Source organism: Lactuca sativa, chromosome 4 (genome assembly GCF_002870075.4).
Source record: "Lactuca sativa cultivar Salinas chromosome 4, Lsat_Salinas_v11, whole genome shotgun sequence".
In the NCBI taxonomy this organism is placed as follows: domain Eukaryota; kingdom Viridiplantae; phylum Streptophyta; class Magnoliopsida; order Asterales; family Asteraceae; genus Lactuca; species Lactuca sativa.
The window spans coordinates 239753509-239825597 of NC_056626.2; the positions used below are offsets into that span (position 1 = coordinate 239753509).

Here is a 72089-nt window from a genome sequence, read left to right on the forward strand (position 1 = left end):
GATGATTAGTTTTCTATTGTATACTGTATAATTTCATAGAACATGCAATACAGCGAGTGGCAAGCAACGAATATGTATTCTTTTGGTGATTAGGTTTCTTCCGTTAGGGACGAATTGTTAGTTTTCGGTGATTAATTTTTCTAAAACCTTTTTATTAAAATAGAATTTACATGCAATGGGTTGCAGTCGGTGTTTACTACTGCACTTACCGAAGTTTTTAAATTGTTCAATCAATTATGTTTAATTTAACTTAATTAATTGTGAATTAATTCTAACTACAACCGGTAACATAGGTAAGAATAACATGTCATTGACAATAAAATTTATAATATCCACTCATGAATGACTTGAATTTAGAAATTAAAATTCCACAAATTTAATATACATAGTTTTCTTATTCTAATAGTTTAGCCAGGTTATCAAAATCACAATTTTGATCATGGGATAATATGATCCTTTGATCCCACATATGCATATTGGTACATATCATAGATAACTCGTTTTTAGGTAGGATCGTAAAAATCAGAGACAGACGTAGGAATACATAGTAAGTGTTGCCCAGATAAAATAAATATTGTTGATAAATGAAAAATAGTTCAAAAAAAAATCAAAAAAATCAAAAAATCAAAAATTTGATCCAAAACAGACAGAAAAAATAGGTATTATTGATGCCACATTGGAACTCTGACTAAACATAAATGGAGATAAACCATAAAATCAAAAGCAATTTGATCCCACCTAAAAGAACAATAAAAGTGAGACGGACGTTTGTTGTCGACAATGGCGTGGCATATCTATGTTTGTTGTATGCGACATCATGTCAGTATGTGGTTTGACAAATGCGAGTTTAGAAAGAGATGAGTATGAGGCATCTAATTGTTAAAAACATAGATAAATAGAAGAGTCCGGTAGGTTAAGTGGTGTTTGGGCTCTCTAAGAATGATTTGGGTCTTTTTGTTTTAAGTTTAAGCTGAAAATTTTTGTACAGACATGAGATATAAAAGTACATTATTAATATTAAAATTGAAAATAGTTATAAAATATTTTTAAAATAATTCTTTAGGTTCATATACTATATTTAAAATACTATAATTTCTTTCAAAAAATAAGAGTGACAAAAAAAATTATTTTTGTAACTATTTACAAATAAAACTAAATCATTAAGTTTAATTTTATTTAAATGTAAAAAGTATATTAAATATCCACAAACATTTTTTCACATGGTAGTATCATATCTTTAAACAAAAAACTTCGTTTGACAGTACGAACGTTTAGCTTTTAGTTTTAACAAAACGCTCCGATTTTAACAGCTACTTTATGTAGTTTTTAACAAAACGCTCCGGAGCTTTTGAAATCAATTTTCATAATTACCCTAAAAAATATATTTATATATTTTTTATTTTTAATCAATTGTCCTTTTATGTAATTTTATATATTTCAAAAGCTTCCAGCTACTTTTGTCAAACATTCATATAACAAATAAAAACTACAGTTTTCCGCTACCAGTTACCAGTTACACGCTACCAGCTACCCGCTACCAGCTAACCGCTACCCGCTTCCAGCTAACAGCTACTTTTGCCAAATACGCCCTGAGTTAATACATAAGTTAATTTTTTAAAGGTACAATAATTTTATAAAATAATTAAATTTTGAACTTTAAAAAATAAATTATATTTAAAAGGTTATGTGAATATTTGGAATCCAACTACCATATATACCTAAGATACTTTTAAGTGGAAATTTTTATAAATTTTCAGAAACAACAATAAAAATTTTAATACTTGATGAAATTCTAGTACAAATTTATATACGTTGAATATGTGATACTGTTACCTGATGAAATTACAAAACTACAACAGGTTTGCTGCCAAAAACTTTTATAGTATCAAACATATATTTCAAAAGATGACACACATCAAAACCACTTAAAACAAAGATTTAAGGGATCACAGCCGGTTATTACTTTAAATATAAGAGATGCCGAGATGGTTTAAGCCATATACACAGAGGTCGATGGTTCTTGCAACAACACTTGGTCATGTGGTGGAATGAAAGTTGTTTGGTCTCTAGACAGCACAAAACAACCAAAAGGATCAGCCTTCTATCCACCATAATAAAGTTGCTTGCTCTAGATTTTGAGGCACAACTCGTGAGTTTTGGAATGGAAATGGTATATTGGCAGCTCCACAGAACCTTAGACGCGGACACTTGGCATTATGAACATAATAAAAGCAGGTATAATATTATGATCATAAAATAGAACCCTAAATTACTGCTGAGAGATAAAGTTTAGTATAATTACACATGGAAGATATATTTTAAAGACAGATAATGCTAAATGTGTCAAATGATCAGCTATCACATGTGTGTCAAAAGACGATCCCAAGATCCTCAACTTTTGGAAATTTAAATTGTAATCAATTTATTTAAGTGAAGTTCAAGAATTTTCTATAAGAATTTACATAAATAATTAACTAAACCCATATGATATATGCATTCATAGTAAAAATTAGCTCAAAGACTTAAAATGTCAAATGAAATATAGAGATTTAACTTGTTGAACAGAAACCATTGTGTCAAAAGGGCTGATGGATGTTCTTCTCCATTCTTTGGGTACCCTTTATTCTATCCTAGACATAATCATCCTCTTTGCTTTCCCTAATCATCCATCCATCGTCAAACATGATGCCAATATAACATTAAGAAGATATCAATAGCTTCCAATCATTATGACATATAGTAAGAAACATCTTGCTATAAATTTTTTACATATATTAAGCAAGAAGTAAATAGGAAAATAAGCAAACATACCTCTAAAGGGGATCAGATAGCCGAGCTTAGTACTTACATATAGACAAATCAAAGAGCTTAGTACTACCTGTTGATGTTGATGTACCTGTGTGCTTTTATATTTTGCATCACATATGTGATGTATCTATATGGTGAAACATATAGACAACCACTACACATCATGACAACCCCAAAACATCAACTTCAATCAGTCTCCCAGTTACTAATACCCAAAAATATGAAGAACCTAAATTATGGAAAAAACAATAATCCATAAATGAATAATTTGAAATATTAATCAACATATTACCTCAAAAATCTTAAAACCACCAGTTTTCTAAAAAGAGCCAATTTCTCATTATCGAAACATCACCAATTCTTCATATAGAATTTGAGTCTTTTTAACATTATCTAATCTGATTAAAAACACCAATATACATAAAATAAACACGATTTGAATATATGTGAGTAGTAAATAACCTGAGAGATGAAGATAGAGGGAATATGAAAAGACAGACCTTAAATTGATTGAATAGTCAAAACAATCTCATAAACCCTTAGTGGTGAATGTGGCTTTTTGGATGGCGGTGAAGCTTATGTGATGGCATTGTTTCCTGTTGGTGGGTTGTGATGTTTGAGATTAGGATTTCTAAAAGAGAGAAATGAAAGGCGGAGGCGTTTAGGCCGACTGATATTACAGAGAGAGACAGAGGGTAGGTTTCAAGTGGGTCAAGCGATGGTGGGATTGTCTTGACTCTTGAGTGGTTCAAGGAGTTTTGTCACGAGTCGGTGTTCTAGAATCTTCCAAACCGATCAAGAAGATGATAGAACAAGTAATAATCTACCATAAGTCCCTAGAACAATCTAGAATTCTCTAGGATACAAAAGTATAGAATAGAATTGTGTAGAACTTTGTATATAGATAAAGATCTTGTAAGAACAATCTAGAATACTCGAGAATATACGAAATCTAGAAACTTCCCTTTGAGGAGGTGTAGGATGCCTATAAATAGGAGGAGGACTCATTTGTCCAAGGCATCCAAGAAGTTCTCTTGTAAGAAGTAAAGTTGTATAAAGAAGCTCTTTTCTTAGAAGTGTTTCTTGTCGTTTCTCTTGCTTCCTTTAATCGTTAATACATCTAAGCCATCGAAGTTAGCCTGACTTAGTCGAAGAAAATACTAAGTGGCGCACAGTGATTAAAGCATCCCGTGACACGTGGTATCAGAGCCGGAGTTCGTACAAGCAAGAGATCATGACTACGGAAGAAGGAAGTAGTGAAGTCGCAAATGTGCCCCCTGTCGTCGAAGAGAAAGGAAGAAAGTCTAGGAAGAGGGACCAATCGATAGATGCCTTGGCAAGCTTAGAGAACAAGCTTACAAGGACAGAGATTAACGTCGGTGAGATCCTTGAATGGAAGGATATCGTCAATCAGTTCGTTGCCGAGATAAGTGACACGAGCGATGGATTGAAGGAGACCATCGGTGTCATCAAGGAAGAAGTCCTTGGATGTATTAACACCGTGCGGAATGAGTTCCGTGAGAAGGTAGCTACTCTAGAAGCCGAAGTAAATTTGTGCAAAGCCGAAATTGCTGGAGGAGCAAGTACAAAGATGACATCACATGCCGATGCACCTAAACCCCTGAAGTACGGAGGTAAGCGTGACCCTAAACTTCTTGAAGAATTTTTCTGGTCCGTAGAATGTTATTTCAATGCAATCGGGGTAAAGGACAATAAGCCCAAAATAGACACGGCTGTCCTATACCTATGTGAGAACGCCGCCCTATGGTGGAGGCGGAAGCATAACGATATAGAAAAAGGGTTGTACACCATAGAGACCTGGGATGAGTTCAAAAGGCAACTCAAGAAGCAGTTTTGTCCCCATAACGCCGAAGATATAGCAATGAAGAAACGTCGAGGGCTGAAACACGTTGGGTCAATTAAAGATTATGTGGCAGAATTTACTGCGTTAATGCTGGAGTTGCCTGAATTACAAGAAAAAGACAAGTTATTTTATTTCCAAGATGGACTACAATCTTGGGCCTATAACGAACTCAAGCGAAGGAATGTCCAAGATATTGATGAAGCTATTGTTGTAGCGGAAGACCTTATGGACTTCCGAAGAGATGCATTGATTAGAAGGACTAGTGGAGGAGATAAAGCTGCACCAAGGCCGTCACCAAGGGACGATAGACCTGCTGTCAAACCCTCAACTTTCAAAGGAAAGGCGATCGAAGGAGGGACTCGTAAGGAGGTGAAGTGTTATTTATGTGACGGTCCCCATCTAATAAGAGATTGTCCCAAGAAGAAAAGTTTCAACGCCATGGTCTTTGAAGATGAAAATGAAGAAAGGGACAAACAACAATTAAGCTCGATGCGTCTACTCAACTCGGTGGCTAAGGAAGAGACAAAACCAAAGAAGGGAGGAGGTCTCATGTTCGTGAAGACTAAAATAAATGGAGAGACAACTAAATCCCTAGTCGATACAGGTGCGTCTTATAACTTTCTTGCCGAAAATGAAGCCAAGAAAAGGAATATTCAATACACCAAGGAGATAGGTTGGCTGAAAGCAGTAAATTCCCCATCCAAACCCATCCTTGGTGTCGCCCACAATGTGCCCATCGAGATTGGAGGATGGACAGGAACCATAGACTTAACAGTAGTCCCTATGGATGATTACTGCATAGTGCTTGGGATGGAATTCCTAGACGAAGCCTGGCCTTTTTCATTTGAAGATCAAACCATGCGCCTCACCAAGGGATCCTCAATTCACATTGTTCCCTTAGAAAGAAGCAAGGAGAATTCCCATATCATTTCAGCCATGCAACTTAGCAAAGGCCTTCGAAGGGGCGAGGTGACATTCCTAGCCATATTAAAAGAAGAAGTCGATTTTCCGGAAATGGAGGTACCGAACAAAATCAAGAAGGTACTTGAGGAATTTAAAGAGGTAATGCCACCGAAATTACCCAAGAAACTACCACCACGAAGAGAGGTAGATCATGAGATAGAATTAGAACCAGGAGCAAGGCCACCAGCATTGAGACCGGACCGAATGGCACCACCGGAATTAGAAGAGCTAAGAAAACAGTTGAAGGAGTTACTAGACGCTGGCTTCATCAGACCTTCCAAAGCTCCGTTTGGCGCCCCAGTATTGTTCCAAAGGAAACAGGATGGTAGTCTAAGAATGTGTATTGACTATCGAGCCTTGAATAAGGTAACCGTGAAGAACAAGTACCCAATCCCCTTAGTCTCCGATCTCTTCGATCGACTCACAAATGCTCGATGGTTCACAAAGTTAGATCTACGATCGGGGTATTGGCAAGTTCGCATAGCAGTGGGAGACGAGCCAAAGACAACATGTGTGACCAGGTATGGAACGTTTGAGTTTTTCAGAGCGTGACAGTTGGTATTGCCGATGATTACGCATGAGAGAGAGTGTCAGTACCGATTTACACGCCTTGCCATCAGGCGCCATTTTTAGATGAAACATTTCCAATTCGCACGCCTGGCCTTCTAGCGCCGTTTGAAATCAAATTGATTTGACTCCCGCCTGAGTCAGCATTTTATCATCTTATTGTTTTAACGGCATCTTTAAAGCAAAATTACCCACGTGGATTAATATTAACCACAACCCGTTTATAACTGCCAATCCCATTAAAATGCCTTGTAACTAATGAAATCGGAATTATGGAAAATCAAAAAGATTTTCGTGCTTAGTGTGTAAAAGAAAAAGAAATAAAGCAACACATTTGAGGGATTATGTGATGTCAATAAAGACACGAAACAATGGATCTCGGGCACGAATCTCTTCCTTCAAAGTCAAGAGAGACCTTAAGGTGTGTGTGTGGTTTCCCGTTGAATAACGATCAGACACTTATTAAGAAGTGTTGAAAGGCTTCTTTTAATTAGGTTTATTTGGGTGGCTTTCGCTTCAATTCAGAATTCCTGATCTTGATATAAGATAGAAATCGAACGAAGTACTTGTGAGACCAGTGTAGTCTGTTGAACAAGTGGGTTGGAGATAATTTAAGTGGCAAGGTAAAATAATGTATGTAAAATCTCAAAAAAAAAAATAAAACTGGATTCCAAGGGAAGAAATGTTATTGGTTTTAACAATTTCATAGAAATCACTCAAAAGGAAATTAGAGATTTTACTTTGTATCCCCATGGATAAGTCCGTCAATTCATTAGTAGGAATTGAATTGTGGGTTTCACTTAGCACGTAGTGACACGAGACTAAGATCATGAACACAGAAATTGTGTAACCATAAACCTCAGTGGTAATTTCTGAGAGTCTCAAGGGTTACGTTTGTGAAGCGAATAAGATGAAGAAAAGTAGTGTAGATGGTGTAAAGAAACTCAAAGTACATCTGCTGTTAAAATAGGGACCAAACAGAAAACTCTTATCTCAGGTGAGAAGAGAGTTAGGTAGCTCATGATTAGAATAAATATGAAAGCCTAATTGGGAAGACAAGGTTTGTTCGTACCAAGTCAGTAAGGCTATTATTCAGAATCAGGTGAGGCTTTAGACACATACAGCAGCATGCTTCTAGGGACACTTAACTAGTTTTTGAAGTAACGAAAAGAAAACAAGAAAAAGAGTAAAAAAAAATTTGGAATTTTTTGATTTCAAAAAAAACTTAAAAAAATGGAAACACTTAAAAAAATTGGAACCGAACCCGAGCGTTCGGTCTATTTCGGGTTTTTAAGAAAAAAAATTGGAACCGAACCCGAGCGTTCGGTCTATTTCGGGTGCCAAAAAAAATAAGTTTGAAAAAGAAAAGAACTTTGATAATAAGATAAATGAATTCGAAAAAATAATACAACAAATTTACAACCAAAGAAACTACCTTTGAGTGATAAGCGAAGAGCAGATGATACGACCGAACCCGAGCGTTCGGTTCATTTCGGTACACCAGAATAAAACCTGAACCTGAGCGTTCGGTTTATTTCGGCATACACGAGACCCGAACCCGAACGTTCGATCTATTTCGCTTCCAACTTTTGATCTTGAGAAGTAATCTTTGGTACTGACTCCGATTCCATCATTCCTAGCCCTTGTAGAATTTTGTTGAAAGAAGCTTCAAGAAGAGCTTTGGTGAAGATGTCGGCCAGTTGATCAGTGGTTCGAACAAAGTGAATTTCGACGTTCCCATCTTCCACATGATCCTTTATGAAGTGATACCTCAGTGCTATATGCTTGGTCTTGGAATGTTGCACTGGGTTATGACAGATCCTAATTGCACTTTCTGAGTCACAATATAGTGGGATCTTTTTCATATTGAGTCCATAGTCCCGGAGCTGGCTTTGGATCCAAATCACTTGAGATGTACAGGAGGCATCTGCGATGTACTTTGCTTCAGCTGTAGACAGAGATACACATGTCTGTTTCTTTGATTGCCAGCTAACCAACTTCCCGTCTAGGAATTGGCAGCCTCCAGTGGTGCTTTTCTTGTCTAAAACACAACCTCCAAGGTTTGCATCTGAGTAGGCTTGAACGAAGAAACCTGAGTTTGATGGATACCATAAACCGAGAGAGGTGGTTCGTTTCAGATACCTGAGTATGTTCTTCACTGCAAGCATATGGGGTTCACGAGGATTTGCCTGAAATCTAGCACAGTAACAAACAAAAAACATTATATCAGGCCTGCTAGCAGTAAGGTACATTAAAGAACCAATCATCTGACGATATAACGTAATATCGACTGCCGGTTTCTCCAAGGATGGTGTAAGCTTAGTGCCGAATGCCATTGGAAATTTAACTTTTGAGTCTCCCATCATGCCAAATTTAGCAAGAAGAGTCTTGGTGTAAGCTTCCTGGTTGATAAAGATGCCTTCGGGTCCCTGTCTAATATTTAAACCAAGGAAAAAGTTAATCGGACCCATTGAGCTCATTTCAAATTTAGTCTCCATCAGCTTTCTGAATTCAGCTGTTAAGCTAGGATTCGTTGAGCCAAAGATGATATCATCGACATAGATTTGAACAATCATAAGGTGGTTACCTTCCTTCTTACGAAAGAAGGTTGGGTCAACCGATCCTTGTTTGAATTTTGACATCTTTAAAAACTTGGTTAGCGTTTCATACCATGCCCTAGTTGCTTGTTTCAGACCGTAAACCGCTTTGTCCAGAATATAGCAGTGATTGGGGTACTTTTCATTGACAAACCCAGGAGGTTGCTCCACATAAACGGTTTCTTCAAGTTCTCCATTCAGAAAGACGCATTTCACGTCCATGTGGTAGACCTCAAAGTTCTTATCTGCAGCATAGGACAGAAATATTCGAACAGATTCCAGCCTCGCTACCGGAGCAAAAGTTTCCTCATAGTCAATTCCTTCATCCTGGCAGTATCCTTTCACCACGAGACGAGCTTTGTTTCGAATCACATTGCCTTCCTTGTCCATTTTATTTCTGAATACTCATTTGAGACCAACAACTGAGGCGTCTTTAGGAGTTGGAATGAGGCGCCAAACCTTGTTTCTTTCGAACTCGTTGAGTTCGTCTTGCATAGCTTGAACCCAGTCAGAGTGATCAAGAGCAATATTAACTATCTTTGGTTCAACTTTTGAGACGAAAGAATTGTACATACATAACTCTACTTTGGAGAATAGAGAAGTTTGCTTTGCCTTCAGTTGAGATCGGGTCAGGACCCTTTCAGAGACATTACCCACTACCTGTGAAACAGGATGATCTCTGGTCCACTCAACAAGAGGAGGGTAATTTGGATCATAGGATGGATCCAATTCATCATTCACCATTTCTTCTAATTCAGATTGGCTATCATCGTCGTAAAACACATCGGCATTCTCCCCCTCGACTGATGAGCTTTCAGGTGTAGCTGGATTTTCTGGTGCTACAGGACTTTCGGGTGGTGTTGAGCTTTCGGGTGGTATTGAGCTTTCGGGTGGAACTGGAATGGAAATCTCCCCCTCAATTTGTGAGCTCGGTTGTTTTGAAGAAGGTAGATTCTCCCCCCTCAACTGAAGCACCATGCTTTGGAGGTTCGTTTGGAACATGTTCTCCTTCACCCATTCGTTTGGCGGCATCTTCGACGATTTGCTTCAGATGGTCGACTTTGTTGTCTGCTGCCTTGGGTTCCGAGAGAGTAGCTTTCTCAGGTTCATCAAATAGTTCTACAAACTGTTCAAACAAATTAGCAATCGAGGTCGTGACTTGACCTGTTTGAGTGAAGATCTCTCCAATTGCTTCTTCAGTGGTCTTTAGCTTTTTGACGTAGCAGTCGTCGAAAGTCACATAATACGTTTCTTCGATCTTCCTCGAACGCTTATTTAAAACCCGGTATGCTTTTGAAGTGAGTGATTATCCCAGAAAAATTCCTTCATCAGCTTTAACGTCGAACTTGTTACGATGTTCTTTAGAGTTGAAGAGGAAGCTTCGTGAGCCGAATACATGGAAGAATTTAACGTTCGGCTTCCTGTTGTTGATGATCTCATAAGGAGTAAGAGAAAACCGCTTGTTGAGATAGGACCTGTTCTGCGTAAAACATGTTGCAGCAATAGCATCAGCCCAGAAATATAAGGGTAGAGAAGCGAAACTTAGCATCGTTCGGGCCGCCTCACACAAGGACCAGTTTCGTCTTTCGACAATACCGTTCTGTTGAGGGGTGTAGGGGGCTGAGAAGTTATGACTAGTTCCTTTTTCTGCCAAAAAGTCTTCAAATTCTTTGTTTTTGAACTCCAGTCCATTGTCGCTCCTGATGTTGCGAACGACTTTTCTCAGTTGCACTTCAACCTGCTTAATAAACATCTTTAGCTTGAGAGTGGCCTCAGATTTGTGCTTCATAAATAACACCCATGTAAAACGTGAAAAGTCATCAACAATAACAAGAACATATTTGCTACCGCCAATGCTTTCGATAGATGATGGACCACATAAGTCAATGTGAAGTAACTCAAGTGGTTCGACAACTTTAGTGTTTATAATGGATGGGTGAATTTGACGACTCTGCTTCCCTATTTCACATGAAGCACACAAATGTTCTCGATCAAACTTGAGTAATGGAAGACCCCGAACATGACCTCCAGTGACAAGCTTGTTGATATCCTTGAAGTTGAGATGGGAGAGCCTTCGGTGCCACAACCAGCTTTCATCAGAATGAGCTTTGGATAACAGACAAATAGTTGGATTTCCTTTGATAGGTTTGAGATTGAGAGGAAACATTTCGCCTTTGCGCTCTGATTTGAGAATCACCCTGTTTGTTTTCTTCTCTACGATTTCCGAACCCTCATTGTCAAATGAAACTTTAAGACCGGTACCTCCAACAAGTTGAGATACACTGATGAGATTATGTTGTAGCCCTTCAACGTACACCACCTTTCTTATAGTGAAATCTCCATTGGTTATCATCCCATATCCCTTTATCGTTCCATATGAGTTGTTCCCGAACTTGACATTCCCACCATTCTGAAGAGATCGAAATTCCCTTAGCTCTTCCTTCCTTCATGTCATGTGACGTGAGCAGCCACTGTCAATATACCATTCTTCGTCGAACTGCTCGTCACTAATAACCTGCAAAAATTAAGCAGATTTAGGAACCCAAGGTTTCTTGGGTCCACGTGAGCCTTTCACAGGAACAAGAATAGTAAGAGAAACATCAACAAGATATGTTCTTTTTATTAATGTCGTTTCATCTTTCTTCTTAATGGTGTATACTTTGATTTTGTTAGGATTAGTTACAGTCGTTTTGGTTTCAGGTTTTGGCGTTTGGGCCTTGGACTGCTTTCGGTCATTCTTGATTGTGGAAACCTTCGATTTTCCTTTCAAATCCTTTGAAGAATTTGAACTTTGAGCAGGAACAGAATTAGGTTTAGAATGAGAAGTATTAGAATGAGAGAATTTGGACTGAGAATGTTTCCTGACGTGAGGTTCTAAGTGACCCTTTTGTTTTTGATCATTAGAGGGACCGAACCTTGAACTTTGGTAGCTTTTGCTTTCGGAACCGAACCTATGCTTTCGGTTGCTGGTGCTCTCTGAACCGAACTTGTCCTTTCGGTTGTTGTTGCCCTCTTGCGGCCTGACAACACTTTTCTCTGACTTTGAATTTTTGTTATGATAAGAGAAATGAGCGTTTTGAGATCACCAAAACTGCTTTCAATCTGAGAGATTCTTTTTGTATCTCAGATTCCTTTGCTGCTTTTGATCCTTCACTTGTTTTGGCTGTTTGTGAATCTTAGCCTTTTGCTTCTGCTTCTTGTCAACCGGTTCACTTTTCACTGATGATGTTTCGTTTGTGGAAGTGAGTTCTTCTACAGGAACTTCTTTTGTACCACTAGTGCTTGGCACATCGAAGTTGTCAGGCTTGTTTAGTGGCTCTGGCACATATCTGCCTTTGGTTTTCTAGGATGTCCGCTCTGACAGACCAACAGTTTCGTCGGCATTATCTATAGGAGCAGACCAGAAAAACTCATCACAACCATATGCATTATCTTCGTTCACTATGGCAGTGAGTTCGGCTATTTGATGTTCGGTTACTCATGTGACCTTATATACCTGATTTGGTGTTGTTCTCACCTTTTGGTACACAACAACCTTTTCTTCTAGAATCGGGGACTTATTTTGGGACAATCGAGCAAACTCCACAAAATTTTCAGAAATAAGATTTTTGTGGTTTTCGGGTTCGCTCTTGACAAACTCAGAACAATCGACTTCATCCTCTACAGAAATTACGCTCATATCATCATCCTCATTAAGCTCAGACGCGTTTTCAACATCAATTTTATTTTCTGAGCTTAAGTTGGCATTCAGTGAGTCAAATTTTTGTATGGTTTCGGTCCTTAGTTTCAGTTTATCGTTTTCATCCAAAAGGTTTTTCAGCATGTCCTTATGGTCCTTGGACTTTATAAAAGATTCGATTTTGTCCAGACCATACATATAGGTGGGATTCACATCATCAGACGATACAACACTTTCGCAGTTATATGCTTCAACATTGATTTCATCCTCCTTAAACTCAAGGAAGGGTAAAATCATACGATGAATTTTCTGCCCTATTTCACAGTTTAGATGTAGTTGAGTGATGTTAGTATAAAGACGTTTAGCAATTAAACAAAAAACATTTCTCTGTTTCAAAAGTTTTAAATTGTCTCTTTGTAAATAAATGTTTTCGTCCTTAGACTTAATCAGCTCTGAATCCTTCAGCTCTATCCACATCCTTCGTTCCCCACTCTTGGATGACACCCTGCTTATTTGGTCAGTTAGGTTAGAATTGGTGACCCGTGTTTGAGTTAAACAACTATCCAGATTTGAAATTCTTGAATTTAAGCTATTTAATTCTCTTTCATATGATTTCTGTGGGACTTTAAATGAAATAAAAAGAGATTGTACCTTCTTGATCAATTCATCAAGCTCATTGATCTGCATACTGAGAGGTTTTGATGTGAAACATAAGTCCTCTCGCTCCTTGGTGTCCTCATTCCCACCGACTGTATTGTATCCCCTCATGTGAGATACATCAGTCACCATCAAACACTTCCCACTGCTTTCGTCACCTCTCGCAGCATATGCCTTTCCATGAGATGGCTTCCTGACTTCATCATCCTCTGAGTCGGTTGACCACACCTACACGCCACCGAACTCGTCATCCTCTGTCGAACCCTGTACAATAAGAGCATTCATAGAAGGGTTAGTAGCAACTTTCTTCCTCTTGATCTCTTCCAGCTTTTTCATCAACATAGCCTCTTCATCTTTCTCCTCATCCTTTTCTGCCATTTTCTTCAGAACGCAGTCTTTGGCATAATGGTTCTTTCCTCCATAGTAGTAGCAGTTGACGCCAGAATCTCCTTCAGCCTTCGCCTCTTTCTTTGGTTCTTCTGTCTTTGGCTTCTCCCTAACCTTTTCAGAACTATAGCTTCCCTGCCAATTTTGGTTCTTATTGGTAGGGAACCTTTTCTTGATGAACCTCTTTGGATTAGACACCATCATTGCATAATCTTCAGAAGTAAGATCATAGTCTTCTAGGTTCAGATCTTCATCTTCTACCACATTTTTGCTTTTAGACAGGAGGGCCAAGGACCCCAAACTTGAAAAAACACTCTTGCATGACAATCTTTTCTTGAGATTTCAAGATTCCCACCAGCTTTGCCAGCGAATAAGATTTGAACTGCTCATGAGCTTTGACTGTGGATACGACAGCTCTCCACTCGGATCTTAGGCCATTCAAAAAGGTAACCTTCTGTTCAGTCAGCTTCCTTTCTATATCATGTTTGATCATCTTGCTAAGAAGATGATTGAAGCGATCGAACGTCTGAGTAACAGTTTCATCAGTATTCTGCTTAAATTCACCGAACTCAGATAAAAGCAACGTCTGAATGGAATGTTCCAAATCTTCATCTGTGGAATAAAGCTCTTGCAACCTATCCTAGATTTCTTTAGCGGTACTGCAGGAACTCACTAACCTGAATGTATCAGATTGAAGAGCGAATCAGATTAGTCTCAATGCTTTGATATTGCACTGAAACTTTTCCTTTTCGTCTTGAGCGACGTCTTTTACATCTTTTAACAGATCATTATATTCTTTCTGAGTTTTGATGATCTTTGATGTTCCTGAGTGAGCGAATGGTCCAGACACGATTGCTTCCCAAATAAGATATCCATTATCTTCAGATCCGATGACATAATCTTCAAAATGATGCGCCCAGACTTCATAATCTTTGGTGTAAAGAATAGGAATCTTCGTCGTTGAACCAAAGCTGTTTGAGATGTTGATAGGATTAGATTGAGACTCGTCCATGCTTGATCGTTTAACCTGTTTGAAAGATCAGACTTGTAATACGTAATATTAGGGCAAAACAAATAAATGCTGAGTTACGTCAATTATGGAATGACGGCTCAATAAATATCAGTTAATGCGGAATAACCCTAATCGTAAACTCTTTCACAGAAAAGATGTTTATCGATTACACAGCCTCCCGCTCCGATACCAATTGATGAGTTATAAAAACTCTTTTGATCGATTAGATCTTTGTAACAGGTAAATAAAGAACATAAAAAAACAGTGAAATATAACACAAGTATGGATCACAATGAGTCGAATGATTCAATTACTCAATCCTCAGCAGAGCTCGACTAAGAACTTCCGCTGTAGAGGATTCTAGGGTTACAAAATAAGAACAATGAATATGATTGAAAATACTTATCTAATCGTTTCTAATCCCTGCGTTCTAGGACGCATGCAAGCATCTATTTATAATAAACCCTACAAAACTCACGAATGGACAGACCCATACCGGAGATAAACATTGGACTAGCTAACGAGCCCAATAGACGCAACACAATACTGGACCTAACATTTGCTAAAGGGTGGAACGAGGAACTTGACATAGCAAGGTCTTACTTGAACAAAGCAGCCAAACACATGAAGAAGTGGGCGGACAGAAACAGACAAACGCGTGAATTTATGGTTGGCGACGAAGTGATGGTGAAATTTCCCCAGAGAATGTTCAAGTCCACTTGACAAGTACACAAGGGCTTAACAAGAAGATATGAAGGGTCGTATCAGGTGATCCAAAAGGTCGGGACAAGATCATATAAGCTCGACTTACCAACACACTTAAAGGTCCACCCCGTATTCCATGTAAGTCTCCTTAAACCTTATAATCGAGATGAAGAAGACCCGTCTAGGAGTGAATCACAACGAGCTCCAGTTGCGAATGTGATCTCCTTTGATAAGGAAGTAGACGAAATTATGGCCGACATAATAATTCGCAAAAGAGGATCACCCAACTGGACCGAGTACTATGTTCGATGGAAGGGACAACCCGATACGGAATCCAGTTGGGAACGAGAACAAGACTTATAGCAGTTCAAAGACAAGATTGAAGCATACAAGTCCAAGGCTTGACGGGGACGTCAAGGATTCCGGTGGGGGAGGGTGTCACGAGTCGGTGTTCTAGAATCTTCCAAACCGATCAAGAAGATGATAGAACAAGTAATAATCTACCATAAGTCCCTAGAACGATCTAGAATTCTCTAGGATACAAAAGTATAGAATAGAATTGTGTAGAACTTTGTATATAGATAAAGATCTTGTAAGAACAATCTAGAATACTCGGGAATACACGAAATCTAGAAACTTCCCTTTGAGGAGGTGTAGGATGCCTATAAATAGGAGGAGGACTCATTTGTCCAAGGCATCCACGAAGTTCTCTTGTAAGAAGTAAAGTTGTATAAAGAAGCTTTTTTCTTAGAAGTGTTTCTTGTCGTTTCTCTTGCTTCCTTTAATCGTTAATACATCTAAGCCATCGAAGTTAGCCTGCCTTGGTCAAAGAAAATACTAAGTGGCGCACGGTGATTAAAGCATCCTGTGACAGTGTGCTCCAGGTATGTTGTGAGACTGTGAAGCTGGTGTGCCTGACGGCTAATTAGGGTTATAGAGAAGCAGAGATGGGTGGTGGTGGAACCGACATGGTTTTTAAAGGAGCTAAAATAGAATTTGATTAGGATTTCTCTTGCAGACGATGATAGAATGGTGGTCACGCTGGTCGAAGGCAAAAAAATATCAGCCATTGATGATGATTAAATAGCGATGAATGATGGTGTGGTGGTGGATTTCATTGAGTGAAGGGGAAGACAATTTGAATTAGTCAATTCATTTTGAATTGCATCGAGTAGTTTTAGCAAAAATAGGTGGAATATATGTTGAATGAGCTCGAGGTCTGTTTCTTATCTTGACTTTTTCAGCTATCGACCATATAAGATTATATGCATAAACTATAAGCTTTGTAGCTCTTAAAATTCAACAAAATTTTGTAAATGCTTTTTAAGGTATATATATATATATATCTTTACTATATTATTAAGTATATTGCCCATATCTTGAAAATTAAGAGGTATACATTTTATAACACCATGTACAATCCTATTAAGCTTAGTAAAACGTATACACGAATGTATCATCTAACGTATGGTCGTAGCTTCTCCTATGTCTGTGGAAAACCCTAATCTCCTCTACCCACTATCAGTCGTCGTTTCTTCCAAATCTATTCCGTCTACCTCCTTACTTTCTTCAATCTCTGATAGGTGTCCGTTGCCACCACCCTCCTAAATTCGTCGCTATTGCCACCCTCCCGACGTTGTCGTTACCTTCACCGGCGTCTACAGCCCTGCTTCTACCTTATGTCTAGATGAGAAACCCTAACTCTATGTCGCTGCCACCATCAATGCCACCACCAGACACTGTTAACTGCAAGCCCTAACCCTAGATTGGCTCCACCATCGCCACCAGACATCACACACCATAAACAAGAAAAAACCCCCATCATGAATGATTTCTCATTCCCCTTTGTGTCACACCACTATTTCACCCATACCGCACCACCACCAATTATGCGATTACACCGCCAAATATTTCTATCTTTGTCTCCATCTGCTCCCGCACTACTTCTCATGCAATGAACCCCTACGACTGCCATTTCACTCATCAATCTTCTTCCTGTTGTCTCGCTCAAAAACGTCAACCCCTATCACCTTCCTTTTGTTGTCTGTGTTAACCGGTGTGTGTGTGTGGGTTTCGATTTCATTTGCTAGGGCTTAGATGGTCTTGAAGTCCTCCAAGGGTGTATTGAAAAAACAAGAGAAAGGTTGGGGTTTTTTTTTACTTGGATTGATTTATGGGGTTTCTTATCAAGAATGTTGAACAAACCATGGTTGACTTTGTTTTCCAGGTCCAAAAATCTGGAACTTTCCATCCGACGAATGTTGAATCAACCTCCGGTTTTTCGTGGTGTTTTACAATTTTAACAGGTTACCCTCCTTTTTATTGCTTTATTGAGTTGAACAAACCATTTCATATTTGTGATTTTGGTATTTCATTTTCTTTTTCTATCACATCCCTTACAGGTTCGTTTTTACACATAAAGATACTGGTTGTGTTGAACCTATAATCCCTAGATATTGACCCGCTGCTTCCCTCACCACCAGTGGTTGCCGCTTCTTCCCTCACTGATAAATGGTTGTGGTTTCAGGGGAATCAACTCTTAGATCATGCTTTCTTTGTTTGGATTTTTGAAGTAATTAATAGTTGTTGGGAAAACTTCCTTTTTTGGTTAGATAAATTGACTAGAATGAGTTTTTACTTGTATTCCTGTGACCTTTTATCGATGTTTTTTCATATGATAGTTCCAGTAGCATTCAATATGCTTGTAGTCAATGCTTATTTGCTCAATTATATATGATCATAACCCTACTATGCTTCTAAAGGCTAACCCCAAGCTTCTGTTTTTACCGGTCTTAACGTTTGTCTTCATTATAGCTTGCAGGTGGTCAACACTGAATGCAAAAATTGACAAAAATAGAAGCTTGGAGTACATATCAAACTTTTAGTTGGTAATTTTTTTAGTGTAATGTTTTAGTATAAAATTCTTTTTTGGTAAATGTTTGTGTATGTTTTTATTTACAATAGATGGATGTAAATGATGGGTTTATGGCAGATTGTAGGATACGAATGTTCGTTTGTGTTTGTTTGGCTTTATGTTCATTTGCTGTAATTTTTGGACCATTTTCATCCTGATCTTGAGTGCTTACAGTTCCATACACCACGTATGTATTGATATTTTGATTCCGTACATTGGGTGCAGGTAGCCTCTGGTAGCTTGATGAGTTAATTTTCTTGAATCTTTTTTCCCTTGATTTTTTTTGTGCAACAGATGATAAAATTACTTGGAGTCATGCAGTTTGTTTGAAGGATCATTGTACGCAGTCGTTGGACCAATATCATGCTGTAAATTATAACTTATTGTAGAGGAGGAGAGTGATATTTCTTATACACCTGAAGAAATTGTGGTTAGTAATTAGGCAAAATATAGTACACTATAAACAATTCTTGCTGGGTTTGAGTATACATGTTTTTTTTATGATTTCTGTAAATAGATTTGTGGGATTATTTTACAAATTTTCTTGATTTTCAGGTAATAAATTCCATCCATTTTTGGTATGTTACCCTAAGTTTATTATAAAATCAATTGTCGCTTAGTGTATGTATTGTCAATTTTGAAATATGACTACTTCTGCAATAGTCATTGAAGGATTCATGTTTAATTGATTCAAGAATACAGCGGAAGGATATGTTATGGAAGAGTCGGCTTCTCAAATTGCTCATTCTAAACTTGAAGGGACTGTAGTGAGAGGATTTGTGATTCCCTTTATACTGGACATTAGTGTTAGATTGTTGGTAATTGCTTTCCATAGTAACGGAACCTGAAAATGGAACTTGCAAAAAGAGCATTATCTGATCGATATTACCTCTTACAAGAATTGGCCTCCTACCATCCATACTTAACTTACCATTTTTACTGATACAATCATGGAAAAATTTACATTTCTGACTATGTTTTATACTATTAGACAGTTTATGATAATATTATAGCATTGTACTTTTAAACAGACAAAAAGTTGACATTATTTATTTATTTTTAAAGTTTTTTTTATTATTAGTTGAACCTGACCCTAAGCTTACTCATTATTTTACTTTTAAGATCATATGTCATTCTTGGTACATGTGATGACTTTGTAGGATACCTCTTGAGTTTTTTTGAAGGCCAAGAGTAGGCTGATCATCAAATAAAAATGCATGCGAAATGAATTCAAATTATTTATGATATTTTTGAGTTTTTGATTTATTTGAATAGATGATATATAAATGTAAATTTTGATTTTAAAGGGTTATAGGATATGAGAATCTTGTTCAAAGTTATATGGGTAATAGCTTTGATGTTGTTCGGGAACTTTTTGGAAGAAAAGGGCATTTTGGTCAAAAAAATGATAAATACAAACAGATTTAGAATCAATAATAAATACTTGGAAGTAATATTTTCTTGGATAATTTTTAGGGTCATTTAATTGATTATTTTGATTATAACATTATACTTAGGAGTTTGTTATCATTAACTTGTGTGTATGTTGTAGAATTACTAATGGAAAGTGTTAACTCTCATTGATGTGTAGACACATTAGAGTTACAAACTCAGTTTTCAATTTGTAATTACGAACTCAGTTTTCAATTTGTATTCAGCAAACCTAAGTTGGAAACCTAAAATGGAAAGAAGGTAATGTGCCAATGCTACAAAAGAATAGGAGAAAGTATACGCATGGTGTGTAGCCACTAAAATCCCTCCAACACACTTGGCATGCATTTGATTAGTTTTTAACATTTTAGAGAGTGGTCAGGTACATGACAAGCATTTGGTGGTGGATATAATTTTGTTGGTAATATTATGAGCCAATTAAAATTGAATGAAATACGTATGCTATAACCCGTTTGACTTTGATGAAACAGAAAGGTTCATTTTTTAAATAGTTTGTTTGTTTTTTTATTTTTATTTTAACCTTTTATAAATCGGGTATCTAAGAACATTTGTTCTTAAAAAGTTAAAAAAATGTATACTGGTTATAAACATAACATAATACATTAAGTAGGAAAATTTATTCTTGAAAATCGTATTTTAACATTCAATAAATAAATCGGTATGCTTATGTTGAGATTAACTGTGGAAGATCGTAAGGAAATACCTCGCGCTTAAAGGAAACTAATAGCTGTGTTAAAACTATCTGCTGAAACAAACTATTCGCCGTGTGCGAACATACTTTTATCGTTAACCCAAAAACAATGTACTTATATTTTTAACACAAAACAACAACATATTTTTAAATTTTAACCTAAAATTAGAACATACTTTCTTTTTACTTCAAAGTAGTAACAAACTTCTATTTTAACCTAAAGAGTAACTTATTTTTATTTTGAACCCAGAAATAACAAACTTTTATTTTAACCTAAACAGTAACTATCAAACTCTTATTTCACGATCTAAGTTTTCGATTTTTAAATATTTAATATTTAAAATTTTCATATATTTATTTTCTTACAATATATAAATATTTGAATATTTTTTTAATAAATACACCTAAAGATCTACGTCTATACATCTAATGTGTGTATAAATAAGTGTTGCACGATTAATAATGTACATTGAACTATGTGTTCATGTGTATTTGTAAAGAATCTCAACTTTTCATTTTTAGTTCTTACTGATTTCATTTTTGCTAACATGACTTCTATTGATAATTGTTTAGATGTAGTAAACTGCTATGCAAAATAACTAATCGTCTCCAAAAATTAATTTCTAAAAAAAATATCCGCACCCGGCGCTTGGCGCGGGTAAACGGCTAGTATATATATATATATATTTATATATATATATATATATATATATATATATATATATATATATATATATATATATATATATATATAAACACCAATTTCATACTAAACATGTTTTATATGCATACAAATAGGTTTTGTATATATATCTTTTTAGAAACGTATTTGTATATATATTTTTTATAAACACCTATTTTATAATAAATACATTTGTATATAAAAACGTTTTTCGTTTTTTATAAAAAAACACAAATGTATACAAAAAACATGGGTTACAAAAATATATACAAACATGTTTTTATAAAGAAAGTGTATAGTAACATGATTTTATAAAAAAATGTATCGAAACATTTTTATAAAAGGAATATATAAAACACCTCTTTGTGTGCGTATAAATACATAAATATATAGAAATATGTTTACATGTTTTTATAATTAAGTATTTTGCATACAAAATTGTTACAAAAAAGATTTTATATAGAAAATGAAGGTTTTTATGTAAAAATATGTTTTTTTTGTATAAATACGATTTTACAATTCAAAAAATCATATTCAAAACAAAATTTAAAAAAAATGTAAAAATACTAAATTTAAGATGACTTCATAACAAAATTTTAAAATCGGTGCCAACAATGTAAAATTCAAACCAAATTTGAAATAAATTTAAAATCTAGACCAAAAATGTAATTTTTAAAAATTAGATGACCTGTTAACCAAGTAAAATGGTCAAAATGAATATAATTTTTTGTTTTTGTGACGTAATTAACTAAAAAAAATACAAATTAAATCGATTATGAGTCCTTAAACATAAGGACTTTTTGATAAAATTCCTTTAAAAAAATTAAGCCTTAAAGAAATATATTAACATAAACACAAAGAACTACATCCAACACTAATACAAAATGAGAATAAACAAAAAATCTCAATTATATAAGGTTCTGTATGGTGTGATTTAACGGCAATGTAAAACCTTAAGTTTTTACTAGTTGAGACGAACTATGTCGTTTTTAAGGCAGACTTAAACCGACACTTTAATTAATAATTCTCTCTCTCTGTCTCTCTCTCTCTCTCTCTCTCTTTATATATATATATATATATATATATATATATATATATATATATATATATATATATATATATATATATATATATATATATATATATATTAAAACGTAACGTTAAATACAAATATTGGAATCATGATGAGCATTTTAGACCTTACTATAACATAATTTTATATAAGTAAATATAATATGGTTAGTACTTTGTGGTATATACAATGCAATACAATGCGATTATTTAATATATATATATATATATATATATATATATATATATATATATATATATATATATATATATATATATATATATATATATATATATATTTGAGACCATTCTAATTTTGTGAGACCGTGAGACCAAATCTAAAAATAATTTTAAAATGCAAAATAAATGGAAAAATCCAAAAATTCTTTTTTTAAATGTTATTTTCGGAACTTGAATTAACTAAAAAAAATATAAAAAATATATAAAAAAAATAAAAAAAAATAAAAAAAATTCCATTTTTTCTTTTGAAAAATACGTGAAATATTCTAAATAGAATATTTCACTGACATATTCTAAAAAATAATTTTAAAATGCAAAATAAATGGAAAAATCTAAAAATTCTTTTTTTAAATATTATTTTCGGAACGTGAATTAACTAAAAAAAATAAAAAAAAAATTAAAAAAAATTAAAAAGAAATTCTATTTTTTTTGAAAAATACGTGAAATATTCTAAATAGAATATTACACTGTACATATTCTAAAAATAATTTTAAAATGCAAAATAAATGAAAAAATCAAAAAATTCTTTTTTTAAATATTATTTTCGGAACATGAATTAACTAAAAAAAATAAAAAAAATAAAAAAAAATAAACAAATGCGTCTCACGGTCTCACAAAATATAAGTGGTCTCAAATGAACCTAACTCTATATATATATATATATATATATATATATATATATATATATATATATATATAAACCATCTTGCATTCTCTAAACTTATGATAAATACATATATACTTGCTTGAAACCATATTCCATTACGAAAGACATAACACGATTTTGGTAGGTTAGCCGATATGTATTGGGGAATTCAAAATAGGGTTATAGAAAATCTAGATCACAAATAGGAATCGTGTAAATAATTTTATTGTTTGATATTTCGACCCTATATGTCTTGGGTATCACGAAATCCAAACTAGGATAATTCCTGAAGTAACAATTCTGATTTTAGGCACAAAATCAAAATCAATTTTGATAAGCTGAAGAACAAGAAGAACCATGCGTTATTTTTCTCTGTGTTTCAATCTATATACCGTTTCCTTAACTTATCCGAACAACGGATAAATGGAAAATGATTTTAATCTTTTCAAGAATGACAATTTAGTCCTTGTACTGTTCTTAAAATCAGAATTAGAGTTCAATACTAATAATGTTTAGTAAATACAAGTGTGCATTTTCGCGCCTCCTAACTTGTATTATAACAAAAAAACATTATTTTTGAAACATTTGTTAAGTCCATTACACTAAAATATATTTGGTGATAAAATAACCAACAATATGAGAATGGCATAACCTGATTTTTTGAACATTATATATTCTAAGTTAATGAACCGCAAAACAATAGATGGGTCGTAAAACAACCATTCATAACCCCAAACTGTTGGTGAGTTATCTCCGAAAACAATAAAACTACAATTTAATAACGACCAGTGCCATTACATATATTTAAATTCGACACGGTACAGTTCAGTATTGGTATCAGTTCTGATACAATACCAATACTAGATCAGAATTTGATACTAAATACTCATCACATTAAAATTTTTGAAAATAATTCGGACAAAAAAATTAAAGAATAAACTGTTAAAAGGGTTTTTTTTTCTTGACAATGTGAATTAGACTTTTTTTTGGTTTTCATTTCTTTAATTCTAGAAAGGGCATAGACATAATTCATGTCCAAAAAACGGGTATAATCGTAATTGACAATCATAACCAGATCTGGAAAGTGGGAAAATAGCGTTTCACTTGAAATTAAGCAAAACGTTCTTTCTCCACTCGTTGATAGAACAGGAAATCAAACTCCCAAAAACCAGAATTCAATCAACCAAGATGATGATGATGACGACAATGATCATAACTAGAATCATTTTCTTGCTCCTGTTTTTGTCACACGCAATCGCTTATACACGGTTTAATCTTTCTCATTTCATCTACCCGAAAATCAGCGACGAATTTCGCCCTCAACCATCTCTTTTCCTAAAGGTAAAACACTCGATTCATGTTTAACTCGAATGTGTTTCTTATAGTGTCACTGTCGTCAATTTTTGATTTGCAACTTTATTTCTGATTCACAAATTCGAAATAAAAGTCGTTCAAATAATCTTCAGTCAATTGACGAATTGAACAAAGTGTTTACAAATAGCTCACCTCAATTGATAATTAACTTCGTTGCTCTTTATTATAGGATATTCTAGGAGAAATATCTGCTACTGAACACTGGAAGTCGGAGGACTTTAGGGTTTCGAATCTGGAAATAGAAAAGGTTAAGTTTGGGAATTTGCAGAGATACGAGATTGAGTTTCTGTTAAGGAACAAGAAAGATTATGTATTCAATTCGGTGGATAATGTTTCTTCATGGAAGAGATTTAAAGACAAAGAAGGCGATTTTGAGGTTATGGCTAATGAAGTGAGTTCAAAAGCAGTTCTTGGATCAATTCAAATCGAAGGGCCTGTTGAATTACTAGTTTCTGGAGACAATGAGATGTCTTTGCTACTACCAGTATGCTCCTTTCTCCAAACCTCCATCCTAATTCCTACTAAATTTTCTTATTTTTAATTTTCTTTGAGGTTTTGTTTATACCTCTCTTTACAATGTGTTTCAGTGGAACACATCACATTCTGGTCTGAAGAGGATACTTGTTGGAGAAGACGTAACTGTAGAAGTGAAGAATGCAAATGAAGTCTCTCTTTTTAAAACATCAAATCTTGGACAACAAGCAGATTCAGAACATAATCTTATTGATCATATCTTTCCATACATGACATGTACACCATTACTTCCAGTAAGAATTTCTGGATCTTCATCTGTAGTTGCCTTCAGGACTCAAAATCCAGGTGCACACATCACATCAAATCTTCTATCCAATCATGTTATTGAATTACTACCAGATAAATGTTACTCCACACATACATATAAGAAACAACCATGTCCTATTAAATCATTGAGGTTGAGGATAAGATTGTTGGAAACAGTATTGAAGAGCTTATTAGGTGATAAAATTGGTTATGGGGCTAAACTTAAAGCAAAGATTGAAGCATCAACTGCTTTTCGTTTTGTGATTGAAATAGAAAGGAAAATTAGGATGAATGATACTAGGTGGACTACTATGGAAGAATGGAGAACAAAGCCTAGTGTTGAGCATGTATGGTTTGATGTATTGGCAAGAATTGAAAATAGGAGGTTAATGCCAATAGTTGTTAAGAAAATGAAGCCTTTTGTTGGAGTAGATTCATATGCATGGAGTAATTTGATGGCAAATATGTCTTTTACTAAATTGTCATCTGTTCTTGTAGCTCCTGAGGCTCTTACACTTGATGTGAATTGGTAGGAAAATTGTATTGTGGAATAACTTTCATCCTCATATGTATTGAGTTACTTGTAAAAAAGGTTTATAGTTTGGAGTTTGTAAATCGAGTTCAAATACATTGTAAGAGAGAGAAGAAAATGAAGATTTGAGTAATGAAGAACCAAAAGGGTACATTTTTCATTGCAAAAGAATTTCTCCAATACATGATGGAATTTAGTGTGATTCTTTATTGTTAATTAATAGAAGTAAGCATTATGTTTTGAACTCTTGATTTTGATTACTCAACCAATTGATGGAATGAGCATTGGACATTGGACATTAAGGTGTTGTTTGTTTTTTAATAAGTCAAATGTCAGTCTGTGGACTACATCTGCAGAAGAAAAAGTGGACCAAAAGTGTCATAAGCTATAAAGTTTAGTGGGGACCACATCTGCAGAAGACGAGGTGGACCAAAAGTGTAATAAGCTATAAAGCTTAGTGTGCGTAGATTACTATAAAACCATATACATTAGCCATTACCAATATAACAAAATTTTTAACTATATATATGCAATAATGACAATAACATTATGTGATTCTTAATATCAACAAATGAGCTTGTCATTCATTTATAGATTTCTTTCCATAAAAGAGAGTGAATAACATACTTTCTATTTTGGAATTCAATTCAATGTTGTGATTATTCCCATTTCATCTAACCACTTTTATGACTTAGCTAATTTCACTCAAAATTGCTTATCCAAGCAATTTAGCGCCTTATAACCATTAACCCTTGAATTATAGAGTTAACTCATGCTAATAAAATAATAGCATTTTCCACTAAAATGTGAGTCCCATGGGGTATCCCTTTTTTATGCTCTACCATTATTTCAAAATACATTAGGTTTCCCTCACTTTCCCATTGCCATTTAAGTCATTACCCCAAACCCCTCCAAATTTTACCAAACCCTTGTTAAGATTCAATCCACAAAAGTTATAATATAGATATCATACCTTGATTTTTGATTGTTAATTTAACATAAATATGTTACATTTTGCCAAAATCTGACTTTAATCACTACAAAATCACACATACCAATTTTAAGGAAATGTTAAGGTCGATTTGATTTTGGAATGTTAATTTAACACCAATTGATTACACCAAGTTGCCACGTAGTGGCGGTGACGAATTTAGAACCCAAAACCATGTTGTTCCTTATGTAAGTGAAACCGAAAAAATAAAAGAGTAAATAATACTAAAGGCGGTCTATATATAGATACGCCCATGTTACGATGTCATTATCTTTTATTCGTAACTTTGTAATACACATGAAAAAAATATACAAAATTATAGATACCATGAGGATGGGTACTTATACGGTATACAATATATCTTTACCTACACATTAGACATCTCAATCTTTCTTTCACTTATGTCATCACTACCTTCACCAATTTGCTTCACACTCATACTCACACCCACAATCTTATATTTATACCAATTTGCACACATCAAATAAACCCCTAAATTCACTAAACTTAACACTGCTAACAACCAATAAAAATAATTCAACTTATCTCTATTCAAATTATTACTACCTAACCACCCACCACTCACTTTATTCACCACCTCCACCACAATCGAGCTCAAATAATATCCAAAAGCCAATGAACACCATGAAATAGATGTCCCAAGTGACTTCATCCCCGATGAACTCTCTTCATAAAAAAACTCCAACAACCCCACCAATGTAAACATATCCGCCACCCCAAAAATCGCGTATTGAAACCCTAGCCAGAAAACCGTTAAAGGTAGCGGGCCCGGTGAATCCACCATGTTGTTATCAATCGCGACGTTTTTCCGGTGGGTTTCCACGATTCCGGCGACTACCATTGAGATAATGGAGAGGATTAATCCGATTCCGATTCTTTGAAGGTGTCTGATTCCGGTTGGAATCCCGGTTACCCTTCTTACCAATGGAACAAAAACCCGATCGTAAATTGGAATTAGGATGAACATGAAGAGAAGCGGGATTACTGGAATTGAGGGACCCGGGACTTTGAAACCGAGGAGGTTTCTGTCCATGGTTGTGCTTTGTTGAATGGTGAAAGTTTGAAGTTGGGCTAAACATGTGTTCATGAAGATCGTGCTTAGTATAATTGGGAGCATTCGGATCAGAATTTTTGTTTCTTCGATTTGTGTTACTGTGCAAAGTTTCCATGACCCGGATTGTTGTTGTTCGGATGCATCGAGTAATGTTGTAATAACTGCTGCCTTGTCAAGACATCTAAACATGAAAATGAGGAATTAGAAATGATAAAAATAAACATAAATGGGAATGTTTGGATTTTAAAAAATATAAAACCACACCTGAATTGATTTGTTCTTTGAAGAATATCCGCTTCTTTGTCATGAATCTCATGCAACTCCTCTGTGGTCTCTGGTATTGGTATATTGCGGTTTCTAATAGCCACCACAAATACCTAAATAATAGAGATATTGTTAATCCATGTGATGATCTATGACTATTAGGATTTTAAGCTTTCTAGGGCTGATTTCGATGATGTAGATGATAAGGGCATTGACGTCTTTTGCACAGACAAGAGATTTAGAGCAAGTCCCTGTCCGACCTTGTTCCATCCTTTTAAGGCGACAAAAGTTGTGATTTTTGTCTCATTGATAACAATCAGGTCTAGTCGAATGGAGCCAAACACAGTACAACTTGTTATGTCATTTCCTACGTAACAAACGGAGCCGAAGGCTCCGTTTGTTATGCAGGACTAAACATGATGGCCTTGTACTGTGTTTGGTGTGTATTGGACTGGACCTGATTGATGTCAATGAGACAAAAATCAATATTTTTGTCGCCTTAAAAAAGAGGAACAAGGTCGGACAGGGACTCGCTCTCAATCACTTGTCTGTAAAAAGACATAAATGCCCTTATCATCTATGTCATCGAAAATAGCCCTAGAAAACTTGTCGAGTCATAATATATACTTATGTTATTATACCTTCAAAATTCGAAGAATTGGGCTTTCTCCTTTGGGCACATAACTCCGATACGTGGATTTCCCCATGAGTAAGAAAAGAGCTGCTACTAAAACAGCTATAGAGCACACAGTAAACCCCCAATCCCAACCTTGGTTTGAACTAATCCAGACAACAAAAGTGACACCAAATATAGCTCCAGTTGTGACACTAAACAAAAACCAGTTGAAAAAGCTTGCAAGTGATTCCGCCTCTTTAGGGTCTCTTTCATCAAATTGGTCAGCTCCCAAAGAAGGCAGAGCACCTTTAATCCCACTGCTCCCAAATGCAATTAAATACAGACCTGTAAACAATATTGCTTCTTGACCACTTCCTGCTGGCTCACATTCACTCCCTAGGCTGGCGTTACAGGGGATCGGTCTTAACTCTTGGAAGTGTGCTTGAACTGCTAGAAGTGCATACCCCTGAAAGTTAATGAGTTAAACAGATTATTTATGAAATTGCATTTTTTTTTTCTATATTTAATGTAACGTACCACGACTTCAAAAGATGCAAATAAAATACAAGTCTTGAATCTTGATAAGTAGGTGTCGGATATGAAACCTCCAAAGAGTGATAGTAAAAATGCAGTGCCCATGAAGTTTGTGAGTGTTGTTGCTGACTTAGTCAAACTGAAGTTCATATAACCATAAAAGTAAGTCACCAAGCTGACAGCCATTGATAAGAATGCCATGTTCTCAAGCCCTATCATAGCTGCATAAATTGTCAACCAAACAACTGTCAAGAATAGATGCAAATTCAACTAGAAAGCGAAAAAAAATCTTTGGTTTTCTTTTGTTATGTAGGAATTACGATAGGACATGGCAGAGCAGGTTGTATTGTGTTTGACGTGCATTGGACTGAGACTGAGACCGATGTCAATGAGACAAAATTTGTATTTTTTATTCCAACCAAAAAGGTGGAACAAGGTAGGATAGAGACTCGCTTTCGATCTTTTGTATGTGGAAAAGACGTGAATGCCCTTGTCCTCATCCTCGAAAATATCCCTAGAAAGCTTTTCTAGTCCCATTCTTGTTCATTGTAACAAACACAGCCTTAGGCTGCGTTTGTTAGATGTGACGTGGCAGGACCGGACTAGGCAAGCTTTCTAAGGCTATTTCCGATGATGAGGACAAGGGTATTTATGTCTTTTGCATAGACAAAAGATCGATAGCGAGTCTTTGTCCTACTTGTTTCGCTTTTTTCATTGGAAAAAAAAATACAATTTTTGTCTCATTGACATCGGTGGTCTTGGTCCAATGCACGCCAAAAACAATATAACCTGTCATGTCATACGTAACAAACGGGCCTTATGGCTTTTAGATGCCAACATTTTTATTAGCTTAAAAAACATACCATATACAAACATAGCAGCTCTCGTGCCACCAAGCCTTTTTTGGTGTCTAGGTTGTATTTTGACATGTCCACCAATCCCCTGCAAATTGTCATACAATGTGTGAGTATAAACTGGCATGTTAATTAAAAAAAAAAATCAGTATGCAAGTGTTACCATTTTATGAAGATCGATCTTCTGTTCTTCAAAGTTTGGTGTGAATGTGTTTCTGACATCTTTCGAGGTTGTTTTTATAAGGGAGGAAGTTTGTCTTATCACTTTGAGGAATCAAAAAGCATCTTTAAGGTTTGGAGAAACTTGTCTCTCTATCAAATAAACAAAAGGAATGTCAAAACGTATTTGTTCTTTTTATATCTTTATTTCATATATAATTAATTATATGCAATATTCCAAACTCTAGTAGGAACATGTCTACATCTGTTTGATTGAAACTGCATTATTGATTTTTTTACCCTGTTGTCATTTACCTTTTTTTTGGCGATGCCACAAGATTATACATGTTTTGCTGGTTAAGATGTCTTAGTCCCTGTCCATTTTTATAATTGGGTTAAATTAAGGTATAGCAATGTACTTTTATTGTGTTTATCATCCTATATATGATTTGATAAATGCCGGACCTCTCACTTCCTTTGTAAGAACTAAACATGAAGCTACGGTGCTTATGAATTTTTCAAATCTTGATGTTTTGGGAACTCCGATGAAAATTCAGGATGGCAAGTTGACTTTGTGGTCAAACATATATTTTTGATTTAAAAAATTAATATTTCAAGTTGCATTTATAATATTTGTTGGTTGTTGTCTTGGATTAAACAAATCTGGGTTTAGTGGTATCTTTGACCAATTATATATATATATATATATATATATATATATATATATATATATATATATATATATATATATATATATATATATATATATATATATATATATATATATTAGTCATATCTTGAATTTTAAGAGGTACAAGATACAAACTTTTTGTACAAATCAATAATGCATAACAAAACCGTTAATGCTTACCAAAATTTTGAAGACTTGAATTAAGGAATATTAATAAAAAATTAATTTGGAGCAAAATAACAATTTTAAAATATTAAATTCATCAATATAAGTTAATTTACAATTCTTAAACTAGACACAGATAATAATTAGTTTACATCAAATGTATAAACATACAATATAAATATAAGTTCTAACATAAATATTTTAATTAAAAGTAGTAATTTTTCTTAATATATAATAACTAATAACAAAATCTAATAATTATTCTCGTAAGAAACTATTCGCCAAAAAAACTATTTATCGCCGCTACCTTGCGCGGGCACACATCGAATGTGTGTGTGTGTGTATATATATATATATATATATATATATATATATATATATATATATATATATATATATATATAATGCTGGAATATTTTAAATACCAATTTAATTGTCATAACAATAATAATACTAGTAATAATAGTTATTATAAATTTATATATATGTTTTTATGTATTTTTCAAATATATTAATATGTTTTTAAAGGTATACATTTGCTTTTAAAGGTATACATACGTTTTGATAAATATAAGTACTATTTTTTACATGTATAACTTTTTATTTGAAAAAATATATATTCAAATTATAATATACAAAAAAACGTATTTCATATTTATATACGTTTAAACGTTTACATATGCTTGCATACGTTCAAAACGTTTATATATGTATTTAGATCGTTAAATAATAATAATAATAATAATAATAATAATAATAATAATAATAATAATATATTTCCGTTATACTACATATATAGGAATTCGGAACTAATAGCACATAACGAAGTGTAGTTAGGTCGAAAAGGCGTTGGACATCCTCATAGGAGGCTCGAGTTCGGATCCTGGCAACCTCAATTCTTCAGCCTTCTTTCAAACTTTTTAATTAAAGAATGGGTGCTGATGTGGTGGCCTTGTCTAGTAAGCAGTTCCTATTGGCTTGGTGACCGGCTGAGATTGGCTAAACCGGATAAAAGGATGAAAATGATAAAATCAACCAAAATCTAAGGTATTATTAAAAACTAAAACTCTTCAAATGGTAAAACCAAACATTTCTTGAAAAACTTAAGGGCTTTTATAACAATATCCCCAAACAAAAAGAATCAAGCATAAAAGGGTGAAAATATGATAAAATCAACCAAAATCTAAGGTATTATTAAAAACTAAAACTCTTCAAATGGTAAAACCAAACATTTCTTGAAAACTTAAGGGCTTTTATAACAATATCCCCAAGATAAAAGGATAAAAATGATAAAATCAACCAAAATCTAAGGTATTATTAAAAACTAAAACTCTTCAAATGGTAAAACCAAACATTTCTTGAAAACTTAAGGGCTTTTATAACAATATCCCCAAACAAAAAGAATCAAGCATAAAAGGGTGAAAATACGATAAAATCAACCAAAATCTAAGGTATTATTAAAAACTAAAACTCTTCAAATGGTAAAACCAAACATTTCTTGAAAAACTTAAGGGCTTTTATAACAATATCCCCAAACAAAAAGAATCAAGCATAAAAGGGTGAAAATATGATAAAATCAACCAAAATCTAAGGTATTATTAAAAACTAAAACTCTTCAAATGGTAAAACCAAACATTTCTTGAAAACTTAAGGGCTTTTATAACAATATCCCCAAGATAAAAGGATAAAAATGATAAAATCAACCAAAATCTAAGGTATTATTAAAAACTAAAACTCTTCAAATGGTAAAACCAAACATTTCTTGAAAACTTAAGGGCTTTTATAACAATATCCCCAAACAAAAAGAATCAAGCATAAAAGGGTGAAAATACGATAAAATCAACCAAAATCTAAGGTATTATTAAAAACTAAAACTCTTCAAATGGTAAAACCAAACATTTCTTGAAAAACTTAAGAGCTTTTATAACAATATCCCCAAACAAAACGAATCAAGCATAAAAGGGTGAAAATATGATAAAATCAACCAAAATCTAAGGTATTATTAAAAACTAAAACTCTTCAAATGGTAAAACCAAACATTTCTTGAAAAACTTAAGGGCTTTTATAACAATATCCCCAAACAAAAAGAATCAAGCATAAAAGGGTGAAAATATGATAAAATCAACCAAAATCTAAGGTATTATTAAAAACTAAAACTCTTCAAATGGTAAAACCAAACATTTCTTGAAAACTTAAGGGCTTTTATAACAATATCCCCAAGATAAAAGGATAAAAATGATAAAATCAACCAAAATCTAAGGTATTATTAAAAACTAAAACTCTTCAAATGGTAAAACCAAACATTTCTTGAAAACTTAAGGGCTTTTATAACAATATCCCCAAACAAAAAGAATCAAGCATAAAAGGGTGAAAATATGATAAAATCAACCAAAATCTAAGGTATTATTAAAAACTAAAACTCTTCAAATGGTAAAACCAAACATTTCTTGAAAAACTTAAGGGATTTTATAACAATATCCCCAAATAAAAAGAATCAAGCATAAAAGGGTGAAAATATGATAAAATCAACCAAAATCTAAGGTATTATTAAAAACTAAAACTCTTCAAATGGTAAAACCAAACATTTCTTGAAAAACTTAAGGGCTTTTATAACAATATCCCCAAACAAAAAGAATCAAGCATAAAAGGGTGAAAATATGATAAAATCAACCAAAATCTAAGGTATTATTAAAAACTAAAACTCTTCAAATGGTAAAACCAAACATTTCTTGAAAAACTTAAGGGCTTTTATAACAAGCTACAGAGCGAACTCATATATCGGTTGGGAACCAACGAACCACCGAATAACAACCATCGGATGATTCAATTGATCATCCATTTAGATTAAAAGTATTTTAATTATAAACATAGACACATGCAATTTGCGAACTCATATATCGGGAGGGAACCAATGAACCACCGAATAACAACCATCGGATGATTCAATTGATCATCCATTTAGATTTTTTTTTCTTTCTAAATTAATTCGTTTAAACTATACATCATATAAAATAACACTTGAATTCAATACATATCGATCGAAGGCAAACGGGCAATAAGCTGCGCCGCTAGATTAAAAGTATTTTAATTGTAAACATAGACACATGCAATTTACGTATCCTGATACAAATCGTTGATCTATTGCGTGGTTTCTACTGATATTCCGAACACAAGAAATTTGTAATACACGTAATCAATTACATATATTTAATTTCAAATCATAAAAAAAAAAAAGCTAAAATTGTTAACAGTTACAATGCTTGAAGTAACCACTAACACTTTTTGTGATGATTTTGCGATTAAAGGTTTTTTTATCTTTATTTGTTCATGATTTTAATAATCGAATGAACCAAATAACATAATATTCAACTACAGAGATTGGATCAAGTAATGATGATAATATTTCATTGCATTCTAATGAACTTGCATTTTTTATGTAAATAATCTTTGTACAATACAACGATATATACTATGCGCTTAACAAATGCATAATTACGCTTATGTTACATACAAAGTTTTAATGGAATAATCTAAAACACCAAATAACATTTTGAGATTCAACTTGCATTTCAAAAATTGCATTTCTAAGTTGTATGTCAAGTATACTTTTATTTTCATATAGTTTATCTTAATTTTTAGTTCATATTAAGCGTGCAATGAACACGTGTACAATTAATTGCAAATAATTAAGGGAAAATGACTCTTGAGGGTAACTAACTGTTGCTTTTGTTTTCATTTGGTACATTTTCTTTCTTTTTTTTTGTATTCAATATTAAATACCATCGAACTTGTTGTTTGTGTTGATCATAACCCTTGTGACTGGCTCTTGACCTGTGATAGCCGGTCAAAGGATTATGGTGAACACAAACAATAAATTCGATAGTATATTGAGTACAAAAAAAGAAAGGGGACCAAATGAGAACAAACTCAATAGTTGGTTACCCTCCTGAGTCATTTTCCCGAAAAGTTAAATGAAATTAAAGTTGCAAAATTATTAAAGACTGCAACCTTCTTTGGTCATAACATATATGAAGAGCGTTTCGGAGGGGTAACTTCGTTAAAACATGGTCTATGTTATGCTTACTGTGGTTAGCTGTCAACACCTCTCTGCAAAAGGATATGATTGTGTATGAGAGGTATATTTATTAACATAAACGTTTACCTCAAGGTATATTATGGTGATGTGCCTGCAAAAGCTCCATGATAGTGTACATATTGATGTTGTATCTTATCCCATGAATTCGATCTTAGAGCTAAGTAAACTCAAAAATCACAGCACTTGTGATCCAATCATTTATAGAATTGTCTAGAATCCATGATGCGATAAATCATTTGATTGGAAATGTAAATGTAGTCATGAAATGCGCCTGCTTAGTCAAGATTCCCTTAATAAATATTCAAGTGCATTACAAAGTTGTACATGCATGTTCATTAGACAAACTAGATCCAAAAGCTATTAGGGTTTGCATGTACACCATAGGAATGATGTATTGCTCAAAACCCATCAGTTTCATTGCCAGCCGACCACCGGAACCACTGCTATGACGAGCACCGCTGTTGCTATTTCCTTTGAAGATGAGTGTTGCTGGTTCGTGGGGCTTTCTATTTACTGGTGTCATTGCTTCTTGACTGGGAAACAACAGGAACCACCGCCACCACTGTGAGGTGGTGGCTACCATCGTAAAAGCATCACTGTCACTACCATATGCCACCAGGTGGGTGGTTGGCTTTTCTTTCCGAGCAAAAGATGTGAAGGTGGGCGTGTTTCAATTTGTGGGTGTGTGTGTTTGGCTGGAATTCTCGAAAAAGGCATCACCACCACCGTGAGGTGGTGGCTGCCACCATTTACCATCGTCGGCCAGCACAAGATGGTTATGTGTGTGTGTTTAGCTTAGTTGTGTGTGTGTGTTAATTGAGAGTTGTATTGTAAAATGTAATTAGGAATGGAATAATGAAAAGAAACCCTAACCACCACTGTGAGGTGGTGGCTGCCACCACTAGCCGCCGTGTTGGGTGGAGGTGTGCTTGTTGTGTTTGATTCATTGGGATGTTTGGACAAAGGGACTAAAACCCTAATGGGCGTAATAAACCATAATGGGCCTAATAAACCCTAATGGGCCTGATAAACCCTAATTGATCTAAGTAATTGGTTTTGGGCCTAATGGGCTATGAATGGGTTGGAAACCCTAATTAGGGTTTAAAAAGCCCTAATTTTAGACATATGGGCCTTAGACTTATCGGGGCCCACATTTGGGCTAGTGGAAATAAATTATTAATCATACCTGAGCTTACTATGTGATTTACCCAATAGATTGATGGACTTAACGGGTTAAGTGAGAAACACTTAACCCTAATTGTAATTTTATGTGAAACCCTAATTTCACTTGGGCCTTAAGTTGGGCCTTTTTATTGGGCTTTGGTGATTGGGCTATTAATGGGCCATCCAAGAACAAGCAAATGGAACTGAATAATTTAATGGGATTAAGGGTAGGACCCATGTAAGGGGTTTAGGCCCAATTTGGAAAATTGGGCCATAGATAGGCCATAATTGGGCCTTGATGATTATGAGATATTGGGCTATTATAATGCCACATGTTTGGACTGGAATAAATGGTTGGGCCTTAAGGTAAGTCCATGTAAAGTTTGGTCCCAATTTGGAAAATTGGGCCATATGTTGGTCTTTAATACCTAGTTTGACTTTCAGGCCTTTGGATTGGGCCTTGGGCTTGAATCAAGACAAGATAGGGTAATGTAGCCTGCTACTCCAAGAACTTATGATTGTGTGTTGGGACCCAATTATTAATTGGATGATGTTTTGATATTGACAGTTCGGGAATCTGTCATCCAGCAGCTGGGATTGTGTCTACAGGACTTCAGCAGTGTGAGGTGAGTTAGCTTCTATTAGAAGTGGGTCTAAGGCCACAATATTGGCCCACTAGTAGGAGTTGTTTGTTAGATGATTGTCTTTGTGATAATTATCTGGTATGCCATTATGTGTTATGTTGGTGTGCTAGGATGCTCTGTGATACATGTTAGTAGTAGTAGGGGTGAAATAGTCCTCGGATACTGGTTGAAAGATACCGAAGGGGTCGTCAGGACCCATACATGCCTAGCAGTACGTTATATTATGCTATTATGTGGTAGTGGTAGGGGTAAAATAGTCCCCGGTTACCGGTTGAAAGATACCGAAGGGGAGGTTAGCTCCCAGTTACCAGTTGAAAGATACCGAAGAGGAGGCTAGCTCCCGGTTACCGGTTGAAAGATACCGAAGGGAGGTTAGCTCCCGGTTACCGGTTGAAAGATACCAAAGGGGATGTCAGCTCTTGGTTACCGGTTGAAAGATACCGAATGGGTAGGTGGGGCACTCAGATATGCCTGACAATATATTTATGTATGTTATGCTATGTTATTATGTGGTAGTGATAGGGGAAACAGTCCTCAGATACCGAAGGGGTAAGCCAACACCCGGATATGCTTGGCAGTATGTGTGTTGTATGGTGTGTGGTATGATAGGGGAACTCACTAAGCTTCGTGCTTACACTTTTCAGTTTTGGTTTCAAGTACTTCGTTTTCAAAGGAAAAGAACCGGCTCGATCGCAGCGCATCACACTATGTTTGCCGCACATGAGATCTTTGGGATTACACTTTATTATAACAAATTTGACTATTGACACTTTGGTTTTGACATGAGATGTTATTATGGATGTTTTTATACTTATGGTGTTATAACAACTTATTTAAAAATGAAATTTTTGGCCTTGAATTTTGGGATGTTACAAGTTGGTATTAGAGCCTTGGTTTGAGGGATTCAGACATACTTTTGGGTGTGTTTGGACTCAAACTAAGGACATGGTATGAAAATTTTTCAAAAGTAAAATCATTTTATAAAAAGAAGATTGAAAGGAGAAAATAACTTTGATAAGAACAAGGTGTGTGATACATGCAATCTAGGGGTGAGCATGGTGCGGTTTTTGGCTAAAACCGAACCGAAAACCGCAACTTCGGTTTTTTGAAATTTAGAAACCGCACTGTTCGGTTTTTGCGGTTTTTTACGGGGTTTTTTTTTTTTTTTTTTTTTTTTTTTTTTTTTTTTTTTTTGCCTTTTTACTAAAACTCAAGTAACTCAGCGAGTTACTTTGACTCATATGAGGAGTGCTAATCATTTATTGGAGATAAACCGATACTACCACCTCTTGGTTTGAAATCAAATTACATAACCATTCATTCAACATGTTTCTAATGCTTGAATATAAAACAAATTTAATATATTATTTGTTTCACAAGTACATACGATAATATCAATTAATGTATTCATAAAAATGATACTATATCACTAGTACTATTCATATTTAAATGTTAAAAAATGTCATAAACATTATTTGTTGTTGTAAATACCACTGAATGTATGCTTAAAAATATACAAGCATCCTCTGATAGATAAGATAGATATTTATATTTATAGAAATTTTAACTGTCGTAAGTTCTTGGTTCTTACAAATATCAACATTTAATATATATATATATATATATATATATATATATATATATATATATATATATATATATATATATATATATATATATATATATTTGTGGTGCGGTTCGGTTTTTTGCGGTTTTTGCAAGACTAGAAACCGCACCGCACCGAGTATTTTCGGTTTTTGCAAAACTAAAAACCGCACCATCGGTTTTCATTTCGGTTTTGGTTTATGCGGTTTTTTTGGTTTTTTTTGTTTGCGGTTCGGTTTTTGCTCACCCCTAATGCAATCAGCTGAGCTCAAGTATGTTTTCCCCAAGATACCCATACATGTTATGATATGTTATGTTATGATATGATTATGAGAACTACATGCTAGATTAGGGCTAAGGATCTAGGAGGATACCTTATATGCCTATTATATTTGCTTGTAGACTTGCATGCTAGTACTGATCAGTTAGTGATATGATAGCCTGTTTAGGTTATGCCTGACTGTATGAACCTTTGAATTGCATGTAGAGATTCCTGATTATAGGATAGAATGGTTTAATTAGAAATATGATGGTTAGATTTTCCATTGGCTGAATGCTACTTGCTTTGTGCTTTGTGGGACTCTTAGTAATGTGAGCTAGCTATTAAGTGAATATGCTAAGTCACATGTGGCACGGGTTGGATAATCTCAGAGTGATAGATTTGACCCTATTACGTAGCTCTTATTTGAGTCCAACCGTTCTAGGGATGGGTCTTTTACTCGATGGATTATCTGATCTATGTTGCATGTGGCTATATTCATGAGGTAGCTAGTTGACATTACTGGGAATCTTTCAGCAGCTGAGGACTGGGTAGGTTCGGGAACCTCGGAAATCTTAGGATATGTTTCGGTGGGTTAGTATTGAGGTTCAGTGAGACTTGGGTGTACCAGTTTGAAAAAATGACTTGGAGGATTCGGGAGGATTGCTGAGGAAAGTATGGATAGGTGTGGAAGGTAGTATTGGGCCCGTACTACTGAAAGCATAGGATCCATACTCGAATCGGTGAGAGTCTTGGAGAATATGAGAAGCTTCGGGGAGGATTTGTGACCCGGTTTGGGGACAGTGGTTGTCCTAGTTGTTGCAGCTTAGCCATTGGCAAGTGAGCTAGTGAGCATGACAGGGTGTCAGACCCTGAAGGATATGATTTCCAAGAGTTTGTAGATGCGAGATCGATTTGGAGCACCCTGGGAAGAAAGGGTCGTGCCAGGTGCGTATAGTAGAGGGTCTCGGGAAGAGACCCATGAATTTTGATCATCGGGTGAAAGGACAGCAGGGTCGGAGTCAGTACAGCACGTACGAGAAAGTGCACAAGGGAGTTTATCGCTCCAACGGTTTAGGCTGCTACAGGTGTGGCAGGGTTGATCATGTCAGCTAAAGGAGATTAGTATTCCTCCAGATGTTGCGGGTATGTCATCTTTTACTAATATTAGGTGGATGTTGGGAATATGTATCGCTTTGGAATTGTGAGTGAGTTTGGATTAGTCAGATAACGGGTCGGTTTTCTGCTAGTGTTTGGGTTATCAAGGATAATATATGCTGTCCTGCATGCCGAAAAGTCCTTGATGAACTCACAGAGGGACGCATCTTACGGAGTGGGCTCCGCGTGTACCGTTATCATTCTTGATCCTTGTCGGGATCTGTGCAGGAGTATTATTTAGAGGATAGTCGGCCAGGGTTAGAGCGATAGTTCTTCAGTGAAGCCAGCTTTCAGTGGTTCTATCATGGTTCGGGTGTGGTCGATAATTATCTATGGATGAACTTTGGAGTTCAAGGCACTACCATTGCTAGGATAGGACTGGTAACATGAAGAGGGAAGTGTCACTTGTGTGTGTTAGACGCATAAGCGGTCGGTTATTGGATGTTCAAGAGAATTTCATTTCTCACATGGGCTGCGTTCTGTTAGAGTTTAATGGTGCTGCAAGATTGGAAGTGGGAACGAGGATTCGTATGCCAGAGTGAAGATTAATGCCTCTAGTTGTTAGCATGGGAGGTGGATTGAGGTGTCAGACTGGACCAAATTTCAAGAGTACTCATCAAGATTTTCGAGGATGACGTTCTCAAGGTTTAACCGGTGATTAATCGCTAGCATTGGTAAGCACAAGTTATCATCAGTAGGATATTAGAAAGTGAGAAGGATTAGAAATCCTGTAATTCATGCATGTCGTGAATACTTAGTCGAATCTAAGTGGGGGAGAGACTTTTTGTAAAGTTCTCCAAAATGTGAGTTCTAGTTGTGCGAGGTGCAATCTCTTGGGCACCTTGTCAACCAGAAGGGTATTCTGGTCAATCCGTCCAAGATAGAGGCCGTGATGCAGTGGAAGATTCCGAGGTCTCCAACTGAGATTCGGAGTTTCTCGGGTCTAGCGGGTTATTACTGGAGATTTATACGTGACTTCTTCGAGATTGCAGTTCCTTTGACTCGACTGACCAAGAAGTTGGTGGCCTTTCGCTAGGGGCATGAGCAACAGTCAGCCTTCAAGACTCTTAGACGGCAGGTTTCGGGAACCAGGTTAGAGCTCCAGTTAGGACTCAATTTTAGTTGTGTGTTAGGTCGAGTGCATGTTCAACTAGTATGGAAAGTGTTGTAAGACTGCAGGGTAGCCATAGCATTCACTAACAGTTAAATAGTATGGAAAGTGTTGTAAGACTACAGGGGTAGCCGTAGCATTCACTAGCAGTTAGCTAGCATGGAAAGTGTTGTAAGACTATGTGGGTAGTCGTAGCATTCACTAGCGGTCAGATAGTGAAAGAATGTTGTAAGTTTGCGGGTGTATCCGTAGCATTCATCAGGTTGTCAAATAGTGATAAAGTGTCGTGAGATTACGGGTGTAGCCATAGCATTCACTAGGTTGGTAGATAGCTTGAACGCATTTTTAAGACGCGGAAGGGATATTAGTACCCACCAGTTCAGGTGCAACAGTGATGACGTGGAGATCCACATATTAGATTTTGGAATTACCCAGATGGATTAGATTTAGTTGAACCAGCGATATGACTGTAGGAACGCCACTACAGTTATGGTAATATAGAAGCAATGAACCGTATGAGGTTGTTTGTGATATAAGGCTACCATCGGCCATGTAGCAATTACTTTTAGCCTTGGAGTTGGTGATGTCAGGATTCGACGCATGGACCCGATCGGTTAGATCAGAAAGTTGTAGAGTCGCTTTGGCATGATAACTAGTGGCAACTAGTTCCAGAGAAGGATTTTGTTTAGAAGTCGTGTGAGACGACTAAGTGGGAGCCCTTTGGCTCCGTAGCCGGGCCGGAATCCGGTATTTCCAAGGACTGATGAATAAATTGGGACCAGGGACATCTCGGTAGATTTTTGAAAGCAGCCATGTGGCAGGCAGTGTGAGTATTTGTGTTTTAGGTTCCAAGTACGGACGGAATAGTTGGTTGATTGGGAAGTGACAAGTCACTCACAGCGGGATCAACTTAGCCTTGACCAAGTATAAGTGATCTGCACGGATAATTAGGCTTGTGATCCTGTTTTATAGTGAGAACCTCGAGACTACAGATTTCAAATGAAGTAGATGTGATTCTATTGCAAGGAATTCATTCATTTTTGGTTTTAGAATTCTATAAGGGATGAATTGGATTGTCTTGGAAAGGCTAGGGTATACCCAGGATTGTGGCCATGTTACTTGAGTGGTTTGGCATAAGAAACGGTAAGGAATGATTTCGAGGACGAAATCTAATATAAGTGGGGAGAGTTGTGACACCCCGTTTAATTAATAAATAAATAGACTTTTTAATAAATGAATAATAGCCCTAAAAGCGGAATAGTGTGGCAAGGAGATAGTTTTGGGGGTTAAAAAGTTATAATTGAAAGTTTAGGGGGTTAAATGGTAAATATGGACGCAATTTGTAAAGAGTTTTGAAGGCTAGGGTTAAAAGGGTAACATATGGACTTTCTTTGAGAATAATTTATAAAGGAGGGGCTTAATGGTAACTGTGGGACTAAATATGAAAGGAATTATGTGAGTAGGGTTGGGAAGAGTAAATTATGGCCTTGGTTTGAAAGAAAAAGAGAAAGGGAGGGATGATCTTGGCATTATGGCGAAAAGTGTTAGGAGTGTCGGGTATATAGCTTCTGATAAACCCTGACCCTAGGGATGCATTCAGCTGCCAGCATTCACCCTCTCAACCTCCGGCGCCGCCGCTATGTTGTCTCCGACCACCATCCGACGTCAACACCTCCAGACTTCCGTTCTTCTTCTCCTTCTCCTTCTTCAGTCGCTGCCACGAGAGGTTTCATCCACCTGCTACTTTACAAACCAGAGTGCCACCACCATTTTTGTATCCTCCATCTGCCGCTGATGTGCGTTTCGTGTGGGGAGTTGTGTCCGTTTGGGAGGTAGGGAGTAGGCGACCGGAGCTGCCGCCGATATTGGGTCCCTAAGACCACCGAGAATCGTCATTGTCGTCCCACTATTTCATTGCCAGCCAACCATCGGAACCACCACCATGACGAGCGTCGTTGTTGCTATTTCCTTTGAAGATGAGTGTCGCTGGTTCGTGGGGCTTTCTGTTTACTGGTTTCGTTACTGCTTGACTGGGTAACAAAAGGAACCACCGCCACAACTGTGAGGTAGTGCCTGCCATGGTAAAATCATCACTACCGCCGCCATACACCACCAAGTGGGTGGTTGGCTTCTCTTTCTGAGCAAAAGATGTGAAGGTGGGCGTGTTTCAGTTTGTGGGCGTGTGTGTTTGGCTAGATGTCTCGGAAAAGGCATCACCACCACCATGAGGTGATGGCTACAACCATTTACCATCACCGACCACCACAAGGTGGTTATGTGTGTGTTTAGGTTATTTGTGTGTGTGTGTGCATGTGTTAATTGAGAGTTGTATTGTAAAATGTAATTAGGAATTAGAATAATGAAAAGAAACCCTAACCACCACTATGAGGTGGTGGCTGCCGCCACCAGCTGCCGTGTTGGGTGGCGGTGTGCTTGTTGTGTTTAATTCATTGGGATGTTTAGACAAAGGGACTAAAGCCCTAATGGGCCTAATAAACCATAATGGGCCTAATAAACCTTAATGGACATAATAAACCCTAATGGGACTGATAAACCCTAATAGATCTAAGGACTTGGTTTTGGGCCTAATGGGCTATCAATGGGTTGGAAACCCTAATTAGGGTTTAGAAAACCCTAATTTTAGACATATGGGCCTTGGACTTATCGGGAATCACGTTTAGGCCATTGGAATTGAATTATTAATCATACCCGAGCATACTATGTGATTTACCAAATAGATTGATGGACTTAATGGATTAAGTCTTTAATGGGTTAAGTAGAAACACTTAACCCTAATTGTAATTTTATGTGAAACCCTAATTTCACTTGGGCCTTAAGTTGGGACTTTCTATTGGGCTTTGGTGATTAGGCTATCAATGGGCCATCCAAGAACAAGCAAATAGACCAGAATAATTTAATGGGCTTAAGGGTAGGGTCTATGTAAGGGGTTTAGGCCCAATTTGGTGAATTAGGCCATAGATGGGCCATAATTGGGGCTTGATGATTATGAGATATTGGACCATTGTAATGCCACATGTTTGGACTGAAATAAATGGTTGGGCCTTAGGGTAAGACCATGTAAAGGTTTGGGCCCAATTTGGAAAATGGGGCCATACGTTGGGCTTTGATACCTCGTTTGACTTTTAGGCCTTTGGATTGGGCCTTAGGCTTGAATCAAGCCAATATGGGGAATGTAGCCTGCTACTCCAAGAACTTATGGTTATGTGTTGGGAGCCAATTATTAATTGGGTGATGTTTTGATATTGACAACTCGGAAATCTGTCATCCAACTACTGGGATTGTGTCTACGGGACTTTAGCAGTGTGAGGTGAGTTACCTTCCAGTAGAAGTGGGTCTAAGGCCACAATGTCGGCTTACTAGTGGGAGTTGTTTGTTAGATGATTGTCTTTGTGATAATTATCTGGTATGCCATTATCTTTATGTTTGTGTGCTAGGATGCTCTGTGATACATGTTAGTAGTAGTAGGGGTGAAATAGTCCCCGGATACTGGTTGAAAGATACCGAAGGGGTCATCAGGACCCATGCATGCCTAGCAGTACATTATGTTTTGTTATTATGTGGTAGTGGTAGGGGTGAAATAGTCCCCGATTACCGGTTGAAAGATACCAAATGGGAGGTTAGCTCCTAGTTACCGGTTGAAAGATACCGAAGGGGAGGTTAGCTCCCAGTTATCGGTGTAAAGATACCGAAGGGGAGATCAGCTCTCGGTTACCGCTTGAAAGATACTGAAGGGGCAGGTGAAGCACCCAGATATGCCTAACAATATATTGATATATGTTATGCTATTTTATTATGTGGTAGTGATAGAGGGAAACAGTCCCCGAATACCGGTTGAAAGATACCGAAGGGGTACGCCAGCACCCGGATATGCTTGGCAGTATGTGTGTTGTATGGTATATGGTATGATAGGGGAATTTACTAAGATTAGTGCTTATAGTTTTCAATTTTGGTTTCAGGTACTTCGTTTTCAAAGGAAAGGAGCCAGCTCGATCGCAACGCATCACACTCTGTTTTCCGCACATGAGATCTTTGGGATTACACTCTGATATTATTTTATGATAACACGTTTGACTATTGACACTTTGGTTTTGACATGATATGTTATTATGGATGTTTTTATACTTATGGTTTTATAAGAACTTATTTAAAAATGAAATTTTGGCCTTCAATTTTGGGATGTTACAATAACCATGTGCAAGTGAATTTATAATGTAGTTTTTTACAATAAAATATTTCAAACCAAGAGGGCATTGTTTGTATAAGTTAATATAATATATGCTTAGGGAACCTTGTCGTAATTAACCTTGAAGGTCAACAAACTAGAAATGAAAACACACTTTAAGGAATAACTCCCAAAAACCAAAATCCCTCTAAGTCCAAACCACTAGGCCGAAATCACCCTTTAATGGGTGATGCTTAAACCGAAAACCCTTCCATGTGGAGCCTCAAGACCGAAAACACCAAGAGCAAGCGCACTAAGACCAAAAACCCCTTGTATGAGGGAGTTAGAACCAAAATCACAAAGGAAAGGAGGTGATTTCGGTCATGCATGGCCGAAAACACCATCATGAACCATCCTAAAGTGATTTAAGTGGGATTAAAGAGGATAAGGTTTGACTTTATGATATGATAGTGTAATCTTTTCCATGCAAAACAATACCAAACAGTATCCCACGTTTTTATCCACCAGTCACCCAAGTAAACATCATATCAATTTACTGCTTCATCTTAAGGACGAATCCATTCCAAAAATCCCACCATTTTTCCATCCTACTTCCAGTTAACTTCCCATCTCTCCCAAAAGTAATTCCATGCTCCAAAGGATTAAATTCTCTAGGCTCGTTCTTAGTAATTTGGTAATATTTTCTTATTAATCTAGTGTACTCATACATTTTTTTATGTAAGTTTCATCCTATTCACACACAATATTATGTGTTAAACCCTTAGGATAATATCACCTCCAAGGAAGTTCATCAACTCCATTCAAGAGTTTAGGCTTGAAATCTTCACTCCATCACTCCAAACAACCCACAAATCCACTTAAGGTGAGTTTATACCCCCACATTTTCAAGCTTTTTCTTGTTTTAGAGGGGGGGGGGGGGGGGAATACAAGTCAAAATCTATTTATTACATAAATACTTGTTGTTACTTCTTCATGTTGAAGTATAAACCATTATTTACTCAAGTTAGGATTATCACTAATTTTTATACAATATTTGTGATATATTAGTTTTGATATGCAAAGTTAACAAAGACATAACTCATTATATGCTACAAATATCATAAGGAAAAGCATGATTTGGAAAACTACAAAGGTTTTGGAAACTTTTACTAAATGATAGCTTTTCTAGCAAAAATGGTTACATTATAGTTATTTACTATATTTGTGGGTTACCACCCAAAGATATGATGTTTTGATTTCATATTTCGACACTAGACAAGATTACAACTTTATATTTATATAAAAGATTATATAAATAGTCTCAACACACATACAAGATAAACGATAAATGGTATAGTTTGGGAGTCACAAAACCACACTTTCATTTCAAAAGAACCGTATAATTATTCAAAGGTATAATTATTTCATTTTACAAGAAAACGAAGTCATAGTTCACGTAAATCTGTTGATGCTCTTGTGATACATTCGCTTCACCATACCTACCTAGTGTACACCTTAAGTCTTGCATTATAACCAGAGTCTCCTTGAGGGAGAGCGAGATACTTGTGTATAGATCTATACAGTATTGACAACCTCGCACCTCAGCAGTTAGCTACAATTAGACCAGCAAGTCTAGGGTGACAAATGTCTACCAGCTCCGACGCCAGAAGAATGTCGTTCAAGCATATCAGTCATATTAGCATGGTTATAATAACTCACATAGGGATTAACAACACTATTTGGTTTACGGAGTAACTTACACTTCATTAATTTTATAAAAAGATGAAACTACATATATTTTCAGTACAGTATTACTTACATTTTGGTATTAGGGTTTAAGACTACAGTACATATTTAAGAAAATATTGAATTTTCTGGAAACATACATTATCATTTTACAAGGAAGAGACACAAAGGAAATAAATACATTTTAGTCTCGGGTATTACACTTACAAATCATTTTTTTAAATAAAATATTGGATTTTCTAGAAGTATACGAAATCATTTAGCACGAAACCATTACTAATCCTTCTCATACAAAATGCTTATGAACTCACCAACATAATTATTGACATTTTTTCAAAATCACTTGTATTCTCAGAAAATCAGTAAACAGGTATTCGAACCATTTTGAGGACTAGCTTCGTTGTCTCATGTTTCCTACTTGTCAGCTACTTGTATTTAACCTTTGAACAAACAAAGTTTTGTGAACATTGTAAACTTGAAATCTCAATGTATGAATGTTTTTTTTGCTATGTTTCATTTATATTCAATTGTTATGATACTGTACATGAAGTCGCTCCATTCGCCCCCAGACGTTTCCGCCATTCTGGTTTGGGGGTGTGACAATTGTGAAAATGTCTGAATGGTTTCAGAAGATTTTTGTTTAAAAGTTTTTTGTTTATAAAAAGCTTTTACATTTTTCCAATAAGCCAATTGCTCAACTTTTCTTTTGAAAAAAATGTGTTTTCACCTTTTGATGTTTTAGATCATTAGTGTAACATCTCGGAATAGCAAGAGTAAAGTTGAAGGGCTAAAAGAGTAAAATGGGAAAGAGTGACTCGGCGAGTCCACGAGTGGACTCGGCGAGTAGGGTCGCGACTCTAGTCGCGTGTTAAGTGACCAACTCGGCGAGTAGCATGGGTGGACTCGGCGAGTTGGTGCTGAGTAGAGAAAACCCTAAATCCGGAGGTTGAGCCCTATATAAAGAACATTATGTCTTCTCCCCATCCTCCTTATCATTCCTTGAGTTCTAGAAGCCCTAATTTCGTGAGGAAACCCCCATTGTTGAGTGAATTAGAGCTTGGAGAAGTGGTTGTTGAAGAAATCTTGAAGGAAAAGAGACTTGGATCAAAGGGCTTTGCAAGGATCCAGATTAATCTTCTCTTGGAGCTTCCTTTTGAGGTATTATTTCATCGTTTGAGCTGCTATTGTCTAGATTCATCATTTTTGGGGGTGTTAGAGATCATATCCTTTGGTGTATTGGAGTTAGAGGTTAGATCTGTGGTTGCTACCTCAGATCTGGAATGGAGAAAGGCTTGAATGCATAAAAGTCCCTGTTGATGAGTGTTTGAAGGAGCTATTTTGTCCGAAACCCTAGCCCTAGAGTGTAAAGTGTCCAGATCTCCTTGGATTCACGTAAAGTTTGCCACTTTACGTGATGGATGGCCTTAGGAAGGGTAGATCTATGGTTTGGATCATCTACATGGCTTGGAAAGCCTCTGTATGGATTCAGACCCGGTGGTACTCGGCGAGTCACATGGGTAGACTCGGCGAGTTGCTTGAAGATAGGATGGAACTCGACGAGTTGGAAGAAAAACTCGGCGAGTTGGATGAAGATGGCCTGGAACTCAACGAGTTGGAAGAACAACTCGGAGAGTAGGTTGAAGATAGCCTTAGACTCGACGAGTCTGTTCTTGGACTCGGCGAGTCTTGTCGAAGAGTCCCAATCTTTTCTGGTTGAGCCGTGAATCGGTGAGTCAAGGGGATGACTCGGTGAGTTGTGTGTGAGTGGACTCAGAGTTGTTGAACTCGGCGAGTCTCGGGGTGACTCGGCGAGTTGAGTCGCGGATTGCGGAATTTCTGAGCATGGGGACTCGGCGAGTCATCGGGTTGACTCGGCGAGTAGAGTCAGTCAGGGGTTGACTTTGACCAAGGGTTGACCAGTGATTCCAGGGGCATTTTGGTAATTGTTGGATATTGTTTTGAGTTCAGTGCCTTGGTGGTTGTCCAGTGGTGGGGATCGTATCAGTAATCAGAGCAGCTTGGGTTATATGTTCAGTCGGCAGTTTCGAGGTGAGTTATCCTCACTATATCAACAGGGTCTAAGGCACCAAAGCCGGCCCTTATCGGATTGAGATCCGGGTATTTGTTGTTATGTTATTGCTTGATATGTTTGCATCCTGGTAGCTAGGATGGTATGTGATAGAGACCTGGTTGAGATCGGTATTCTGAGATGTAGGGTGATGCTATGTTAGTGACCGGTTAGGTCGGTATCCTGGTTAGGATGATGATATGTTATGTGATCTGTTTGATTGGTTTGTTGACTGTGAATTGTTATATGATTGTATGTTTATGTACACATGGTTGTTTGGACTGGAGTTGGGTTGAGGCGGGTCCTGCTTTGTGCTGTAGGCCAAGATACCCAGGGTGGACCGGTTGTCCCGAAGGCCCAACGAGCGGTCCGGATAGGCTGTAGGCCCTAAGAGGGCGGACCAGACGTGCCGAGGCTCGGAGAGTGGACCAGGCCGATTGAAGGCCCGGTGCGGGCGGACCAGTCATATTGTAGACTCAGAGAGTGGACCAGGTGGATTGAAGGCCCAATGCGGGCGGACCAATCACACTGCAGACTCGATGTATATGGCTAGACTCGAAGGGTGGACCAGGTGGACTGTTGGCCGGTGCGGCGGACCAGTCACACAGTAGACCCGAAGTGCATGGTTGTTCTGTGATCGGATATGTTATGGCATGTTATGCGTGTATGGTATATGTGGTTGGTATTTTGGGGATATCTCACTAAGCTTTCGGGCTTACAGTGGTGGTTTTATGTTTTTCAGGTTCTTCAGGAGACTGTGGCAAGGCGAAGGCGTGATCGTACCGCTCCTCGTGTTTATGTTGTGATGAGATTCTGGGGATACTTAAAATAAATTGTATTGAAAACCTTTTTGTAATAACTTTAATGGAATCGGGTTGTTTTCGAAAATTTTAAATTGGTTGAAATCTTTGGTCGTTACAATTAGGCAACAAGTTAACACCTTTTTCTTTATCTTTATTATCCATATCTGACTTTTTAGTTTTCACTGCCCAAACACGTTTTGGTTTTTGTTGTTGAAAAGTTATTGAGTTTTTGTTCAAACCAATTTACGACACTGTTTTGATTAGAATAAAAAACACGTTTTGGTTTTTGTTGTTGAAAAGTTATTGAGTTTTTGTTCAAACCATTTTTGACAGTGTTTTGATTAGAATAAAAACCTTCTTTTGTCACTCCTTTACTATCTTCCTCGACCAATTTGTTCACGCTATAGACGGAAAAGGCATGCTGTGGCGGACTTAAATAAACCTTAGTTGAAAAAAAAATTATTGGTGGACCAGAAAGAAATTATTGACCTTGATATAACCCTTTTTATACCGGAGTAAATGAAGACTCTTAGAATGGCACGCACGAAGAAGCCTACTCAGAGTAGGAATCCCGCACATTATAAAAAAAGTAAAATGGACCTGCAACTACCTTAGACTTTCTTTAAGGAAGATTGCAAATAAGAGCTGATCCTCTAATTGTAATAGTAAGATTAGGATCCCGACTCATCTGTCAATTTTAGGGTGTTTCTTATGATTACGCCCAACAACCCACTTGAGCAATTTTCCATTGTCCCATTGATTCCTATGAAGATAGGAAACTTGTATTTCTCATTCACAAATTCATCTATTTTCTATACAAGTCTATTCTACTTTGTACTTGGTCATGCAAGAGATCCCCCCCGAAAACATAAAAAAATACAACTTCATCTGTATCCTTGAACCCTTGGATAGACCACTGAATTTGATTCCAGATAATGTTTTCCTTTATCTTTCAACACCTTTGTGTACTCCTTTGATTCTTCGAAGACTTATTCGACTACAACTCTAGGAATACGTTTCTCATTCGAAACATCATCCTCATCACTCACATGGTATTAAACCACAACATGATCAAGAGGATCACATCCATTAGATGTGGAAGGTTGATCACTGTTTACTTTCGACATTGAATCATGACATTTTTCTTTGCCTTAAGCCATCGAATTGATATTAATAACAGACAATCATGAGTAATCAACACTCTCCTCATCCTCAATTTCAATGATATCATTAGAATCATCTTCGATATCAGTAAAATTTTGTTGAGAATCAAGTGTCGACTTCTCAGTCGTGTTCAAAATCGTGACTAGTTCACTTTAGTTAAAGTCTCATTCACAATATGTACAAGGTCATCAACATTCAAATGTTCATTTATGTTTACAATTCCATATGCATATGAATCATTTGGAACCTTTTCAAAGCCTGATATCTTACTTTCACAATCATAAGTAGTTTCGTCTATTTGTTCTCTTTTGTAAGCAAGAAAAGAAAGTAGTTTACAATGTTCTCCACTACAAATTTTAGTTGAATGATGCAGTTTAGTAATTTTAGGATACAACCTCTTTGCAGAATTACAATAAATATTACATTGTTTAACAAGCATGATGTTATCCATACGAATCGAATCTCAATCAACTAACAAATTAGTGATTCTTAAATCTATAGCTTCTATTACTCCCTTCTTTTCCTCTAATTTGTTTTTGGCATCATAGTAAAGGGACTTGGACAACTCTGCATCACTACTCATGGAGATTAACACGTCATTAAGATAAGCACAAGTACTATCAAATTCAACCAAAAAATCAGTATAACAAGGTGAAAGAGTTTTAAATGATTTAAGAAGATCACATAACTTGGCAGTCATCGGTGATTTCGTTTATTTAGTGGACACGAAACACCGTCTAGTTATTTCTTCTTCACTCATCTCTTTTACATTCACTTTCTCCTCATCATCTTCCTCCATCCTCGCATACATGGCTCCATGAGTCGGATTTTGCATCTCATTGTCATTTGAACCAAACAACCATACTTGAGCATGAATTTCTTCAATCTTCTCAACGTAGTATGCTTCATCCTTGACTTTCTCACTCTTTTTTCTATTGTTCAACCCATTGCAATAGTTACAATTGTAACCAGAGTTGCCTTTTAGCTTCATCTCAACCAAGTTCTTCATTTCTTTCTTTTCCTCTTTTGACTCAACCTTCACATTCTTTCCAGTCAAACTGGTTCCCTTAAGCTCATCGTTGTGCTTGAACTGCAGATTGAAAGTCTTCTTGAAGAATTTCTTCACTTTGTTTTTTGAGTAGTAAGCAACCGCTTCATCATCAGAGTTAAACAAAAAAACTTCTTCCTCAATTTTATCTTCTTTAGCATATTCGAATTCAGATTCCTTGGTAGTTACTATCGACATCAGTGCTAATGGTCCTCCCAAACTTAACTTTCCTTCTTTAGCAATTTCATTTATCCTACTTTCATGAGCTTTAAGAACATTATATAAATTTTCCAATGAATAACCATCGAAACTTTCTTGAGTTTTGATCATCAATCTAATGTTTATCCACTCCTTTCTCAATCGCATTAGAAAAGTGAGATTGAACTCCAGGGACGAACGAGTCACTATTTATCGAGAACATTTGAATATCAGTTCATTTAATTGATCATAGTAATACTCGATTGATTCATTGTCCTTCTTTTTGAATTCACCCTATTCCAACAAACACCACTTCATGGAACTATTCTTCGTCTTTTCATTGCCTTTATATTTCTATTTCAAGGTGTCCCAAATATCCTTTGTAGTTTTACAACTTCGAATATAATTGAAAACTACTGGTGGAAGAGCACCATGTAGCTCATGTAGATATTTCTTGTCATTCGCGTTCATCTTCATTCCCTGATTGACGATGTCTTCATTTGTAGCAGCTATACCAATGTTGACTAACATCACCTAACTGAATTCTCCATTGTTGATACATCTGATCAGATCGGTCTTCCATCCTATTATCCCACTACTCATAGTACTCGGGAATCAACATCGGAATCTTAGTTGATGATTCGAGCAAGTGAGAGAAGTTCGTCATTGTGTTTAGATTGAAGTTCTCCATTGTTTTATGAAATTTAGAGGAAATAGGATTTTTGGATATAACATAAGATTTAAGAAGGTAATCAAACAAATATTGCTTAACAATCAATCGATCTAACACGCATAGTGCATAATCTATTCACAACAATCAATTGAATCAAGTTTTCTAATTCAAAGTGTGGAAGTTTTTGAATCAGAAAGAGCAATTTAAAAAATATGAAAAACACAAGAAAATTCAAATCGATTGGATGAATCCCGCTCTAATACCAATTAATGTGTTCTAGGTTTGATTACAAACACAATAAATTCAAGAAAAACAATTAATAACACAAGATGTAAAGATAATTTGGTTGGCTCGTATTAAGTCTGAAGAGAGTACAAAGGATCAAGACTGTTTTACAATCAGAAGTGCTCAAAAGTTACCCACTACTCTAGTTCTTACCCTATTTATACGGTACAACAGACTCAGCAAAAAATACAAGGACTAAATATTATAGATTATAATACTAATAGTGCCTTGCAAATACATAGAGAGTCAAAATCATTTGGATTTCGACTCCTTACAGACTCAAACCATTTCGACTCCTCACTATAACGTTTGACCCCTATACAGTGATGGATTTTGAGCACTACAACATTCCTATGGTGTACATGCAACCCTAATGCTTCTGATCTATGTTTTTATCAAGTTATACATGCAAATCAAATCATCTAAATGTAACATCCCAAAAATACAGTCTAAAAATTTCATTTTAATTTAATAATAAAGCCATAGTCATCGAACATCATATAAAAATCATAAATAGTGTATCTCAAAATATCGTAACAATTTTAAAAATATCATAGTATAAACATCCCATTCTGAACAGATGGTGTGTGCACTGCAATCTTCCTGAGCTCCTCTTTTGAAAACTGAGTACCTAAAACCAAAACTGAAACTGTAAGCACGAAGCTTAGTGAGCTCCCCCAAACTACCACATACCATACAATAACATTTAAAGCAAATACTGGGTCTTGCCCACTGCATCAGAACGAAGTCCGGAATAACTAGGGCCTCACCCACTACATCAGACCGAAGTCCAGAATAACTAGGGCCTCTCTCACTGCATTGGACCGAAGTCCGGACTAACTAGGGCCTCGCCCACTGCATCGGACCGAAGTCCGGAATAACTAGGGTCTCGCCCACTGCATCAGAATGAAGTCCGGAATAACTAGGGCCTCGCCCATGGCATCAGACCGAAGTCCAGAATAACTAGGGCCTCACCCACTGCATCGGACCGAAGTCCAAAATAACTAGGTCCTCGTCCACTGCATTAGACCGAAGTCTGGAATAACTAGGGCCTCACCCACTGCATTGGACCGAAATCTAGAATAACTAAGGCCTTGCCCACTTCATCGAACCGAAGTCCGGAATAACTAGGGCCTTACTCGCTGCATCGAACCGAAGTCCGGACTAACTAGGGCCTCACCCACTGCATCAGACCGAAGTCCAGACTAACTTGGGCCTCGCTCACTGCATTAGTCCGAAGTCCGGAATAAACTGAACATAACATAAACATATAACATAATCACATATACTGCATCGGGCTTGCCCGACATCGGACCGAAGTTCGGAGCATATAACACATGCATGAATTACAAACACATCAAGCATACATAACTACTTCTCGGGACCACCCTGACATCGAACCGAAGTCCGGAAACATATACGTTGCATCGGGCTAACCCCGATATACTACCAATATATAAATGGGCCGGCATTGGTGCCTTAGAGCCGTTCCCACTGGAGGAAAACTCACCTCACACTGCTGAAGTCCCGCTAACAAAACCATAGCTACTGGATGACTGATTCCCGATCTGTCAATATCAAAATAACACTCAATTAATAATTGGGTTCCAACACATATACCCATAAGTCCATGCTTGGGGTAAAAGACTGCTTTACCCCATTCAAGCTCAAGGCCCAATAAATGGCCCAAAAGTCTAATAATGGACCAAGGCCCAACTATAGCCCATCTATGGCCCAATTTTACCAATTGGGCCCAAGTCTCTACATGGTCTTGATCAAAGGCCCAACCATTTAGTCCAGTCCAACATTTGGCATTCTAATGTGTAACACACACGTTTTGAATTGTGTTTTGTAATGAATAAAATTGTGAAATACTATGTGAAATTGAGTGTTGAGTTCTAACATATGGTTTTTACTAGAAATGAAGTAAAACTATGTTTAGAATCACTCAGAAAATATTGGAAGTCTTATGAGATTCCAACTAAAAACCAAATAGTGAAATTTAGCAAAAATATAAAATTTGAAATAAGCAAAATTTTATTATTGAAAGTTGTAAATAATCTCGTTAGAAACTTGTAGGCAAAAACCTCGTCAAAATCCGAGTTATAACGAAGAAGTTATGATCAATCGAAGATTCACGACAAAACCGACAATGCGCCGAATGACGTAAAAAGTGAGTTGTTGATAAACTACTTTTCAGCCTTAGTGATCTAAATGAAAATCGTAGTATTTGTTAAACCGAGAAATTTGATAAAAAGAACGCCAGAATCTGACTTCGTATGAGGAAGTTATGATTTTTCGAAGTTTCAACTTAGCAGTAGATAGCTAAAAACTCGAATTTTAGATCGAGTGATTTTTAGCCGACACAACCTAAACGAGAATTGAAGGTCTCATCATTAGTAGTACAACGGTAAAAAGTCTGACGAAAACCGATGTCGGATGAAGAAGTTATGAATTTTTAACGGATTTTCCTGTCCCGGTCTGTTAAAAATAATAATATTAAAAATAAAGTCAAAATTAGCCGACGAAGTCTAAAAGAAAGTTGTAGATAATTTTAGCTACGCGTGCATATAAAGAACGTCAAAAACGGAGCTCGTATGCGAAAGTTATGGATTTTTGAAGTTCGGGGCTCAATTTCCGAGGAATCTCGCATGAGTGGTCCGAAATCAGCCACGTCCCTAGCACGAAGCTGCTTAGTCACCGGTGTGCTGTCCGAAGCGTGGCACAATGAGATTCCGACACGCCTTTCGGCATCCTAGAAGACGTCTAATACGCCTCGCATATCGCCCTTCTCATAGGAAGCCACGTCCGAGCCACGTCCGAACCTCGTGGCCTTCACATCTGCTGACATCTGTTCGCTTCTCAGCCCTCGGATCAGAAGCCTTGGCCCTATATAAAGGGAGGCCTGCGAGCCTTCCCGGGTAATCTTGGAAATTTTCCATTTTTAGCATCTTTTTCTATATTTTCTTCATCTTAACATTCCCCGAAGCCCCGATATCAATTATAACCCCCGAAATACACTACGAAGTGCCCGAGAAGCCCGGAAAAATTTATCTTTTCGATTTTGAAGCCCTACCTTCGCAGAGCCCGGTTTTCAATTAAACTCCCGGTTTTCAACATAGAAAGTCATATTTAAAGCTGAAGTCCTGCCCAAATTACTATTTTGACCCCCGGTTAATTCAAGGTGAGTTCAATATATAGGAACAATTGTATGTTATGTGTTATATGTGCTATGTGCTTTTTAGTGTTATTATTCCAGGTTATTTTCCTGTGCTATTTTTATTCGCTATTTTTATAGCAAATGTAATACCTTTGACCATGTGATCAGTAAAAGGACTTAGATTCACATTGGTACTGGTATGTAGCCTCTGGCCATGTAGAGCATGTCTCCGTAAGAGAATGACTTCTGTTCTATGGTATTGGCAAATGGTTAGACAGGACTATAAGCCTGAGATCTAACAAGATATTAATCAGAAATTGTATGTCTTCTATGCCATTTGGGCCAAAGTTTTATTGATGTATATCAAGTATGGAAATTGTTATGTCTCATTGATTGTATATCTTTGAATCAATTCATCGCATGATATGAAAAGCTTAACACATGATTCTCATATGCCTTTGTTGTTCCTTGTTTCTCTTTACTTCTGCCATATTTAAGTATATATATGACATAATGTTATATTGTATCTATTATTGAACTCACTAAGCGTCACCGCTTACCCTATCAATATTTAACAATTGCAGGTGATAAGTAACCAGTATGATCTTATACTGTTGAAAGATTTAGAATAGTTTGTAATAATACTTTTGTACTTCAGTTTATGTTTGTATAAATTACAATATCCTGGGTAGTTATGTAACACATAACACTTTGTAATAGTTGGTTTGTATCCAGTAGTTTGTAATCTCTTTATCAATGTAAAATATTGCTTTTATGAATATGCAAGTAGCATGTTTTGGAGTAATAATATTGTGAAATATGAAAGTTTGGGTCTTTCAAAAATATGAAAGTTGGGGTCTTTCAATCATGGTATCAGAGCAGTAGTTTAAGCGAACTAAATTCCACGGATTGGTATTTAGACTTAAACTATTGGAAGTTCAATATATGAACTTAATCATTGTAAGTTTAGGGATACAAACCATAGGAAATATATAAGTAAAAGTATTAGGTAATAATAAACCCTAATATTCTAAAATACTATCTTACCCCGTATTTCAGATCGATGGCTGAACAAGTAAGTAGCCATACCCCTGAGGTTGGTGGAGGTCCTCAACTCGAGGAAGTGAATACTCTAGTATCACGTCGTGAGGAGCGACTCTTGGGTAAACTTACTGGTGTTATTCAACAGAATCTCGAAGAACACCAAAAGAATGGTGATAAAGGAAAAGAGAAAGCCACTGGAGAATCTTCAAGCGGAAAAGTGAAGCGTCCCTCGTTCAAAGATTTCAAGAGTAGTGGTGCTACAGAGTTTTCTGGTGTCCTTAATCCTATTGTTGTTCTAACTTGGATTCAGAATACCGAGAAGGTATTTCGTGTCTCTCATGTGGATGATGAAGACAAGGCCATCTATGCTTCTATAATGCTCATCGGAGAAGCCTTGGTCTGGTGGGAAGCAACATATGAAGCTCTCAACGGATGTGACTAAGAGAACTTATCCTGGGAGTTGTTCAAAACTCGTGTGCTAGAGAAGTATTGTCCTCTAGATATGAGGAGAAGATTGGAGAAGGAATTCCTCGAGCTTAAACAAGGAGGAATGACTTTGAATGAGTATGAAACTCAGTTCAATCAAAAAGAAAGGTTTGCTACAAAGTATATTCCAATAGAAGATGAGAAAATTCAATTATTCTTAGAAGGACTACGACATGAAATCCATGATTTTGTAGCCAATCGGGATGTTCTGTCATTTGATAAAGCTGTTGAGTATGCTCGAAGGCGTGAGCATGACTTAGAGATACGTGGTGCCACTCTTAGTATTCCAAAGTATCCACGTACTGAAAGAACTACTCCTATTTCCACTATTCCACCAGCTCAATCTGTTCGAACTGATCCTAGCAAGCAAGCTCAATCTCAAAGTGCTTTTCGTGGCCGTGGCAGGTCACAATCTTTTTCTATTCAATCGCCTTCATGTCGCGTTTGTGGAAGGAATCATTCGGGTCAATGTAAAATAGACAAGGAATCCATTGTCTGTTATGGGTGTGGAGAAACTGGTCATATAAAGCCAGCTTGCCCAAGGAAGGATGTGACTTGCTATGCATGTGGTATTACTGGCCACAAGAAGTGTTTTTGCCCTACTCTTACCAGCCAAGTGACGGGAAGTCAAGTTTTTGTTCAACAACCCGCGAGAAGTCAAGTCCCTATCTAACAATCAAAGAATACTCCAGCTAAAAAGGAGGAGGTGCCAAAAGCTAAGGGTCGTGCATTCCAGATTACCGCAGAGGAAGCACGCGAGGACCCGAATGTTGTGACGGGTACATTTCTTGTCAACTCTTGACCTGCTCACATCATATTTGATTCTAGTGCCTTAGATTCTTTCGTATCTTATGAATTTGCGCATTCTTTTCAAACTGCTTGCTATGCACTCGCGCAACCATTTCACGTAGATACTGCGGGAAGTATATCATTACTTGCTGATAAAATCTATAGGGATTGTGTCATAGAAATTGAAGGATATAATTTTCTTGCTAACCTAATCCCTATATCTTTGCCCAACTTCGATATTATTCTCGGCATTGATTGGTTGTCAAAGAACCATGCAGAACTCTTGTGTTACGAATAGATGGTACGCATTCCTATTGAAGGGGAAGATTCTATTCATGTCTACGGTGAACAAAGGATCTTAAAAATAACCTCTTTCCTCAAAGCTCGTAAATTTATATCAAAAGGTTGCCCTATCTATATGGCCTATACAGTTGACATCTCAAGAAAGGTGAATAAAACTGTAAATGATATTCCCATTGTTAACGAATATCCTAATGTTTTCTCCGATGATCTGCCTGGACTTCCTCCGGACAGATAAGTAGAATTCTGAATTGACCTTGTGCCTGGTGCTGCTCCGATTGCAAAGACTCCTTATCGTCTTGCGCCAGCCGAAATGAAAGAAATGATGATCCAACTACAGGAATTACTTGACAAAGGCTTTATTTGACCGAGTACCTCTCCCTGGGGTGCTCCAGTATTGTTTGTCAAGAAGAAGGACAGATCAATGCGAATGTGCATAGATTATCGTGAGTTTAATAAGGTGACTATCAAGAACAAGTACCCACTACCTCGCATCGATGATTTATTCGATCAATTTCAGGGTGTTAGCTATTTCTCAAAGATGGATTTGAGATCTGGCTATCATCAGTTGAAAGTATAAGAGCAAGATGTACCGAAGACTGCATTTCGTACTCGTTATGGGCATTTCAAATTCCTTGTCATGCCATTTGGTTTGACAAATGCTCCTATTGTATTCATGGATATGATGAATCGAGTATGCCGCCCAATGCTCAATAAGTCTGTCATCATATTCATTGATGATATTCTAATCTATTCCAAGTCTGAAGCTGATCATACCGTTCATATTTGTGAAATCTTAGAACTTCTTCGAAAGGAGAAACTTTATGCTAAATTCTCGAAATGTGAATTTTGGCTTCGCCAAGTTCAATTTCTCGGCCATGTTATTTCTGGTGATGGTGTATCCGTAGATCCTACCAAAATTGAAGCCATTCAAAATTCGGAAATGCCCCGTAATGCTTCCGAAATTCATAGTTTCATGGGTCTTGCGGGTTATTACCGAAGATTCATTGAAGATTTTTCTCGTATAGTTGTACCTCTTACTAGTCTAACTGGAAAGGAAGCAAAATTCGAATGGGGTGAAGCCCAAGAAAAAGCTTTCTCGACTTTAAAAGATCTTTTGACTCATGCTCCCATCTTATCACTCCCAGAAGGTGATGGTGATTTCTCCGTGTATAGCGATACTTCAAGATTGGGACTTGGTTGTGTGTTGATGCAGCGTGATAAAGTGATAGCTTATGCCTCAAGACAACTAAAAGATTATATAAAGAATTATCCCACCCATGATCTTGAACTCGCTGCAGTGGTATTTTCCCTAAAACTTTGGAGACATTATCTTTTTGGTACGAAATGCCAACTGTTTACCGACCACAAGAGTCTCAAGTATATATTCAGTCAGCAAACTTTGAATATGAGACAGCAACGAGCCATGGAGCTGATCAAAGACTATGACTGCAGAATCCTGTACCATCCTGGAAAGGCTAATGTGGTTGCAGATGCACTTAGCAGGAAGGTTTATCGTAATGGTATGTGTTATACTATTACTCACACTAAAGTGAAGTTCACTATTCTTGATGAACTAGAGAAGTGGCAAATTGAGGCCTTAAAGCCAGAAAATGTGAAGAAGGAAGGAATGGTACATTATACTGATGTTTTACTTGATGATCCACGAGGATTAAAAGTATTTAAGAATCGGCTATGGATTCCAAAGATTGGTGGATTAAGACAGAAGATTTTAGATGAATCTCATAAGTCTAAGCTGTCAATACATCCTGTTACAAGTAAAATGTACTATGATGTAAGAGCTGATTATTGGTGGCCTGGATTACAGAGAGACATTAGGCGATATGTGCAGGAATGCTTAGTATGCTTACAAGTCAAAACAGAGCACCAAAAGCCTTACGGAACTCCAGAAAGCCTTAGTGTTCCTGTATGGAAGTGGGAAGAGCTGTCCATGGATTTTATTACCAAATTGCCAAAGACTGCTAGACAGCATGATAGCATTTGGGTAATCATCGACCGCCTGACTAAGAGTGCACATTTTCTTGCCATGCGTGAAACGACTCCAATGGAGAAATACACACAAGTATACTTGGATGAAATTGTTGCAAGACATGGTGTGCCACTAAAGATCATTTCCGATCACGATACTCGCTTCACTTCTCACTTTTGGGCGAGTATGCAACATGAATTGGGATCTCAAGTTGCCCTCAGCACAACTTATCATCCCCAGACAGACGGTCAGACAGAGAGAACAATCCAAACAGTAGAAGATATGCTTCGTGCATGTGTTTTGGAGTTTGGTGGTAACTGGGATAAATACTTGCCTCTTATCGAATTTTCATATAATAACAGTTACCACACTTCAATCAAAATGCAACCATATGAAGCATTATATGGTCGCAAATTCCATATACCATTATGTTCGCGTGAAGTAGGACAAAAGATCCTTGGAGGCCCTGAAATGATTCAAGACACCACCGACAAGATTCAAATTGTACGAGAAAGAATGAAAGCGGCCCAAGATCGCCAGAAGTCCTATACAGAAAAGAGAAGACGACCTATAGAATTCCAAGTGGGTGTTTTCGTGATGCTGAAGGTATCCCCATGGAAAGGCCTTATTCGATTTGGGAAGAAAGGAAAGTTGAGTCCTAGATTTGTTGGTCCTTTCAAAATCATCCAGAGAATTGGAAAGCAAGCATACCGCTTAGAATTTCCTGAAGACTTAGCAGGTATTCATGATGTGTTTCATGTGAGTTATCTGCGCAAATGCTTGAGCATCTATGATGAGACAGTTCCATTATCCTAGGTGAAATTGGATAATAAGTTAAGATATGTTGAAGAGCTTGAAGAAATCGTGAATAAAAGAACAACTAAGCTACGCAATAAAGAAGTAGAATTGGTGCTTGTCAAGTGGAAACACCATCGATGCCCAAACTATACTTGGGAGAATAAGAATGAGATAAAAGCAAAATATCCCCATTTATTTTAATCGATGTAATTTCAGGGACGAAATCCTCAAAAGGAGGAGGTATTTGTAACATACACGTTTTGAAATCGTGTTTTGTAATGAATAAAATTGTGAAATACTATGTGAAATTGAGTGTTGAGTTCTAACAGATGGTTTTTACTAGAAATGAAGTAAAACTATGTTTAGAATCACTCAGAAAATATTGGAAGTCTTTTGAGATTCCAATTAAAAGCCAAATAGTGAAATTTAGTGAAAATATAAAATTTGAAATAAGTAAAATTTTATTATTGAAAGTTGTAAATAATCTCGTTAGAAACTTGTAGGCGAAAACCTCATCAAAATCCGAGTTATAACGAAGAAGTTATGATCGATCAATCGAAGATTCGCGACAAAACCGACACGACGCCGAATGACGTAAAAAGTGAGTTTTTGATAAACTACTTTTCAGACTTAGTGATCTAAATGAAAATCGTAGTATTCGTTAAACCGAGAAATTCGATAAAAAGAACGCCAAAATCTGACTTCGTATGAGGAAGTTATGATTTTTCAAAGTTTCAGCTTAGCAGTAGACAGCTAAAAACTCGAATTTTAGATTGAGTGATTTTTAGCCGACACAACCTAAACGAGAATTGAAGGTCTCATCATTAGTAGTACAACGGAAAAAAGTCTGACAAAAACGGATGTCGGATGAAGAAGTTATGAATTTTTAACGAATTTTCCTGTCCCGGTCTGTTAAAAATAATAATATTAAAAATAAAGTCAAAATTAGCCGATGAAGTCTAAAAGAAAGTTGTAGATAATTTTAGCTACGCGTGCATATAAAGAACGTCAAAAATGGAGCTCGTATGCGAAAGTTATGGATTTTTGAAGTTCGGGGCTCAATTTCCAAGGAATCTCGCATGAAAGGTCCGAAATCAGCCACGTCCCTAGCACGAAGCTGCTTAGTCACCGGTGTGCTGTCCGAAGCGTGGACCAATGAGATTCCGACGCACCTTTCGGCATCCTAGAAGACGTCTAAGACGCCTCGCATATCGCCCTTCTCATAGGAAGCCACGTCCGAACCTCATGGCCTTCGCATCTGCTGACATCTGTTCGCTTCTCAGCCCTCGGATCAGAAGCCTTGGCCCTATATAAAGGGAGGCCTGCGAGCCTTCCCAGGTAATCTTGGAAATTTGCCATTTTTAGCATCTTTTTTATATTTTCTTCATCTTAACATTCCCCGAAGCCCCGATATCAATTATAACCCCCGAAATACACTACGAAGTGCCCGAGAAGCCCGAAAAAATTTATCTTTTCGATTTTGAAGCCCTACCTTCGCAGAGCCCGATTTTCAATTAAACTCCCGGTTTTCAACATAGAAAGTCATATTTAAAGCTGAAGTGCTGCCCAAATTACTATTTTGACCCCCGGTTAATTCAAGGTGAGTTCAATATATAGGAACAATTGTATGTTATGTGTTATATGTGCTATGTGCTTTTCAGTGTTATTATTCCAGGTTATTTTCCTATGTTATTTTTATTCGCTATTTTTATAGCAAATGTAATACCTTTGACCATGTGATCAGTGAAAGGACTTAGATTCACATTGGTACTGGTATGTAGCCTCTGGCCATATAGAGCATGTCTCCGTAAGAGAATGAATTCTATTCTATGGTATTGGCAAATGGTTAGACAGGACTATAAGCCTGAAATCTAACAAGATATTAATCAGAAATTGTATGTCTTCTATGCCATTTGGGCCAAAGTTTTATTGATGTATATCAAGTATGGAAATTGTTATGTCTCATTGATTGTATATCTTTGAATCAATTCATCGCATGATATAAAAAGCTTAACACATGATTCTCATATGCCTTTGTTGTTCCTTGTTTCTCTTTGCTTCTGCCATATTTAAGTATATATATGGCATAACGTTATATTGTATCTATTATTGAACTCACTAAGCGTCACCGCTTACCCTATCAATATTTAACAATTGCAGGTGATAAGTAACCAGTATGATCTTATACTGTTGAAAGATTTAGAATAGTTTGTAATAGTACTTTTGTACTTCAGTTTATGTTTGTATAAATTACAATATCCAGGGTAGTTATGTAATATATAACACTTTGTAATAGTTGGTTTGTATCCAGTAGCTTGTAATCTCTTTATCAATGTAAAATATTGCTTTTATGAATATGCAAGTAGCATGTTTTGGAGTAATAATATTGTGAAATATGATAGTTTGGGTCTTTCAAAAATACAAAAGTTGGGGTCTTTCATAATGGCCCAATATCATATAACCATCAAGGCCCAAACTATGGCCGAATTTTCCAAATTGGGCCCAAACCCTCACATGGGTCTTACTCTAGGCCCATTAAATTATTCTAAGCCCAATTGCTTATTCTTGGTTGGCCCATTATCATCCCAATCATCAAATCACAATAGAAAGCTCAACTCAAGGTCCAAGTTAAACTAGGGTTTCATATAAAATTTCAATTAGGGTTAAATGTTTGTCACCTAACCTATTAAGGACTTAATCCATTAAGTCCCTTACCCTACTAGATAAATGGTATGGAGTAATTGGGCTTAATATATAATCCAATCCCAATGGCCCAAAAGTGGGTCCAAATAAGTCTAAGGCCCAAATACTCACAATTAGGGTTTTCCACCCAAACATGGCCCAATAGGCCAAAAACTAATCTCTAAGCCCATTAGGGTTTGCTAGTGGGGCACCACCCACTACCACCTTGGGTAGTGGTGGTCAATGGCGGCACACGGCGGCAGCCACCACCTTACGATGGTGGTTTAAGATTCTGTTCGTAATTCTTTTGGGGAATTACAATTAAAATGGTTAATCCAAAGATAAGCACACTCACACACACTAACTATCATACACACACACACAACCACACTGTGGTGGCCGACGGTGGCACTTGGCGGTAGCCACCACCCTATGGTGGTGGTGATGCCGTTTCTGGGAACTCCAGCTATACACACCCATACACACCAATTGAAATATGCACATCTTCACTTCTTTGCTTGGAAAAAGGAAGCCAGCCACCCACCTGGTGGCGTACGGTGGCGGTGGTGACACGAGGCGACAACAGCAACGGCGATTACCGGAGAATTTTCGATGACAACCACCACCTTATGGTGATGGCGAGTTTCCTTGAGTCTTAAATCAACAACAACGTCCACAAAACCCAAGACGTTGCAAGTTCGATTTAGAGGTGCACTCTGACCACAACCACTACTCGAGGTGGCGCAAGGCAGCCGGGAAGGAGCACCTGCCGCAACAGCCGCCTGGGATGATCAACAATGACTGAGCAGCAACAGAAGAGACGGAGTGGCTCGATGCAACTCCACCGATTGTTGAGAGCGGCGACAATAGGAGGAAGAAGGAGATGACGTCCGCTCTTGGTTTGTGTCGGCAGCGGGATGGCGACATGCTGGAGTGTGGTTCTGGACAACGACATGGATGCTGGTGGCCGTCGGGTCTTCGTCTGGCCGGAAAAACGTGAAGGAGTCGGGTGGCAGCTGGAGGAGGGCACGAGAGTAGTGAAGTCGAAGGCTGAGTATAACACTCCCTAGGGTTAGGGTTTTGAGCAATGCAACAATTATATACCTGCTACCAACAATCTTCATTCCATATTGGCAAGAATAGACCCACCCCATAAAATCTTTTCAAACCAAGGCCCCTAATTTACCTTTTCTACCCCAGCTTCAGAATTTCCTTACAAATAAAATTCGGAATTTATCAGTTAGTCTCTTAACCTCTAAAATATTTTCAAAAGAAGTCCCATAAATTACCATTTAGTCCCGCCTTCATACAAAGCTAATCTGGAACTTACACTTTTAACCCCTAACTTCTAAAATTCTTTGCAATTTAGTCCGGGACTTACATTTATTAATTTGTTTAAATAAACGGGGCACTACACTAAAGCATGAACCCTAATTAGCATACACTTTTCAGAATTTGTAACATAAAACAAAGTTAGAAGAATACCTTTTACTTGTAGCTTATAGATCTTGACCTTCAAGAGCTTAGTGCCTCAATTGTTTCACCTCTAGTGAGTCACAAAAAAAGTAGCAAGTTGGAAGAATATGAGAGAGGTTAGGAGGCTCAAAATCGGCTAGGGTGTTCTCTTAGAAGCAAGTGGCCAATTTCAAGGTGTCATGAGGTCTTTATATAGTCGTGCAATTAGGGTATTTGACTGAAACCCTAATTCTCTACTAAGGCCTTAAGCAATCCAGTAGACCCTTCCAGAAGGCCTCTTATGGACGACATCTATGTCAGCTATACGTAGGATTTCATCCATCCCTTCTTAGGGATCTACAAACCCAACTTTGCAACTATCATATAATATCAATATCAGTCCCTGTAATTTAATCAGTCTCTTTTGATCACCAAATTAATTCCAAATCAATTCCTGATCATACTAATTAAATAATACGATTTCTTAATTAATATATCATTCTTATAATATATTAATAAATCACCATTAACCTCTTTCTCCATAATTCATCCAGTCAAGTTGCTATGGTGAAGGCAACCCAAAAGGACCATGCTACTATCAGGTCAAGTACATACCAATTATAGTTATGGACCTAGACACCTAATCCAACAATGTCCCACTTGGATAAGTCTAATAACTATAACTGCAAGTATGACTTCAAAATCCGATTAGCAATCATAGCTCTCAAAAGCCGTTGTCAAACTCTGACCTAGTCAATAATGCGTCCTTTAGATAAGGGATCATGTAGTCTTCCATTCTCAAGATATCATGTGGACAAAGACATGGAATAAACTCATACTCATTGTCCAATAGTTTTTTTCCTGATTTCTGATTGGTTTGACATAGAACTTAAGTTAACACATCAATTCAGTCTTGACTAGGCCCGACACATAAGTCAACACAAAATCATCGAGGGGCCCAAGATATTGCTTTTAATACTCTTAGGATAAAGGGAACAGATAAACTTTGACTTATATGCTTGTACTATTTAGCTATTAAATCGTACACAACAATACATTTTATAACATCAAGTTACTGATGTGTTTACGTGCTATCAATGGACAATCAACTTGTAAACAACAACTCATATATATAGGTTTAAATACTATACAATATTATCGTCTCACAATCACTCGTGATAAATTCCATGAAGTGATTCATATGAGCGTGGGTTTAATCTAATACTCAAATCTTATTTCAGGAGCACTCACGAATGTTGCAGCAAACTTTTGCTATGTCTAAACACTTAGACAATCTACATACCAATTCATGACATTCTAACCTCATAGCCTACTTCCAAAGTAGATCGACTGTGGATAATTCGAATAATCCTATTATTTAGGAAGTCAAAACATGCAAAAGTGAAACAATAGTAAACAATTGAAAAAAGATAGTAACTTTACTCATAAATAAAACTCCTTTATTCAATCATCAAATGTCAATTACATTTTAAGTGTTACAAGTTTGTAAATAACTATCTAATCACTAAAACTAATATTGTCCTTCATACCAATGCTCCTCGCATGTTGTAAGTGCTTAACCCTGCTCACACCCTTTGTGAGGGGATCTGTTGTGTTCTCCTCTGACGATACCGTCTTTACTACGAGGAGCCCCTCTTCTACCTGATGTCTAATGAAGTGGTATTTTATGTTGATGTGTATGGATCTCCCATGATCCCTCGGTTCCTTGGTTAAGACAACCGCTCCTTCGTTATCACAAAAAATCCCCATAGGCTCCTTTATGGCTGGTACAACTCCAAGGTCTCCGATGAAGCTCTTCAACCATATCACCTCCTTCGATGCTTTGCTCGCTGCTATGTACTCTGATTCGCACATTGAATCAGCTACAATCTCCTTCTTGGAAGTTTTCCAAGTCACCGATTCTCCATTCAGGGTAAATACCCAGCCTGACTAAGAGCGGAAGTTATCTCTGTCGGTATGAAAACTAGCATCACTATACCCTGTCACTCTCAAGTCTTCACTTCTGCCAAGTACAAGAACCCAATCTTTCTTCCTTCGTAGATACTTAAGAATGTTCTTTACTGTTATCCAATGAGCTCTACCAGGTTTCCCTTGATAATGGTTGACCATGCTCAAAGCAAAGGCCAGATCAGGGCGAGTACACATCATAGCGTACATGATCGAGCCAACAACAAAAGCATATCGTACTCGACTCATTTCCGCTATCTCAGCATCAATACTCAGGCTTTGAGTCTTACTCAATTTGGTATTGCTCTGGATTGGTAACCCCCCTTTCTTGGAATTATCCATGCTAAAATTTTTCATCACTTTATCCAAGTAAGTAGTTTGACAAAGTCCTATTAGAATCTTGCTCCTATTTCTCAATATCCTTATCCCTAGAATATAAGCAGGCTCTCTGAGGTCCTTCATTGCGAAGCACTTCCCAAGCCAGGACTTAAACTCATGCAAGGTTGGGACGTCGTTTCCTATGACTAGTATGTCATCCACATACAATACCAAGAAGCTAACTATACTCCCACTAGCTTTGACATATACGCAGGACTCATCCTCACTTCTCGAAAAACCAAACTCTTTTACTTTCTCATCAAAACAAAGATTCCATCTGCAAGATGCTTGTTTCAATCCATAGATGGATTTCTCAAGCTTGCACACTTCTATTCGGGTACTTTGCATCCACAAAACCCTCTGGCTAATTCATGTATACATCCTCAGCCAACTTTCCATTAAGGAAAGCGGTTTTGACGTCCATCTTCCATATTTCATAATCAAGAAACACAGCTATGGCTAGCATAACCCTTATAGACTTGATCCCATTTATATTCAAGAGGTCTTATGTGTTTCCACACTCATTTGAGATCCTGAAAAATGTACAAATTCCTTTTCTTATGAACACAGACAGGATCGATTTTTTGTCTATCTTTACGAGGAGATCATATGAAAAATGTAACCAATTCTTTTGTTTCTTTGGGCCACTGGCCATCCGCCGAGAGTTTCGGGTTTAATACCGATATTTTAGCAACAAATCTAATAAATCTTAGTTTAGTGCTTAGGGTCTAAATCTTTTTTGGAAAGGGAGTTTGTGCGAGTTGTTTATTTCAAGAATAAGCTGGGTTGGCCACTGGTGAGAAGGTCTCATCATAGTTAACTCCCAGAGTTTGAGTGAAACCCTTCACAACCAGTCTTACCTTGAATGTGTGCACTTTCCCATCCATGTCGGTCTTCTTCTTGAAGATCCACTTGCACCCGACCCTCTTACAACCTGGTATATTGTCAACCAAGTTCCAAACTTGATTGTCATACATGGACTGAATCTCGCTGTCCATCGCCTCTTTTCATTTTGCAGACTCCAGGCATGCCATAGCTTCCTTGTAGTTGTTAGGTTCATCCATATTTATTAGTGTACTATCACTAATAATCGTATCACCCTCAGCAGTTATATGGAAGCCATATAACACGGGCAAAACACTAACTCTACTAGAACGTCTAAGAGGTAAGGACTCGTCAATCGGTTCAACAGGAGTTTCCTCCTCGGGTTGAGTGCTAGTGTTTGAGGTTCCTTCATCACTTGATTCTTGAAGCTCTTTAAGGTCAATTTTCCTCCCACTATCCTCTTGGCATATGATTTCTCTCTCTTGTAAAAACCTTCTCCTCTCAACGAAGACAACATTCTCACTCGGTCTGTAGAAGAGATATCCAAAGGACTTCTGTGGATAGCCGATGAAAATACATCGCTCACTACGAGATTCAATCTTGTCATGAGTCTCTCGTGTTATGAAAGCCTCGCAACCCCAAACCTTGATATGTGCCAACGAGGGAACCTTCACTGTCCACATCCCGTGAGGTGTTTTGGAAACCTTCTTAATGGGTACTAGATTAAGGATATGGGCAGAAGTCTCTAAGTCATACCCCCAAAATGAGATAGGTAACAAAGCTCGACTCATCATGGAACAAACCATGTCCAACAAGTTTTGATTACGCCTCTCAGCCACACTATTCAGATGCGGTTTCCTAGGTGGCGTCAATTGTGAAACAATTCCACATTCCTTTAGATAGTCGTGGAACTCGATACTAAGATACTCACCACCTCGATCGGATCAGAGTCTCTTTATATTCCTGCCCAATTGATTCTCCACTTCTTACTTAAACTCTTTGAACTTTTCAAAAGTTTCTGACTTATGTTTAATTAAGTAGATATACCCATATCTGCTATAATCATTGGTAAAATTAATGTAGAAGCGATTTGCATCCCTTATGGTGGATCTAAAGGGCCCACACACATCAGTGTGTATGAGATCCAATTATCCCTCACCTCTTTCACAAGTGCCAGTGAAAGGTGACTTAGTCATCTTTCCAAGCAGACAAGATTCACATGTGTCATCCGACTTTAGGTCAAATGACTCCAACACTCCATCCTTTTGGAGTTAGGCTATGCGTTTCTTATTGACATGTCCAACACAAAAATGCCACAAGCATGCGTTGTCCAAACCATTGGACGAATCAATATGCAACACATTATTTCCTAAGTTGTCTACAACCATCAAAGTTTCATATATACCATTATAAGGCAATGCTTCAAAATAAAATTTACCAGTATAGAATGCATTAACAGAACCAATTTCATTATTAAAAAATAATCTAAAACCTTGTTTATATAAACCATGAAAATAAATAATGTTTCTCACCATTTTTGACGAGTAGCATCAATTGTTCAAATCTAACCCTAACCCATTACTAATCAATAAAGAATAAACTCCAATCTTGGTGACAGGCGGCACTCTCCTATTCTCCATGATCAAGTTCATCTTCACATGCTCCATATCCTTACTTCTTCTTAGACCTTGCAATTCAGAACAAATATGAAAAACACATCTTGTATCAAGGACCCCAGAACTAGCATGTGATGAGTTATTAGATTGAATAGCGTAAATACATGTGAAGGTGGGATTTATCTTCCCATCCTTGATATCTTACAGATACTTTGTCCAGCTTCATTTCGATTACCCTTTATCGTGACAGTAAAAGCACTCTTCATCTTTCATATTAGACGAAGGAGCAGCAGAACCACCTTTGGCCCCGCTTATAGAAGAACCATCATGAGACTTTCCATTGTGACTCTTAAAAGGAGCTTTCCTCTTCTTCGCCTCCATTTTTGAATTGGCAAGATAGCGGCAGCAGCAATAGGAGTTGATACGATAGCTTTGCCTTTCAAGCCGGTTTCAGTAGTCCTTAACAACCCTTGAAGTTTGCTCAAGGTCACATCATCCTTGCTCATATGATAAGTCATCTTGAACTGTTCATAACAAGTAGGTAAAGAGTGGAGGATAATATCAATGGTCAACTCTTCATCGAAGTTGACATTCAACTTGAGCAAACGATCCACATATCTTTGCATTCTTTGCAAGTGAGTTGGATGGACTCTCTATCCTTCATTTTGTTTGTTATTAACGAGGCAACTATCTCGTACCTCTCTTGACACGTAATTTGATGGTAGTCTTCCATCTAATATTGGTGCATTTCATAAGGCCAATAGTCCTCATAGAACTTTTGATGCTCGGGAGTCATAACGGCTACCATGATGCACGACACCTCTGTCGCCTCTTTGCATCAAACCTTATACTCGGTGATTTCTTCAGGAGTAGCACTAGATTTGTTGATATCGATAAGTTCTTTTTCGAGAATCTTTTCCTAGTCCTCGTACCTTAGGGTCATGCAAATGTTGTGAATCCAATCATTAAAGTTGGATCCATCAAATATGACCCTCCCACAAATGCCCAAGAGAGAAAGTGGGTTCGAGGAGTTGGCGTTGGAGGTGTTTGTGTCTGGAATTTGGAAAAGAAAAGAGACAAAGTTTAGATTAGATAAGAATCATTAATATAACACCCAAATGAAATATTAAGTCTAGGACCAACACAATATTCCACAATTCGGAAGAGGGATGTCGTAATCCAATTGCAAAACATTTGAAGGTAGGTAATGACAATTTACCAATTTCCACCATGAAAAACAGAAATAAACATTAAGTTTTAAATGAATTGAAATTCCTAGATTCTTTGAGATTCATTGAACTTTTCAATCGCATGTTTTAATCTCGATTATGCCCTTCGAATTTGTGACTGGGATACCGAGGATCACAAACAAGGTGTGAATAACCATGCAAATGTGCTCGGTAATCTTGAAGTCATTTATCAC

General features: G+C 36.9%; 3 protein-coding genes and 1 long non-coding RNA gene across 5 annotated transcripts; 3 read left to right on the forward strand and 1 right to left on the reverse strand.

The window, feature by feature from the left end:
• Window positions 1-4042: 4042 nt before the first annotated feature.
• LOC111912904 (uncharacterized) lies at window positions 4043-6187 on the forward strand. Its single transcript, XM_023908638.1, has one exon. It carries the CDS (start codon window positions 4043-4045, stop codon window positions 6185-6187), a length of 2145 nt encoding a protein of 714 aa, XP_023764406.1.
• Window positions 6188-16628: 10441 nt separating this feature from the next.
• On the forward strand, window positions 16629-18734 carry LOC111912919 (uncharacterized). 2 transcript variants are annotated; one of them, XR_006190832.1, is made up of 3 exons: window positions 16692-17382; window positions 17467-17545; window positions 17642-18734. It is a non-coding gene; the product is annotated as an uncharacterized LOC111912919 (long non-coding RNA). The 2 variants fall into 2 exon arrangements; XR_008231777.1 differs by having other exon boundaries at window positions 16629-17382; window positions 17467-18734.
• A 5264-nt stretch (window positions 18735-23998) lies between these two features.
• LOC111912918 (uncharacterized) lies at window positions 23999-25823 on the forward strand. The gene is made up of 3 exons (XM_023908650.3): window positions 23999-24276; window positions 24479-24793; window positions 24897-25823. Exons 1-3 carry the CDS (start codon window positions 24124-24126, stop codon window positions 25620-25622), a joined length of 1194 nt encoding a protein of 397 aa, XP_023764418.1. The 5' UTR covers window positions 23999-24123; the 3' UTR covers window positions 25623-25823.
• A 1008-nt stretch (window positions 25824-26831) lies between these two features.
• LOC111912917 (protein NRT1/ PTR FAMILY 4.5) lies at window positions 26832-30182 on the reverse strand. Its single transcript, XM_023908649.3, has 6 exons — window positions 30119-30182; window positions 29965-30043; window positions 29105-29322; window positions 28593-29033; window positions 27952-28064; window positions 26832-27868 (listed from the first exon to the last, which is right to left on the reverse strand). The coding sequence occupies exons 1-6, from the start codon at window positions 30119-30121 to the stop codon at window positions 26980-26982; spliced, it is 1743 nt and encodes a 580-aa protein (XP_023764417.1). The 5' UTR covers window positions 30122-30182; the 3' UTR covers window positions 26832-26979.
• Window positions 30183-72089: the final 41907 nt, after the last annotated feature.

What these genes read in the sequence shown, in the direction of transcription:
- LOC111912904 (XM_023908638.1), top strand. Translation starts at nt 4,043, where the DNA reads ATGACTACGGAAGAAGGAAGTAGTGAAGTCGCAAATGTGCCCCCTGTC.
- LOC111912918 (XM_023908650.3), top strand. Translation starts at nt 24,124, where the DNA reads ATGATGATGATGACGACAATGATCATAACTAGAATCATTTTCTTGCTC. An exon ending in AACCATCTCTTTTCCTAAAG is followed by an intron (nt 24,277 to 24,478) that starts GTAAAACACTCG and finishes TCTTTATTATAG; the next exon opens with GATATTCTAGGAGAAATATC. An exon ending in AGATGTCTTTGCTACTACCA is followed by an intron (nt 24,794 to 24,896) that starts GTATGCTCCTTT and finishes AATGTGTTTCAG; the next exon opens with TGGAACACATCACATTCTGG.
- LOC111912917 (XM_023908649.3), bottom strand. An exon ending in AGCTGCTATGTTTGTATATG is followed by an intron (nt 29,323 to 29,964) that starts GTATGTTTTTTA and finishes CAATTTATGCAG; the next exon opens with CTATGATAGGGCTTGAGAAC. An exon ending in CAATTCTTCGAATTTTGAAG is followed by an intron (nt 28,065 to 28,592) that starts GTATAATAACAT and finishes TCTATTATTTAG; the next exon opens with GTATTTGTGGTGGCTATTAG.